General features: G+C 40.5%; 1 protein-coding gene across 1 annotated transcript; it reads left to right on the top strand.

The window, feature by feature from the left end:
* Positions 1–42996: 42996 nt before the first annotated feature.
* LOC120636927 (uncharacterized protein K02A2.6-like) lies at positions 42997–47280 on the top strand. The gene is made up of 2 exons (XM_039908496.1): positions 42997–44906; positions 45517–47280. Exons 1-2 carry the CDS (start codon positions 43161–43163, stop codon positions 47278–47280), a joined length of 3510 nt encoding a protein of 1169 aa, XP_039764430.1. The 5' UTR covers positions 42997–43160.
* The last annotated feature ends 24809 nt before the right edge of the window (positions 47281–72089 follow it).

Genomic DNA, 72089 nt, shown 5'->3' with positions numbered 1-72089 from the left:
AGCTAGATCAGTGTTTAGTTAGTCGTAGTTGCCGGTGGGCTGAGGTCTAAAGGAATCCAAACTAGTTTTAAAAGGTTTGGATAGGTTATGTTAGGTTAGAACATGAATAAGACGGGTGCCCGGCCGCAGGCCGGTCACTTAGGTTCAGTTCCGTTTAAAAAAAAAAAAAACAAAAAACAAAACGTACCAATACAAAGTACTCTTATTCATATTAGAAGATATTGTAAAATAACAATTAATTTAATTTTTTTTTTTTTTCACTTACACATTAGGCCCGTCGCGCCGCGCCACTACTATATGGGGCGAAGGTGCGAAGTCGACGGCGACGACAAAGTACCGAGTCTAAGGAGACTGATGGCGGCGCCACACAGTGACGTTATGTCTCTATAAAAGTGGTGGTCTTTTATTATGTTATCTATTAATGGTATTATTTTAATATCATATCAATATTGTACCCCGCACAGGGGGGAGGTACGGGTAGGTAGTGACGAAAAATAACGATACGGGACTCTTACGAGGTCTCGCAATCGGAATGAGTACACTTTAAATATTTTAACGAGGTAAAATTTAAGGGCATTGAGGGTCTGGTGCCAGTGGTGGTTGATTAGATCCACACACTATACTTTTTATAATTATGTGGCGTTATGTCTCTATAAAAGTGGTGGTCTTTTATTATGTTATTTATTAATGGTATTTTTTTAATATCATATCAATATTGTACCCCGCACGGGGGGAGGTAGGGGGGTAGGTAGTGACGAAAAATAACGATACGGGACTCTTACGAGGTCGCGGGTAACGGGGAATCAGGGTTCGATTCCGGTGAGGGAGCCTGAGAAACTGCTACCACATCCAAGGAAGGCAGCAGGCGCGCAAATTACCCACTCCCTGCACGGGGGGGGAGGTACGGGTAGGTAGTGACGAAAAAAAACGATACGTGACTCTTACGAGGGCTCGTCATCGAATAATCAATACACGAACTGCCCACACACTTGTAAATATAGACGCGCAAGATCGTTACACGAACCGCTTACCATTATAGTAAACTACTATGCAAACACACATAACATATACGCAATAAGGGAACTTTAAATTGGAGATTTTACCCTACCACACCCGTCTGTCTCATTCTGAAAACTATTCAAAATAATTGCTATTTTTCATTCTCATTCAAATATAAATAATAGTAAATAATATATAATATAATTTTTGAGTGATCTGAACCCAAGTGCCCGGCCTGTGGCCGGGCACCCCTCGTATTCATGTTCTAACCTAACCTAACCTAAATCTAGTTTTGACACCTTTAGACTTTAGATTCAAGATTTAATGTGAATATATGCATTAATAAAAACTCATTACTATTTTAATACTAGTTATGCTGCTGTTGATGCACTGATGAAAGCCAGATAGCTAGATCAGTGTTTAGTTAGTCGTAGTTGCCGGTGGGCTGAGGTCTAAAGGAATCCAAACTAGTTTTAAAAGGTTTGGATAGGTTAGGTTAGGTTAGAACATGAATAAGACGGGTGCCCGGCCGCAGGCCGGTCACTTAGGTTCAGTTCCGTTTAAAAAAAAAAAAAACAAAAAACAAAACGTACCAATATAAAGTACTCTTATTCATATTAGAAGATATTGTAAAATAACAATTAATTTAATTTTTTTTTTTTTTTTCACTTACACATTAGGCCCGTCGCGCCGCGCCACTACTATATGGGGCGAAGGTGCAAAGTCGACGGCGACGACAAAGTACCGAGTCTAAGGAGACTGATGGCGGCGCCACACAGTGACGTTATGTCTCTATAAAAGTGGTGGTCTTTTATTATGTTATCTATTAATGGTATTATTTTAATATCATATCAATATTGTACCCCGCACAGGGGGGAGGTACGGGTAGGTAGTGACGAAAAATAACGATACGGGACTCTTACGAGGTCGCGGGTAACGGGGAATCAGGGTTCGATTCCGGTGAGGGAGCCTGAGAAACTGCTACCACATCCAAGGAAGGCAGCAGGCGCGCAAATTACCCACTCCCTGCACGGGGGGGGAGGTACGGGTAGGTAGTGACGAAAAATAACGATACGGGACTCTTACGAGGGCTCGTCATCGAATAATCAATACACGAACTGCCCACACACTTGTAAATATAGACGCGCAAGATCGTTACACGAACCGCTTACCATTATAGTAAACTACTATGCAAACACACATAACATATACGCAATAAGGGAACTTTAAATTGGAGATTTTACCCTACCACACCCGTCTGTCTCATTCTGAAAACTATTCAAAATAATTGCTATTTTTCATTCTCATTCAAATATAAATAATAGTAAATAATATATAATATAATTTTTGAGTGATCTGAACCCAAGTGCCCGGCCTGTGGCCGGGCACCCCTCGTATTCATGTTCTAACCTAACCTAACCTTAATCTAGTTTTGACACCTTTAGACTTTAGATTCAAGATTTAATGTGAATATATGCATTAATAAAAACTCATTACTATTTTAATACTAGTTATGCTGCTGTTGATGCACTGATGAAAGCCAGATAGCTAGATCAGTGTTTAGTTAGTCGTAGTTGCCGGTGGGCTGAGGTCTAAAGGAATCCAAACTAGTTTTAAAAGGTTTGGATAGGTTATGTTAGGTTAGAATATGAATAAGACGGGTGCCCGGCCGCAGGCCGGTCACTTAGGTTCAGTTCCGTTTAAAAAAAAAAAAAACAAAAAACAAAACGTACCAATACAAAGTACTCTTATTCATATTAGAAGATATTGTAAAATAACAATTAATTTTTTTTTTTTTTTTTTTCACTTACACATTAGGCCCGTCGCGCCGCGCCATTACTATATGGGGCGAAGGTGCGAAGTCGACGGCGACGACAAAGTACCGAGTCTAAGGAGACTGATGGCGGCGCCACACAGTGGCGTTATGTCTCTATAAAAGTGGTGGTCTTTTATTATGTTATCTATTAATGGTATTATTTTAATATCATATCAATATTGTACCCCGCACAGGGGGGAGGTACGGGTAGGTAGTGACGAAAAATAACGATACGGGACTCTTACGAGGTCTCGCAATCGGAATGAGTACACTTTAAATATTTTAACGAGGTAAAATTTAAGGGCATTGAGGGTCTGGTGCCAGTGGTGGTTGATTAGATCCACACACTATACTTTTTATAATTATGTGGCGTTATGTCTCTATAAAAGTGGTGGTCTTTTATTATGTTATTTATTAATGGTATTTTTTTAATATCATATCAATATTGTACCCCGCACGGGGGGAGGTAGGGGGGTAGGTAGTGACGAAAAATAACGATACGGGACTCTTACGAGGTCGCGGGTAACGGGGAATCAGGGTTCGATTCCGGTGAGGGAGCCTGAGAAACTGCTACCACATCCAAGGAAGGCAGCAGGCGCGCAAATTACCCACTCCCTGCACGGGGGGGGAGGTACGGGTAGGTAGTGACGAAAAAAAACGATACGTGACTCTTACGAGGGCTCGTCATCGAATAATCAATACACGAACTGCCCACACACTTGTAAATATAGACGCGCAAGATCGTTACACGAACCGCTTACCATTATAGTAAACTACTATGCAAACACACATAACATATACGCAATAAGGGAACTTTAAATTGGAGATTTTACCCTACCACACCCGTCTGTCTCATTCTGAAAACTATTCAAAATAATTGCTATTTTTCATTCTCATTCAAATATAAATAATAGTAAATAATATATAATATAATTTTTGAGTGATCTGAACCAAAGTGCCCGGCCTGTGGCCGGGCACCCCTCGTATTCATGTTCTAACCTAACCTAACCTAAATCTAGTTTTGACACCTTTAGACTTTAGATTCAAGATTTAATGTGAATATATGCATTAATAAAAACTCATTACTATTTTAATACTAGTTATGCTGCTGTTGATGCACTGATGAAAGCCAGATAGCTAGATCAGTGTTTAGTTAGTCGTAGTTGCCGGTGGGCTGAGGTCTAAAGGAATCCAAACTAGTTTTAAAAGGTTTGGATAGGTTAGGTTAGGTTAGAACATGAATAAGACGGGTGCCCGGCCGCAGGCCGGTCACTTAGGTTCAGTTCCGTTTAAAAAAAAAAAAAACAAAAAACAAAACGTACCAATATAAAGTACTCTTATTCATATTAGAAGATATTGTAAAATAACAATTAATTTAATTTTTTTTTTTTTTTCACTTACACATTAGGCCCGTCGCGCCGCGCCACTACTATATGGGGCGAAGGTGCAAAGTCGACGGCGACGACAAAGTACCGAGTCTAAGGAGACTGATGGCGGCGCCACACAGTGACGTTATGTCTCTATAAAAGTGGTGGTCTTTTATTATGTTATCTATTAATGGTATTATTTTAATATCATATCAATATTGTACCCCGCACAGGGGGGAGGTACGGGTAGGTAGTGACGAAAAATAACGATACGGGACTCTTACGAGGTCGCGGGTAACGGGGAATCAGGGTTCGATTCCGGTGAGGGAGCCTGAGAAACTGCTACCACATCCAAGGAAGGCAGCAGGCGCGCAAATTACCCACTCCCTGCACGGGGGGGGAGGTACGGGTAGGTAGTGACGAAAAATAACGATACGGGACTCTTACGAGGGCTCGTCATCGAATAATCAATACACGAACTGCCCACACACTTGTAAATATAGACGCGCAAGATCGTTACACGAACCGCTTACCATTATAGTAAACTACTATGCAAACACACATAACATATACGCAATAAGGGAACTTTAAATTGGAGATTTTACCCTACCACACCCGTCTGTCTCATTCTGAAAACTATTCAAAATAATTGCTATTTTTCATTCTCATTCAAATATAAATAATAGTAAATAATATATAATATAATTTTTGAGTGATCTGAACCCAAGTGCCCGGCCTGTGGCCGGGCACCCCTCGTATTCATGTTCTAACCTAACCTAACCTAAATCTAGTTTTGACACCTTTAGACTTTAGATTCAAGATTTAATGTGAATATATGCATTAATAAAAACTCATTACTATTTTAATACTAGTTATGCTGCTGTTGATGCACTGATGAAAGCCAGATAGCTAGATCAGTGTTTAGTTAGTCGTAGTTGCCGGTGGGCTGAGGTCTAAAGGAATCCAAACTAGTTTTAAAAGGTTTGGATAGGTTATGTTAGGTTAGAACATGAATAAGACGGGTGCCCGGCCGCAGGCCGGTCACTTAGGTTCAGTTCCGTTTAAAAAAAAAAAAAACAAAAAACAAAACGTACCAATACAAAGTACTCTTATTCATATTAGAAGATATTGTAAAATAACAATTAATTTTTTTTTTTTTTTTTTTCACTTACACATTAGGCCCGTCGCGCCGCGCCATTACTATATGGGGCGAAGGTGCGAAGTCGACGGCGACGACAAAGTACCGAGTCTAAGGAGACTGATGGCGGCGCCACACAGTGGCGTTATGTCTCTATAAAAGTGGTGGTCTTTTATTATGTTATCTATTAATGGTATTATTTTAATATCATATCAATATTGTACCCCGCACAGGGGGGAGGTACGGGTAGGTAGTGACGAAAAATAACGATACGGGACTCTTACGAGGTCTCGCAATCGGAATGAGTACACTTTAAATATTTTAACGAGGTAAAATTTAAGGGCATTGAGGGTCTGGTGCCAGTGGTGGTTGATTAGATCCACACACTATACTTTTTATAATTATGTGGCGTTATGTCTCTATAAAAGTGGTGGTCTTTTATTATGTTATTTATTAATGGTATTTTTTTAATATCATATCAATATTGTACCCCGCACGGGGGGAGGTAGGGGGGTAGGTAGTGACGAAAAATAACGATACGGGACTCTTACGAGGTCGCGGGTAACGGGGAATCAGGGTTCGATTCCGGTGAGGGAGCCTGAGAAACTGCTACCACATCCAAGGAAGGCAGCAGGCGCGCAAATTACCCACTCCCTGCACGGGGGGGGAGGTACGGGTAGGTAGTGACGAAAAATAACGATACGGGACTCTTACGAGGGCTCGTCATCGAATAATCAATACACGAACTGCCCACACACTTGTAAATATAGACGCGCAAGATCGTTACACGAACCGCTTACCATTATAGTAAACTACTATGCAAACACACATAACATATACGCAATAAGGGAACTTTAAATTGGAGATTTTACCCTACCACACCCGTCTGTCTCATTCTGAAAACTATTCAAAATAATTGCTATTTTTCATTCTCATTCAAATATAAATAATAGTAAATAATATATAATTTTTGACTTAACTGAACCCAAGTGCCCGGCCTGTGGCCGGGCATCCCTCGTATTCATGTTCTAACCTAACCTAACCTAAATCTAGTTTTGACACCTTTAGACTTTAGATTCAAGATTTAATGTGAATATATGCATTAATAAAAACTCATTACTATTTTAATACTAGTTATGCTGCTGTTGATGCACTGATGAAAGCCAGATAGCTAGATCAGTGTTTAGTTAGTCGTAGTTGCCGGTGGGCTGAGGTCTAAAGGAATCCAAACTAGTTTTAAAAGGTTTGGATAGGTTAGGTTAGGTTAGAACATGAATAAGACGGGTGCCCGGCCGCAGGCCGGTCACTTAGGTTCAGTTCCGTTTAAAAAAAAAAAAAACAAAAAACAAAACGTACCAATACAAAGTACTCTTATTCATATTAGAAGATATTGTAAAATAACAATTAATTTAATTTTTTTTTTTTTTTCACTTACACATTAGGCCCGTCGCGCCGCGCCACTACTATATGGGGCGAAGGTGCAAAGTCGACGGCGACGACAAAGTACCGAGTCTAAGGAGACTGATGGCGGCGCCACACAGCGACGTTATGTCTCTATAAAAGTGGTGGTCTTTTATTATGTTATCTATTAATGGTATTATTTTAATATCATATCAATATTGTACCCCGCACAGGGGGGAGGTACGGGTAGGTAGTGACGAAAAATAACGATACGGGACTCTTACGAGGTCTCGCAATCGGAATGAGTACACTTTAAATATTTTAACGAGGTAAAATTTAAGGGCATTGAGGGTCTGGTGCCAGTGGTGGTTGATTAGATCCACACACTATACTTTTTATAATTATGTGGCGTTATGTCTCTATAAAAGTGGTGGTCTTTTATTATGTTATTTATTAATGGTATTTTTTTAATATCATATCAATATTGTACCCCGCACGGGGGGAGGTAGGGGGGTAGGTAGTGACGAAAAATAACGATACGGGACTCTTACGAGGTCTCGTAATCGGAATGAGTTTCTGCGACTACCATTGTTTGTCGCGGGTAACGGGGAATCAGGGTTCGATTCCGGTGAGGGAGCCTGAGAAACTGCTACCACATCCAAGGAAGGCAGCAGGCGCGCAAATTACCCACTCCCTGCACGGGGGGGGAGGTACGGGTAGGTAGTGACGAAAAATAACGATACGGGACTCTTACGAGGGCTCGTCATCGAATAATCAATACACGAACTGCCCACACACTTGTAAATATAGACGCGCAAGATCGTTACACGAACCGCTTACCATTATAGTAAACTACTATGCAAACACACATAACATATACGCAATAAGGGAACTTTAAATTGGAGATTTTACCCTACCACACCCGTCTGTCTCATTCTGAAAACTATTCAAAATAATTGCTATTTTTCATTCTCATTCAAATATAAATAATAGTAAATAATATATAATTTTTGACTGAACTGAACCCAAGTGCCCGGCCTGTGGCCGGGCACCCCTCGTATTCATGTTCTAACCTAACCTAACCTAAACCTAGTTTTGACACCTTTAGACTTTAGATTCAAGATTTAATGTGAATATATGCATTAATAAAAACTCATTACTATTTTAATACTAGTTATGCTGCTGTTGATGCACTGATGAAAGCCAGATAGCTAGATCAGTGTTTAGTTAGTCGTAGTTGCCGGTGGGCTGAGGTCTAAAGGAATCCAAACTAGTTTTAAAAGGTTTGGATAGGTTAGGTTAGGTTAGAACATGAATAAGACGGGTGCCCGGCCGCAGGCCGGTCACTTAGGTTCAGTTCCGTTTAAAAAAAAAAAAAACAAAAAACAAAACGTACCAATACAAAGTACTCTTATTCATATTAGAAGATATTGTAAAATAACAATTAATTTAATTTTTTTTTTTTTTTCACTTACACATTAGGCCCGTCGCGCCGCGCCACTACTATATGGGGCGAAGGTGCGAAGTCGACGGCGACGACAAAGTACCGAGTCTAAGGAGACTGATGGCGGCGCCACACAGTGGCGTTATGTCTCTATAAAAGTGGTGGTCTTTTATTATGTTATCTATTAATGGTATTATTTTAATATCATATCAATATTGTACCCCGCACAGGGGGGAGGTACGGGTAGGTAGTGACGAAAAATAACGATACGGGACTCTTACGAGGTCTCGCAATCGGAATGAGTACACTTTAAATATTTTAACGAGGTAAAATTTAAGGGCATTGAGGGTCTGGTGCCAGTGGTGGTTGATTAGATCCACACACTATACTTTTTATAATTATGTGGCGTTATGTCTCTATAAAAGTGGTGGTCTTTTATTATGTTATTTATTAATGGTATTTTTTTAATATCATATCAATATTGTACCCCGCACGGGGGGAGGTAGGGGGGTAGGTAGTGACGAAAAATAACGATACGGGACTCTTACGAGGTCGCGGGTAACGGGGAATCAGGGTTCGATTCCGGTGAGGGAGCCTGAGAAACTGCTACCACATCCAAGGAAGGCAGCAGGCGCGCAAATTACCCACTCCCTGCACGGGGGGGGAGGTACGGGTAGGTAGTGACGAAAAATAACGATACGGGACTCTTACGAGGGCTCGTCATCGAATAATCAATACACGAACTGCCCACACACTTGTAAATATAGACGCGCAAGATCGTTACACGAACCGCTTACCATTATAGTAAACTACTATGCAAACACACATAACATATACGCAATAAGGGAACTTTAAATTGGAGATTTTACCCTACCACACCCGTCTGTCTCATTCTGAAAACTATTCAAAATAATTGCTATTTTTCATTCTCATTCAAATATAAATAATAGTAAATAATATATAATTTTTGACTGAACTGAACCCAAGTGCCCGGCCTGTGGCCGGGCACCCCTCGTATTCATGTTCTAACCTAACCTAACCTAAACCTAGTTTTGACACCTTTAGACTTTAGATTCAAGATTTAATGTGAATATATGCATTAATAAAAACTCATTACTATTTTAATACTAGTTATGCTGCTGTTGATGCACTGATGAAAGCCAGATAGCTAGATCAGTGTTTAGTTAGTCGTAGTTGCCGGTGGGCTGAGGTCTAAAGGAATCCAAACTAGTTTTAAAAGGTTTGGATAGGTTAGGTTAGGTTAGAACATGAATAAGACGGGTGCCCGGCCGCAGGCCGGTCACTTAGGTTCAGTTCCGTTTAAAAAAAAAAAAAACAAAAAACAAAACGTACCAATACAAAGTACTCTTATTCATATTAGAAGATATTGTAAAATAACAATTAATTTAATTTTTTTTTTTTTTTCACTTACACATTAGGCCCGTCGCGCCGCGCCACTACTATATGGGGCGAAGGTGCGAAGTCGACGGCGACGACAAAGTACCGAGTCTAAGGAGACTGATGGCGGCGCCACACAGTGGCGTTATGTCTCTATAAAAGTGGTGGTCTTTTATTATGTTATCTATTAATGGTATTATTTTAATATCATATCAATATTGTACCCCGCACAGGGGGGAGGTACGGGTAGGTAGTGACAAAAAATAACGATACGGGACTCTTACGAGGTCTCGCAATCGGAATGAGTACACTTTAAATATTTTAACGAGGTAAAATTTAAGGGCATTGAGGGTCTGGTGCCAGTGGTGGTTGATTAGATCCACACACTATACTTTTTATAATTATGTGGCGTTATGTCTCTATAAAAGTGGTGGTCTTTTATTATGTTATTTATTAATGGTATTTTTTTAATATCATATCAATATTGTACCCCGCACGGGGGGAGGTAGGGGGGTAGGTAGTGACGAAAAATAACGATACGGGACTCTTACGAGGTCGCGGGTAACGGGGAATCAGGGTTCGATTCCGGTGAGGGAGCCTGAGAAACTGCTACCACATCCAAGGAAGGCAGCAGGCGCGCAAATTACCCACTCCCTGCACGGGGGGGGAGGTACGGGTAGGTAGTGACGAAAAATAACGATACGGGACTCTTACGAGGGCTCGTCATCGAATAATCAATACACGAACTGCCCACACACTTGTAAATATAGACGCGCAAGATCGTTACACGAACCGCTTACCATTATAGTAAACTACTATGCAAACACACATAACATATACGCAATAAGGGAACTTTAAATTGGAGATTTTACCCTACCACACCCGTCTGTCTCATTCTGAAAACTATTCAAAATAATTGCTATTTTTCATTCTCATTCAAATATAAATAATAGTAAATAATATATAATTTTTGACTGATCTGAACCCAAGTGCCCGGCCTGCGGCCGGCTGCTGTTGATGCACTGATGAGAGCCAGATAGCTAGATCAGTGTTTAGTTAGTCGTAGTTGCCGGTGGGCTTAGGTATAAAGAAATCCAAACTAGTTTTATAAGGTTTGGATAGGTTAGGTTAGGTTAGAACATGAAAAAGACGGGTGGGTTCCGTTTAAAAAAAATAAAAACAAAAAAAAAAAACCTACCACTACAAAGTTCTCTTATTTATATCAGAAGATATTGTAAAATAACAATTAGTTTTTTTTTTTTTTTTTTTCAATTACACATTAGGCCCGTCGCGCCGCGCCACTACTATATGGGGCGAAGGTGCGAAGGTGACGGCGACTTTCATTGTTTGTCGCGGGTAACGGGGAATCAGGGTTCTATTCCGGTGAGGGAGCCTGAGAAACTGCTACCACATCCAAAGAAGGCAGCAGGCGCGCAAATTACCCACTCCCTGCACGGGGGGGGGAGGTACGGGTAAGTAGTGACGAAAAATAACGATACGGGACTATTACTAGACCTCGTAATCGGAATGAGTACACTTTAAATATTTTAACGAGGTAAAATTTAAGGGCATTGAGGGTCTGGTGCCAGTGGTTGATTAGATGCACACACTATACTTTTTATAATTATCCTATACAAGTACCAGTACAATTACTGGTAATGACATAGAGTTGAGTTTGAGAATTATAAATATTTCAAGAGTATCGAATAATCAATACACGAACTGCCCACACACTTGTAAATATAGACGCGCAAGGTCGTTACACGAACCGCTTCCCATTATAGTAAAGTACTATGCAAACACATAATTTACATATACGCAATAAGGGAACTTTAAATTGGAGATTTTACCCTACCACACCCGTCTGTCTCATTCTGAAAACTATTCAAAATAATTGCTATTTTTCATTCTCATTCAAATATAAATAATAGTAAATAATATATAATTTTTGAGTGATCTGAACCCAAGTGCCCGGCCTGTGGCCGGGCAACCCTCGTATTCATGTTCTAACCTAACCTAACCTAAATCTAGTTTTGACACCTTTAGACTTTAGATTCAAGATTTAATGTGAATATATGCATTAATAAAAACTCATTACTATTTTAATACTAGTTATGCTGCTGTTGATGCACTGATGGAAGCCAGATAGCTAGATCAGTGTTTAGTTAGTCGTAGTTGCCGGTGGGCTGAGGTCTAAAGGAATCCAAACTAGTTTTAAAAGGTTTGGATAGGTTAGGTTAGGTTAGAACATGAATAAGACGGGTGCCCGGCCGCAGGCCGGTCACTTAGGTTCAGTTCCGTTTAAAAAAAAAAAAAAACAAAAAACAAAACGTACCAATACAAAGTACTCTTATTCATATTAGAAGATATTGTAAAATAACAATTAATTTAATTTTTTTTTTTTTTTTCACTTACACATTAGGCCCGTCGCGCCGCGCCACTACTATATGGGGCGAAGGTGCGAAGTCGACGGCGACGACAAAGTACCGAGTCTAAGGAGACTGATGGCGGCGCCACACAGTGGCGTTATGTCTCTATAAAAGTGGTGGTCTTTTATTATGTTATCTATTAATGGTATTATTTTAATATCATATCAATATTGTACCCCGCACAGGGGGGAGGTACGGGTAGGTACTGACGAAAAATAACGATACGGGACTCTTACGAGGTCTCGCAATCGGAATGAGTACACTTTAAATATTTTAACGAGGTAAAATTTAAGGGCATTGAGGGTCTGGTGCCAGTGGTGGTTGATTAGATCCACACACTATACTTTTTATAATTATGTGGCGTTATGTCTCTATAAAAGTGGTGGTCTTTTATTATGTTATTTATTAATGGTATTTTTTTAATATCATATCAATATTGTACCCCGCACGGGGGGAGGTAGGGGGGTAGGTAGTGACGAAAAATGACGATACGGGACTCTTACGAGGTCGCGGGTAACGGGGAATCAGGGTTCGATTCCGGTGAGGGAGCCTGAGAAACTGCTACCACATCCAAGGAAGGCAGCAGGCGCGCAAATTACCCACTCCCTGCACGGGGGGGGAGGTACGGGTAGGTAGTGACGAAAAATAACGATACGGGACTCTTACGAGGGCTCGTCATCGAATAATCAATACACGAACTGCCCACACACTTGTAAATATAGACGCGCAAGATCGTTACACGAACCGCTTACCATTATAGTAAACTACTATGCAAACACACATAACATATACGCAATAAGGGAACTTTAAATTGGAGATTTTACCCTACCACACCCGTCTGTCTCATTCTGGAAACTATTCAAAATAATTGCTATTTTTCATTCTCATTCAAATATAAATAATAGTAAATAATATATAATTTTTGACTGAACTGAACCCAAGTGCCCGGCCTGTGGCCGGGCACCCCTCGTATTCATGTTCTAACCTAACCTAACCTAAATCTAGTTTTGACACCTTTAGACTTTAGATTCAAGATTTAATGTGAATATATGCATTAATAAAAACTCATTACTATTTTAATACTAGTTATGCTGCTGTTGATGCACTGATGAAAGCCAGATAGCTAGATCAGTGTTTAGTTAGTCGTAGTTGCCGGTGGGCTGAGGTCTAAAGGAATCCAAACTAGTTTTAAAAGGTTTGGATAGGTTAGGTTAGGTTAGAACATGAATAAGACGGGTGCCCGGCCGCAGGCCGGTCACTTAGGTTCAGTTCCGTTTAAAAAAAAAAAAAACAAAAAACAAAACGTACCAATACAAAGTACTCTTATTCATATTAGAAGATATTGTAAAATAACAATTAATTTAATTTTTTTTTTTTTTTCACTTACACATTAGGCCCGTCGCGCCGCGCCACTACTATATGGGGCGAAGGTGCAAAGTCGACGGCGACGACAAAGTACCGAGTCTAAGGAGACTGATGGCGGCGCCACACAGTGACGTTATGTCTCTATAAAAGTGGTGGTCTTTTATTATGTTATCTATTTATGGTATTATTCTAATATCATATCAATATTGTACCCCGCACAGGGGGGAGGTACGGGTAGGTAGTGACGAAAAATAACGATACGGGACTCTTACAAGGTCTCGTAATCGGAATGAGTTTCTGCGACTACCATTGTTTGTCGCGGGTAACGGGGAATCAGGGTTTGATTCCGGTGAGGGAGCCTGAGAAACTGCTACCACATCCAAGGAAGGCAGCAGGCGCGCAAATTACCCACTCCCTGCACGGGGGGGGAGGTACGGGTAGGTAGTGACGAAAAATAACGATACGGGACTCTTACGAGGGCTCGTCATCGAATAATCAATACACGAACTGCCCACACACTTGTAAATATAGACGCGCAAGATCGTTACACGAACCGCTTACCATTATAGTAAACTACTATGCAAACAAACATAACATATACGCAATAAGGGAACTTTAAATTGGAGATTTTACCCTACCACACCCGTCTGTCTCATTCTGAAAACTATTCAAAATAATTGCTATTTTTCATTCTCATTCAAATATAAATAATAGTAAATAATATATAATTTTTGACTGAACTGAATCCAAGTGCCCGGCCTGTGGCCGGGCACCCCTCGTATTCATGTTCTAACCTAACCTAACCTAAATCTAGTTTTGACACCTTTAGACTTTAGATTCAAGATTTAATGTGAATATATGCATTAATAAAAACTCATTACTATTTTAATACTAGTTATGCTGCTGTTGATGCACTGATGAAAGCCAGATAGCTAGATCAGTGTTTAGTTAGTCGTAGTTGCCGGTGGGCTGAGGTCTAAAGGAATCCAAACTAGTTTTAAAAGGTTTGGATAGGTTAGGTTAGGTTAGAACATGAATAAGACGGGTGCCCGGCCGCAGGCCGGTCACTTAGGTTCAGTTCCGTTTAAAAAAAAAAAAAACAAAAAACAAAACGTACCAATACAAAGTACTCTTATTCATATTAGAAGATATTGTAAAATAACAATTAATTTAATTTTTTTTTTTTTTTCACTTACACATTAGGCCCGTCGCGCCGCGCCACTACTATATGGGGCGAAGGTGCGAAGTCGACGGCGACGACAAAGTACCGAGTCTAAGGAGACTGATGGCGGCGCCACACAGTGGCGTTATGTCTCTATAAAAGTGGTGGTCTTTTATTATGTTATCTATTAATGGTATTATTTTAATATCATATCAATATTGTACCCCGCACAGGGGGGAGGTACGGGTAGGTAGTGACGAAAAATAACGATACGGGACTCTTACGAGGTCTCGCAATCGGAATGAGTACACTTTAAATATTTTAACGAGGTAAAATTTAAGGGCATTGAGGGTCTGGTGCCAGTGGTGGTTGATTAGATCCACACACTATACTTTTTATAATTATGTGGCGTTATGTCTCTATAAAAGTGGTGGTCTTTTATTATGTTATTTATTAATGGTATTTTTTTAATATCATATCAATATTGTACCCCGCACGGGGGGAGGTAGGGGGGTAGGTAGTGACGAAAAATAACGATACGGGACTCTTACGAGGTCTCGTAATCGGAATGAGTTTCTGCGACTACCATTGTTTGTCGCGGATAACGGGGAATCAGGGTTCGATTCCGGTGAGGGAGCCTGAGAAACTGCTACCACATCCAAGGAAGGCAGCAGGCGCGCAAATTACCCACTCCCTGCACGGGGGGGGGAGGTACGGGTAGGTAGTGACGAAAAATAACGATACGGGACTCTTACGAGGGCTCGTCATCGAATAATCAATACACGAACTGCCCACACACTTGTAAATATAGACGCGCAAGATCGTTACACGAACCGCTTACCATTATAGTAAACTACTATGCAAACACACATAACATATACGCAATAAGGGAACTTTAAATTGGAGATTTTACCCTACCACACCCGTCTGTCTCATTCTGAAAACTATTCAAAATAATTGCTATTTTTCATTCTCATTCAAATATAAATAATAGTAAATAATATATAATTTTTGACTGAACTGAACCCAAGTGCCCGGCCTGTGGCCGGGCACCCCTCGTATTCATGTTCTAACCTAACCTAACCTAAACCTAGTTTTGACACCTTTAGACTTTAGATTCAAGATTTAATGTGAATATATGCATTAATAAAAACTCATTACTATTTTAATACTAGTTATGCTGCTGTTGATGCACTGATGAAAGCCAGATAGCTAGATCAGTGTTTAGTTAGTCGTAGTTGCCGGTGGGCTGAGGTCTAAAGGAATCCAAACTAGTTTTAAAAGGTTTGGATAGGTTAGGTTAGGTTAGAACATGAATAAGACGGGTGCCCGGCCGCAGGCCGGTCACTTAGGTTCAGTTCCGTTTAAAAAAAAAAAAAACAAAAAACAAAACGTACCAATACAAAGTACTCTTATTCATATTAGAAGATATTGTAAAATAACAATTAATTTAATTTTTTTTTTTTTTTTCACTTACACATTAGGCCCGTCGCGCCGCGCCACTACTATATGGGGCGAAGGTGCAAAGTCGACGGCGACGACAAAGTACCGAGTCTAAGGAGACTGATGGCGGCGCCACACAGTGACGTTATGTCTCTATAAAAGTGGTGGTCTTTTATTATGTTATCTATTTATGGTATTATTCTAATATCATATCAATATTGTACCCCGCACAGGGGGGAGGTACGGGTAGGTAGTGACGAAAAATAACGATACGGGACTCTTACAAGGTCTCGTAATCGGAATGAGTTTCTGCGACTACCATTGTTTGTCGCGGGTAACGGGGAATCAGGGTTTGATTCCGGTGAGGGAGCCTGAGAAACTGCTACCACATCCAAGGAAGGCAGCAGGCGCGCAAATTACCCACTCCCTGCACGGGGGGGGAGGTACGGGTAGGTAGTGACGAAAAATAACGATACGGGACTCTTACGAGGGCTCGTCATCGAATAATCAATACACGAACTGCCCACACACTTGTAAATATAGACGCGCAAGATCGTTACACGAACCGCTTACCATTATAGTAAACTACTATGCAAACAAACATAACATATACGCAATAAGGGAACTTTAAATTGGAGATTTTACCCTACCACACCCGTCTGTCTCATTCTGAAAACTATTCAAAATAATTGCTATTTTTCATTCTCATTCAAATATAAATAATAGTAAATAATATATAATTTTTGACTGAACTGAACCCAAGTGCCCGGCCTGTGGCCGGGCACCCCTCGTATTCATGTTCTAACCTAACCTAACCTAAATCTAGTTTTGACACCTTTAGACTTTAGATTCAAGATTTAATGTGAATATATGCATTAATAAAAACTCATTACTATTTTAATACTAGTTATGCTGCTGTTGATGCACTGATGAAAGCCAGATAGCTAGATCAGTGTTTAGTTAGTCGTAGTTGCCGGTGGGCTGAGGTCTAAAGGAATCCAAACTAGTTTTAAAAGGTTTGGATAGGTTAGGTTAGGTTAGAACATGAATAAGACGGGTGCCCGGCCGCAGGCCGGTCACTTAGGTTCAGTTCCGTTTAAAAAAAAAAAAAACAAAAAACAAAACGTACCAATACAAAGTACTCTTATTCATATTAGAAGATATTGTAAAATAACAATTAATTTAATTTTTTTTTTTTTTTCACTTACACATTAGGCCCGTCGCGCCGCGCCACTACTATATGGGGCGAAGGTGCGAAGTCGACGGCGACGACAAAGTACCGAGTCTAAGGAGACTGATGGCGGCGCCACACAGTGGCGTTATGTCTCTATAAAAGTGGTGGTCTTTTATTATGTTATCTATTAATGGTATTATTTTAATATCATATCAATATTGTACCCCGCACAGGGGGGAGGTACGGGTAGGTAGTGACGAAAAATAACGATACGGGACTCTTACGAGGTCTCGCAATCGGAATGAGTACACTTTAAATATTTTAACGAGGTAAAATTTAAGGGCATTGAGGGTCTGGTGCCAGTGGTGGTTGATTAGATCCACACACTATACTTTTTATAATTATGTGGCGTTATGTCTCTATAAAAGTGGTGGTCTTTTATTATGTTATTTATTAATGGTATTTTTTTAATATCATATCAATATTGTACCCCGCACGGGGGGAGGTAGGGGGGTAGGTAGTGACGAAAAATAACGATACGGGACTCTTACGAGGTCTCGTAATCGGAATGAGTTTCTGCGACTACCATTGTTTGTCGCGGATAACGGGGAATCAGGGTTCGATTCCGGTGAGGGAGCCTGAGAAACTGCTACCACATCCAAGGAAGGCAGCAGGCGCGCAAATTACCCACTCCCTGCACGGGGGGGGAGGTACGGGTAGGTAGTGACGAAAAATAACGATACGGGACTCTTACGAGGGCTCGTCATCGAATAATCAATACACGAATTGCCCACACACTTGTAAATATAGACGCGCAAGATCGTTACACGAACCGCTTACCATTATAGTAAACTACTATGCAAACACACATAACATATACGCAATAAGGGAACTTTAAATTGGAGATTTTACCCTACCACACCCGTCTGTCTCATTCTGAAAACTATTCAAAATAATTGCTATTTTTCATTCTCATTCAAATATAAATAATAGTAAATAATATATAATTTTTGACTGAACTGAACCCAAGTGCCCGGCCTGTGGCCGGGCACCCCTCGTATTCATGTTCTAACCTAACCTAACCTAAATCTAGTTTTGACACCTTTAGACTTTAGATTCAAGATTTAATGTGAATATATGCATTAATAAAAACTCATTACTATTTTAATACTAGTTATGCTGCTGTTGATGCACTGATGAAAGCCAGATAGCTAGATCAGTGTTTAGTTAGTCGTAGTTGCCGGTGGGCTGAGGTCTAAAGGAATCCAAACTAGTTTTAAAAGGTTTGGATAGGTTAGGTTAGGTTAGAACATGAATAAGACGGGTGCCCGGCCGCAGGCCGGTCACTTAGGTTCAGTTCCGTTTAAAAAAAAAAAAACAAAAAACAAAACGTACCAATACAAAGTACTCTTATTCATATTAGAAGATATTGTAAAATAACAATTAATTTAATTTTTTTTTTTTTTTTCACTTACACATTAGGCCCGTCGCGCCGCGCCACTACTATATGGGGCGAAGGTGCGAAGTCGACGGCGACGACAAAGTACCGAGTCTAAGGAGACTGATGGCGGCGCCACACAGTGACGTTATGTCTCTATAAAAGTGGTGGTCTTTTATTATGTTATCTATTAATGGTATTATTTTAATATCATATCAATATTGTACCCCGCACAGGGGGGAGGTACGGGTAGGTAGTGACGAAAAATAACGATACGGGACTCTTACGAGGTCGCGGGTAACGGGGAATCAGGGTTCGATTCCGGTGAGGGAGCCTGAGAAACTGCTACCACATCCAAGGAAGGCAGCAGGCGCGCAAATTACCCACTCCCTGCACGGGGGGGGAGGTACGGGTAGGTAGTGACGAAAAATAACGATACGGGACTCTTACGAGGGCTCGTCATCGAATAATCAATACACGAACTGCCCACACACTTGTAAATATAGACGCGCAAGATCGTTACACGAACCGCTTACCATTATAGTAAACTACTATGCAAACACACATAACATATACGCAATAAGGGAACTTTAAATTGGAGATTTTACCCTACCACACCCGTCTGTCTCATTCTGAAAACTATTCAAAATAATTGCTATTTTTCATTCTCATTCAAATATAAATAATAGTAAATAATATATAATATAATTTTTGAGTGATCTGAACCCAAGTGCCCGGCCTGTGGCCGGGCACCCCTCGTATTCATGTTCTAACCTAACCTAACCTAAATCTAGTTTTGACACCTTTAGACTTTAGATTCAAGATTTAATGTGAATATATGCATTAATAAAAACTCATTACTATTTTAATACTAGTTATGCTGCTGTTGATGCACTGATGAAAGCCAGATAGCTAGATCAGTGTTTAGTTAGTCGTAGTTGCCGGTGGGCTGAGGTCTAAAGGAATCCAAACTAGTTTTAAAAGGTTTGGATAGGTTATGTTAGGTTAGAACATGAATAAGACGGGTGCCCGGCCGCAGGCCGGTCACTTAGGTTCAGTTCCGTTTAAAAAAAAAAAAAACAAAAAACAAAACGTACCAATACAAAGTACTCTTATTCATATTAGAAGATATTGTAAAATAACAATTAATTTAATTTTTTTTTTTTTTCACTTACACATTAGGCCCGTCGCGCCGCGCCACTACTATATGGGGCGAAGGTGCGAAGTCGACGGCGACGACAAAGTACCGAGTCTAAGGAGACTGATGGCGGCGCCACACAGTGACGTTATGTCTCTATAAAAGTGGTGGTCTTTTATTATGTTATCTATTAATGGTATTATTTTAATATCATATCAATATTGTACCCCGCACAGGGGGGAGGTACGGGTAGGTAGTGACGAAAAATAACGATACGGGACTCTTACGAGGTCTCGCAATCGGAATGAGTACACTTTAAATATTTTAACGAGGTAAAATTTAAGGGCATTGAGGGTCTGGTGCCAGTGGTGGTTGATTAGATCCACACACTATACTTTTTATAATTATGTGGCGTTATGTCTCTATAAAAGTGGTGGTCTTTTATTATGTTATTTATTAATGGTATTTTTTTAATATCATATCAATATTGTACCCCGCACGGGGGGAGGTAGGGGGGTAGGTAGTGACGAAAAATAACGATACGGGACTCTTACGAGGTCGCGGGTAACGGGGAATCAGGGTTCGATTCCGGTGAGGGAGCCTGAGAAACTGCTACCACATCCAAGGAAGGCAGCAGGCGCGCAAATTACCCACTCCCTGCACGGGGGGGGAGGTACGGGTAGGTAGTGACGAAAAAAAACGATACGTGACTCTTACGAGGGCTCGTCATCGAATAATCAATACACGAACTGCCCACACACTTGTAAATATAGACGCGCAAGATCGTTACACGAACCGCTTACCATTATAGTAAACTACTATGCAAACACACATAACATATACGCAATAAGGGAACTTTAAATTGGAGATTTTACCCTACCACACCCGTCTGTCTCATTCTGAAAACTATTCAAAATAATTGCTATTTTTCATTCTCATTCAAATATAAATAATAGTAAATAATATATAATATAATTTTTGAGTGATCTGAACCCAAGTGCCCGGCCTGTGGCCGGGCACCCCTCGTATTCATGTTCTAACCTAACCTAACCTAAATCTAGTTTTGACACCTTTAGACTTTAGATTCAAGATTTAATGTGAATATATGCATTAATAAAAACTCATTACTATTTTAATACTAGTTATGCTGCTGTTGATGCACTGATGAAAGCCAGATAGCTAGATCAGTGTTTAGTTAGTCGTAGTTGCCGGTGGGCTGAGGTCTAAAGGAATCCAAACTAGTTTTAAAAGGTTTGGATAGGTTAGGTTAGGTTAGAACATGAATAAGACGGGTGCCCGGCCGCAGGCCGGTCACTTAGGTTCAGTTCCGTTTAAAAAAAAAAAAAACAAAAAACAAAACGTACCAATATAAAGTACTCTTATTCATATTAGAAGATATTGTAAAATAACAATTAATTTAATTTTTTTTTTTTTTTTCACTTACACATTAGGCCCGTCGCGCCGCGCCACTACTATATGGGGCGAAGGTGCAAAGTCGACGGCGACGACAAAGTACCGAGTCTAAGGAGACTGATGGCGGCGCCACACAGTGACGTTATGTCTCTATAAAAGTGGTGGTCTTTTATTATGTTATCTATTAATGGTATTATTTTAATATCATATCAATATTGTACCCCGCACAGGGGGGAGGTACGGGTAGGTAGTGACGAAAAATAACGATACGGGACTCTTACGAGGTCGCGGGTAACGGGGAATCAGGGTTCGATTCCGGTGAGGGAGCCTGAGAAACTGCTACCACATCCAAGGAAGGCAGCAGGCGCGCAAATTACCCACTCCCTGCACGGGGGGGGAGGTACGGGTAGGTAGTGACGAAAAATAACGATACGGGACTCTTACGAGGGCTCGTCATCGAATAATCAATACACGAACTGCCCACACACTTGTAAATATAGACGCGCAAGATCGTTACACGAACCGCTTACCATTATAGTAAACTACTATGCAAACACACATAACATATACGCAATAAGGGAACTTTAAATTGGAGATTTTACCCTACCACACCCGTCTGTCTCATTCTGAAAACTATTCAAAATAATTGCTATTTTTCATTCTCATTCAAATATAAATAATAGTAAATAATATATAATATAATTTTTGAGTGATCTGAACCCAAGTGCCCGGCCTGTGGCCGGGCACCCCTCGTATTCATGTTCTAACCTAACCTAACCTAAATCTAGTTTTGACACCTTTAGACTTTAGATTCAAGATTTAATGTGAATATATGCATTAATAAAAACTCATTACTATTTTAATACTAGTTATGCTGCTGTTGATGCACTGATGAAAGCCAGATAGCTAGATCAGTGTTTAGTTAGTCGTAGTTGCCGGTGGGCTGAGGTCTAAAGGAATCCAAACTAGTTTTAAAAGGTTTGGATAGGTTATGTTAGGTTAGAATATGAATAAGACGGGTGCCCGGCCGCAGGCCGGTCACTTAGGTTCAGTTCCGTTTAAAAAAAAAAAAAACAAAAAACAAAACGTACCAATACAAAGTACTCTTATTCATATTAGAAGATATTGTAAAATAACAATTAATTTTTTTTTTTTTTTTTTTCACTTACACATTAGGCCCGTCGCGCCGCGCCATTACTATATGGGGCGAAGGTGCGAAGTCGACGGCGACGACAAAGTACCGAGTCTAAGGAGACTGATGGCGGCGCCACACAGTGGCGTTATGTCTCTATAAAAGTGGTGGTCTTTTATTATGTTATCTATTAATGGTATTATTTTAATATCATATCAATATTGTACCCCGCACAGGGGGGAGGTACGGGTAGGTAGTGACGAAAAATAACGATACGGGACTCTTACGAGGTCTCGCAATCGGAATGAGTACACTTTAAATATTTTAACGAGGTAAAATTTAAGGGCATTGAGGGTCTGGTGCCAGTGGTGGTTGATTAGATCCACACACTATACTTTTTATAATTATGTGGCGTTATGTCTCTATAAAAGTGGTGGTCTTTTATTATGTTATTTATTAATGGTATTTTTTTAATATCATATCAATATTGTACCCCGCACGGGGGGAGGTAGGGGGGTAGGTAGTGACGAAAAATAACGATACGGGACTCTTACGAGGTCGCGGGTAACGGGGAATCAGGGTTCGATTCCGGTGAGGGAGCCTGAGAAACTGCTACCACATCCAAGGAAGGCAGCAGGCGCGCAAATTACCCACTCCCTGCACGGGGGGGGAGGTACGGGTAGGTAGTGACGAAAAAAAACGATACGTGACTCTTACGAGGGCTCGTCATCGAATAATCAATACACGAACTGCCCACACACTTGTAAATATAGACGCGCAAGATCGTTACACGAACCGCTTACCATTATAGTAAACTACTATGCAAACACACATAACATATACGCAATAAGGGAACTTTAAATTGGAGATTTTACCCTACCACACCCGTCTGTCTCATTCTGAAAACTATTCAAAATAATTGCTATTTTTCATTCTCATTCAAATATAAATAATAGTAAATAATATATAATATAATTTTTGAGTGATCTGAACCCAAGTGCCCGGCCTGTGGCCGGGCACCCCTCGTATTCATGTTCTAACCTAACCTAACCTAAATCTAGTTTTGACACCTTTAGACTTTAGATTCAAGATTTAATGTGAATATATGCATTAATAAAAACTCATTACTATTTTAATACTAGTTATGCTGCTGTTGATGCACTGATGAAAGCCAGATAGCTAGATCAGTGTTTAGTTAGTCGTAGTTGCCGGTGGGCTGAGGTCTAAAGGAATCCAAACTAGTTTTAAAAGGTTTGGATAGGTTAGGTTAGGTTAGAACATGAATAAGACGGGTGCCCGGCCGCAGGCCGGTCACTTAGGTTCAGTTCCGTTTAAAAAAAAAAAAACAAAAAACAAAACGTACCAATATAAAGTACTCTTATTCATATTAGAAGATATTGTAAAATAACAATTAATTTAATTTTTTTTTTTTTTTCACTTACACATTAGGCCCGTCGCGCCGCGCCACTACTATATGGGGCGAAGGTGCAAAGTCGACGGCGACGACAAAGTACCGAGTCTAAGGAGACTGATGGCGGCGCCACACAGTGACGTTATGTCTCTATAAAAGTGGTGGTCTTTTATTATGTTATCTATTAATGGTATTATTTTAATATCATATCAATATTGTACCCCGCACAGGGGGGAGGTACGGGTAGGTAGTGACGAAAAATAACGATACGGGACTCTTACGAGGTCGCGGGTAACGGGGAATCAGGGTTCGATTCCGGTGAGGGAGCCTGAGAAACTGCTACCACATCCAAGGAAGGCAGCAGGCGCGAAAATTACCCACTCCCTGCACGGGGGGGGAGGTACGGGTAGGTAGTGACGAAAAATAACGATACGGGACTCTTACGAGGGCTCGTCATCGAATAATCAATACACGAACTGCCCACACACTTGTAAATATAGACGCGCAAGATCGTTACACGAACCGCTTACCATTATAGTAAACTACTATGCAAACACACATAACATATACGCAATAAGGGAACTTTAAATTGGAGATTTTACCCTACCACACCCGTCTGTCTCATTCTGAAAACTATTCAAAATAATTGCTATTTTTCATTCTCATTCAAATATAAATAATAGTAAATAATATATAATATAATTTTTGAGTGATCTGAACCCAAGTGCCCGGCCTGTGGCCGGGCACCCCTCGTATTCATGTTCTAACCTAACCTAACCTAAATCTAGTTTTGACACCTTTAGACTTTAGATTCAAGATTTAATGTGAATATATGCATTAATAAAAACTCATTACTATTTTAATACTAGTTATGCTGCTGTTGATGCACTGATGAAAGCCAGATAGCTAGATCAGTGTTTAGTTAGTCGTAGTTGCCGGTGGGCTGAGGTCTAAAGGAATCCAAACTAGTTTTAAAAGGTTTGGATAGGTTATGTTAGGTTAGAACATGAATAAGACGGGTGCCCGGCCGCAGGCCGGTCACTTAGGTTCAGTTCCGTTTAAAAAAAAAAAAAACAAAAAACAAAACGTACCAATACAAAGTACTCTTATTCATATTAGAAGATATTGTAAAATAACAATTAATTTTTTTTTTTTTTTTTTTCACTTACACATTAGGCCCGTCGCGCCGCGCCATTACTATATGGGGCGAAGGTGCGAAGTCGACGGCGACGACAAAGTACCGAGTCTAAGGAGACTGATGGCGGCGCCACACAGTGGCGTTATGTCTCTATAAAAGTGGTGGTCTTTTATTATGTTATCTATTAATGGTATTATTTTAATATCATATCAATATTGTACCCCGCACAGGGGGGAGGTACGGGTAGGTAGTGACGAAAAATAACGATACGGGACTCTTACGAGGTCTCGCAATCGGAATGAGTACACTTTAAATATTTTAACGAGGTAAAATTTAAGGGCATTGAGGGTCTGGTGCCAGTGGTGGTTGATTAGATCCACACACTATACTTTTTATAATTATGTGGCGTTATGTCTCTATAAAAGTGGTGGTCTTTTATTATGTTATTTATTAATGGTATTTTTTTAATATCATATCAATATTGTACCCCGCACGGGGGGAGGTAGGGGGGTAGGTAGTGACGAAAAATAACGATACGGGACTCTTACGAGGTCGCGGGTAACGGGGAATCAGGGTTCGATTCCGGTGAGGGAGCCTGAGAAACTGCTACCACATCCAAGGAAGGCAGCAGGCGCGCAAATTACCCACTCCCTGCACGGGGGGGGAGGTACAGGTAGGTAGTGACGAAAAATAACGATACGGGACTCTTACGAGGGCTCATCATCGAATAATCAATACACGAACTGCCCACACACTTGTAAATATAGACGCGCAAGATCGTTACACGAACCGCTTACCATTATAGTAAACTACTATGCAAACAAACATAACATATACGCAATAAGGGAACTTTAAATTGGAGATTTTACCCTACCACACCCGTCTGTCTCATTCTGAAAACTATTCAAAATAATTGCTATTTTTCATTCTCATTCAAATATAAATAATAGTAAATAATATATAATTTTTGACTGAACTGAACCCAAGTGCCCGGCCTGTGGCCGGGCACCCCTCGTATTCATGTTCTAACCTAACCTAACCTAAATCTAGTTTTGACACCTTTAGACTTTAGATTCAAGATTTAATGTGAATATATGCATTAATAAAAACTCATTACTATTTTAATACTAGTTATGCTGCTGTTGATGCACTGATGAAAGCCAGATAGCTAGATCAGTGTTTAGTTAGTCGTAGTTGCCGGTGGGCTGAGGTCTAAAGGAATCCAAACTAGTTTTAAAAGGTTTGGATAGGTTAGGTTAGGTTAGAACATGAATAAGACGGGTGCCCGGCCGCAGGCCGGTCCCTTACGTTCAGTTCCGTTTAAAAAAAAAAAAAACAAAAAACAAAACGTACCAATACAAAGTACTCTTATTCATATTAGAAGATATTGTAAAATAACAATTAATTTAATTTTTTTTTTTTTTTCACTTACACATTAGGCCCGTCGCGCCGCGCCACTACTATATGGGGCGAAGGTGCGAAGTCGACGGCGACGACAAAGTACCGAGTCTAAGGAGACTGATGGCGGCGCCACACAGTGGCGTTATGTCTCTATAAAAGTGGTGGTCTTTTATTATGTTATCTATTAATGGTATTATTTTAATATCATATCAATATTGTACCCCGCACAGGGGGGAGGTACGGGTAGGTAGTGACGAAAAATAACGATACGGGACTCTTACGAGGTCTCGCAATCGGAATGAGTACACTTTAAATATTTTAACGAGGTAAAATTTAAGGGCATTGAGGGTCTGGTGCCAGTGGTGGTTGATTAGATCCACACACTATACTTTTTATAATTATGTGGCGTTATGTCTCTATAAAAGTGGTGGTCTTTTATTATGTTATTTATTAATGGTATTTTTTTAATATCATATCAATATTGTACCCCGCACGGGGGGAGGTAGGGGGGTAGGTAGTGACGAAAAATGACGATACGGGACTCTTACGAGGTCGCGGGTAACGGGGAATCAGGGTTCGATTCCGGTGAGGGAGCCTGAGAAACTGCTACCACATCCAAGGAAGGCAGCAGGCGCGCAAATTACCCACTCCCTGCACGGGGGGGGGAGGTACGGGTAGGTAGTGACGAAAAATAACGATACGGGACTCTTACGAGGGCTCGTCATCGAATAATCAATACACGAACTGCCCACACACTTGTAAATATAGACGCGCAAGATCGTTACACGAACCGCTTACCATTATAGTAAACTACTATGCAAACACACATAACATATACGCAATAAGGGAACTTTAAATTGGAGATTTTACCCTACCACACCCGTCTGTCTCATTCTGGAAACTATTCAAAATAATTGCTATTTTTCATTCTCATTCAAATATAAATAATAGTAAATAATATATAATTTTTGACTGAACTGAACCCAAGTGCCCGGCCTGTGGCCGGGCACCCCTCGTATTCATGTTCTAACCTAACCTAACCTAAATCTAGTTTTGACACCTTTAGACTTTAGATTCAAGATTTAATGTGAATATATGCATTAATAAAAACTCATTACTATTTTAATACTAGTTATGCTGCTGTTGATGCACTGATGAAAGCCAGATAGCTAGATCAGTGTTTAGTTAGTCGTAGTTGCCGGTGGGCTGAGGTCTAAAGGAATCCAAACTAGTTTTAAAAGGTTTGGATAGGTTAGGTTAGGTTAGAACATGAATAAGACGGGTGCCCGGCCGCAGGCCGGTCACTTAGGTTCAGTTCCGTTTAAAAAAAAAAAAAACAAAAAACAAAACGTACCAATACAAAGTACTCTTATTCATATTAGAAGATATTGTAAAATAACAATTAATTTAATTTTTTTTTTTTTTTTCACTTACACATTAGGCCCGTCGCGCCGCGCCACTACTATATGGGGCGAAGGTGCAAAGTCGACGGCGACGACAAAGTACCGAGTCTAAGGAGACTGAGGGCGGCGCCACACAGCGACGTTATGTCTCTATAAAAGTGGTGGTCTTTTATTATGTTATCTATTAATGGTATTATTTTAATATCATATCAATATTGTACCCCGCACAGGGGGGAGGTACGGGTAGGTAGTGACGAAAAATAACGATACGGGACTCTTACGAGGTCTCGCAATCGGAATGAGTACACTTTAAATATTTTAACGAGGTAAAATTTAAGGGCATTGAGGGTCTGGTGCCAGTGGTGGTTGATTAGATCCACACACTATACTTTTTATAATTATGTGGCGTTATGTCTCTATAAAAGTGGTGGTCTTTTATTATGTTATTTATTAATGGTATTTTTTTAATATCATATCAATATTGTACCCCGCACGGGGGGAGGTAGGGGGGTAGGTAGTGACGAAAAATAACGATACGGGACTCTTACGAGGTCTCGTAATCGGAATGAGTTTCTGCGACTACCATTGTTTGTCGCGGGTAACGGGGAATCAGGGTTCGATTCCGGTGAGGGAGCCTGAGAAACTGCTACCACATCCAAGGAAGGCAGCAGGCGCGCAAATTACCCACTCCCTGCACGGGGGGGGAGGTACGGGTAGGTAGTGACGAAAAATAACGATACGGGACTCTTACGAGGGCTCGTCATCGAATAATCAATACACGAACTGCCCACACACTTGTAAATATAGACGCGCAAGATCGTTACACGAACCGCTTACCATTATAGTAAACTACTATGCAAACACACATAACATATACGCAATAAGGGAACTTTAAATTGGAGATTTTACCCTACCACACCCGTCTGTCTCATTCTGAAAACTATTCAAAATAATTGCTATTTTTCATTCTCATTCAAATATAAATAATAGTAAATAATATATAATTTTTGACTGAACTGAACCCAAGTGCCCGGCCTGTGGCCGGGCACCCCTCGTATTCATGTTCTAACCTAACCTAACCTAAACCTAGTTTTGACACCTTTAGACTTTAGATTCAAGATTTAATGTGAATATATGCATTAATAAAAACTCATTACTATTTTAATACTAGTTATGCTGCTGTTGATGCACTGATGAAAGCCAGATAGCTAGATCAGTGTTTAGTTAGTCGTAGTTGCCGGTGGGCTGAGGTCTAAAGGAATCCAAACTAGTTTTAAAAGGTTTGGATAGGTTAGGTTAGGTTAGAACATGAATAAGACGGGTGCCCGGCCGCAGGCCGGTCACTTAGGTTCAGTTCCGTTTAAAAAAAAAAAAAAAAACAAAAAACAAAACGTACCAATACAAAGTACTCTTATTCATATTAGAAGATATTGTAAAATAACAATTAATTTAATTTTTTTTTTTTTTTCACTTACACATTAGGCCCGTCGCGTCGCGCCACTACTATATGGGGCGAAGGTGCGAAGTCGACGGCGACGACAAAGTACCGAGTCTAAGGAGACTGATGGCGGCGCCACACAGTGGCGTTATGTCTCTATAAAAGTGGTGGTCTTTTATTATGTTATCTATTAATGGTATTATTTTAATATCATATCAATATTGTACCCCGCACAGGGGGGAGGTACGGGTAGGTAGTGACGAAAAATAACGATACGGGACTCTTACGAGGTCTCGCAATCGGAATGAGTACACTTTAAATATTTTAACGAGGTAAACTTTAAGGGCATTGAGGGTCTGGTGCCAGTGGTGGTTGATTAGATCCACACACTATACTTTTTATAATTATGTGGCGTTATGTCTCTATAAAAGTGGTGGTCTTTTATTATGTTATTTATTAATGGTATTTTTTTAATATCATATCAATATTGTACCCCGCACGGGGGGAGGTAGGGGGGTAGGTAGTGACGAAAAATAACGATACGGGACTCTTACGAGGTCTCGTAATCGGAATGAGTTTCTGCGACTACCATTGTTTGTCGCGGGTAACGGGGAATCAGGGTTCGATTCCGGTGAGGGAGCCTGAGAAACTGCTACCACATCCAAGGAAGGCAGCAGGCGCGCAAATTACCCACTCCCTGCACGGGGAGGGAGGTACGGGTAGGTAGTGACGAAAAATAACGATACGGGACTCTTACGAGGGCTCGTCATCGAATAATCAATACACGAACTGCCCACACACTTGTAAATATAGACGCGCAAGATCGTTACACGAACCGCTTACCATTATAGTAAACTACTATGCAAACACACATAACATATACGCAATAAGGGAACTTTAAATTGGAGATTTTACCCTACCACACCCGTCTGTCTCATTCTGAAAACTATTCAAAATAATTGCTATTTTTCATTCTCATTCAAATATAAATAATAGTAAATAATATATAATTTTTGACTGATCTGAACCCAAGTGCCCGGCCTGCGGCCGGGCAACCCTCGTATTCATGTTCTAACCTAACCTAACCTAAATCTAGTTTTGACACCTTTAGACTTTAGATTCAAGATTTAATGTGAATATATGCATTAATAAAAACTCATTACTATTTTAATACTAGTTATGCTGCTGTTGATGCACTGATGGAAGCCAGATAGCTAGATCAGTGTTTAGTTAGTCGTAGTTGCCGGTGGGCTGAGGTCTAAAGGAATCCAAACTAGTTTTAAAAGGTTTGGATAGGTTAGGTTAGGTTAGAACATGAACAAGACGGGTGCCCGGCCGCAGGCCGGTCACTTAGGTTCAGTTCCGTTTAAAAAAAAAAAAAAACAAAAAACAAAACGTACCAATACAAAGTACTCTTATTCATATTAGAAGATATTGTAAAATAACAATTAATTTAATTTTTTTTTTTTTTTTCACTTACACATTAGGCCCGTCGCGCCGCGCCACTACTATATGGGGCGAAGGTGCGAAGTCGACGGCGACGACAAAGTACCGAGTCTAAGGAGACTGATGGCGGCGCCACACAGTGGCGTTATGTCTCTATAAAAGTGGTGGTCTTTTATTATGTTATCTATTAATGGTATTATTTTAATATCATATCAATATTGTACCCCGCACAGGGGGGAGGTACGGGTAGGTAGTGACGAAAAATAACGATACGGGACTCTTACGAGGTCTCGCAATCGGAATGAGTACACTTTAAATATTTTAACGAGGTAAAATTTAAGGGCATTGAGGGTCTGGTGCCAGTGGTGGTTGATTAGATCCACACACTATACTTTTTATAATTATGTGGCGTTATGTCTCTATAAAAGTGGTGGTCTTTTATTATGTTATTTATTAATGGTATTTTTTTAATATCATATCAATATTGTACCCCGCACGGGGGGAGGTAGGGGGGTAGGTAGTGACGAAAAATGACGATACGGGACTCTTACGAGGTCGCGGGTAACGGGGAATCAGGGTTCGATTCCGGTGAGGGAGCCTGAGAAACTGCTACCACATCCAAGGAAGGCAGCAGGCGCGCAAATTACCCACTCCCTGCACGGGGGGGGAGGTACGGGTAGGTAGTGACGAAAAATAACGATACGGGACTCTTACGAGGGCTCGTCATCGAATAATCAATACACGAACTGCCCACACACTTGTAAATATAGACGCGCAAGATCGTTACACGAACCGCTTACCATTATAGTAAACTACTATGCAAACACACATAACATATACGCAATAAGGGAACTTTAAATTGGAGATTTTACCCTACCACACCCGTCTGTCTCATTCTGGAAACTATTCAAAATAATTGCTATTTTTCATTCTCATTCAAATATAAATAATAGTAAATAATATATAATTTTTGACTGAACTGAACCCAAGTGCCCGGCCTGTGGCCGGGCACCCCTCGTATTCATGTTCTAACCTAACCTAACCTAAATCTAGTTTTGACACCTTTAGACTTTAGATTCAAGATTTAATGTGAATATATGCATTAATAAAAACTCATTACTATTTTAATACTAGTTATGCTGCTGTTGATGCACTGATGAAAGCCAGATAGCTAGATCAGTGTTTAGTTAGTCGTAGTTGCCGGTGGGCTGAGGTCTAAAGGAATCCAAACTAGTTTTAAAAGGTTTGGATAGGTTAGGTTAGGTTAGAACATGAATAAGACGGGTGCCCGGCCGCAGGCCGGTCACTTAGGTTCAGTTCCGTTTAAAAAAAAAAAAACAAAAAACAAAACGTACCAATACAAAGTACTCTTATTCATATTAGAAGATATTGTAAAATAACAATTAATTTAATATTTTTTTTTTTTTTCACTTACACATTAGGCCCGTCGCGCCGCGCCACTACTATATGGGGCGAAGGTGCAAAGTCGACGGCGACGACAAAGTACCGAGTCTAAGGAGACTGATGGCGGCGCCACACAGTGACGTTATGTCTCTATAAAAGTGGTGGTCTTTTATTATGTTATCTATTAATGGTATTATTTTAATATCATATCAATATTGTACCCCGCACAGGGGGGAGGTACGGGTAGGTAGTGACGAAAAATAACGATACGGGACTCTTACGAGGTCTCGCAATCGGAATGAGTACACTTTAAATATTTTAACGAGGTAAAATTTAAGGGCATTGAGGGTCTGGGTGCCAGTGGTGGTTGATTAGATCCACACACTATACTTTTTATAATTATGTGGCGTTATGTCTCTATAAAAGTGGTGGTCTTTTATTATGTTATTTATTAATGGTATTTTTTTAATATCATATCAATATTGTACCCCGCACGGGGGGAGGTAGGGGGGTAGGTAGTGACGAAAAATAACGATACGGGACTCTTACGAGGTCTCGTAATCGGAATGAGTTTCTGCGACTACCATTGTTTGTCGCGGATAACGGGGAATCAGGGTTCGATTCCGGTGAGGGAGCCTGAGAAACTGCTACCACATCCAAGGAAGGCAGCAGGCGCGCAAATTACCCACTCCCTGCACGGGGGGGGAGGTACGGGTAGGTAGTGACGAAAAATAACGATACGGGACTCTTACGAGGTCTCGTAATCGGAATGAGTTTCTGCGACTACCATTGTTTGTCGCGGATAACGGGGAATCAGGGTTCGATTCCGGTGAGGGAGCCTGAGAAACTGCTACCACATCCAAGGAAGGCAGCAGGCGCGCAAATTACCCACTCCCTGCACGGGGGGGGAGGTACGGGTAGGTAGTGACGAAAAATAACGATACGGGACTCTTACGAGGGCTCGTCATCGAATAATCAATACACGAACTGCCCACACACTTGTAAATATAGACGCGCAAGATCGTTACACGAACCGCTTACCATTATAGTAAACTACTATGCAAACACACATAACATATACGCAATAAGGGAACTTTAAATTGGAGATTTTACCCTACCACACCCGTCTGTCTCATTCTGAAAACTATTCAAAATAATTGCTATTTTTCATTCTCATTCAAATATAAATAATAGTAAATAATATATAATTTTTGAGTGATCTGAACCCAAGTGCCCGGCCTGCGGCCGGGCAACCCTCGTATTCATGTTCTAACCTAACCTAACCTAAATCTAGTTTTGACACCTTTAGACTTTAGATTCAAGATTTAATGTGAATATATGCATTAATAAAAACTCATTACTATTTTAATACTAGTTATGCTGCTGTTGATGCACTGATGGAAGCCAGATAGCTAGATCAGTGTTTAGTTAGTCGTAGTTGCCGGTGGGCTGAGGTCTAAAGGAATCCAAACTAGTTTTAAAAGGTTTGGATAGGTTAGGTTAGGTTAGAACATGAACAAGACGGGTGCCCGGCCGCAGGCCGGTCACTTAGGTTCAGTTCCGTTTAAAAAAAAAAAAAAACAAAAAAAAAAACGTACCAATACAAAGTACTCTTATTCATATTAGAAGATATTGTAAAATAACAATTAATTTAATTTTTTTTTTTTTTTTCACTTACACATTAGGCCCGTCGCGCCGCGCCACTACTATATGGGGCGAAGGTGCGAAGTCGACGGCGACGACAAAGTACCGAGTCTAAGGAGACTGATGGCGGCGCCACACAGTGGCGTTATGTCTCTATAAAAGTGGTGGTCTTTTATTATGTTATCTATTAATGGTATTATTTTAATATCATATCAATATTGTACCCCGCACAGGGGGGAGGTACGGGTAGGTAGTGACGAAAAATAACGATACGGGACTCTTACGAGGTCTCGCAATCGGAATGAGTACACTTTAAATATTTTAACGAGGTAAAATTTAAGGGCATTGAGGGTCTGGTGCCAGTGGTGGTTGATTAGATCCACACACTATACTTTTTATAATTATGTGGCGTTATGTCTCTATAAAAGTGGTGGTCTTTTATTATGTTATTTATTAATGGTATTTTTTTAATATCATATCAATATTGTACCCCGCACGGGGGGAGGTAGGGGGGTAGGTAGTGACGAAAAATGACGATACGGGACTCTTACGAGGTCGCGGGTAACGGGGAATCAGGGTTCGATTCCGGTGAGGGAGCCTGAGAAACTGCTACCACATCCAAGGAAGGCAGCAGGCGCGCAAATTACCCACTCCCTGCACGGGGGGGGAGGTACGGGTAGGTAGTGACGAAAAATAACGATACGGGACTCTTACGAGGGCTCGTCATCGAATAATCAATACACGAACTGCCCACACACTTGTAAATATAGACGCGCAAGATCGTTACACGAACCGCTTACCATTATAGTAAACTACTATGCAAACACACATAACATATACGCAATAAGGGAACTTTAAATTGGAGATTTTACCCTACCACACCCGTCTGTCTCATTCTGGAAACTATTCAAAATAATTGCTATTTTTCATTCTCATTCAAATATAAATAATAGTAAATAATATATAATTTTTGACTGAACTGAACCCAAGTGCCCGGCCTGTGGCCGGGCACCCCTCGTATTCATGTTCTAACCTAACCTAACCTAAATCTAGTTTTGACACCTTTAGACTTTAGATTCAAGATTTAATGTGAATATATGCATTAATAAAAACTCATTACTATTTTAATACTAGTTATGCTGCTGTTGATGCACTGATGAAAGCCAGATAGCTAGATCAGTGTTTAGTTAGTCGTAGTTGCCGGTGGGCTGAGGTCTAAAGGAATCCAAACTAGTTTTAAAAGGTTTGGATAGGTTAGGTTAGGTTAGAACATGAATAAGACGGGTGCCCGGCCGCAGGCCGGTCACTTAGGTTCAGTTCCGTTTAAAAAAAAAAAAACAAAAAACAAAACGTACCAATACAAAGTACTCTTATTCATATTAGAAGATATTGTAAAATAACAATTAATTTAATATTTTTTTTTTTTTTCACTTACACATTAGGCCCGTCGCGCCGCGCCACTACTATATGGGGCGAAGGTGCAAAGTCGACGGCGACGACAAAGTACCGAGTCTAAGGAGACTGATGGCGGCGCCACACAGTGACGTTATGTCTCTATAAAAGTGGTGGTCTTTTATTATGTTATCTATTAATGGTATTATTTTAATATCATATCAATATTGTACCCCGCACAGGGGGGAGGTACGGGTAGGTAGTGACGAAAAATAACGATACGGGACTCTTACGAGGTCTCGCAATCGGAATGAGTACACTTTAAATATTTTAACGAGGTAAAATTTAAGGGCATTGAGGGTCTGGGTGCCAGTGGTGGTTGATTAGATCCACACACTATACTTTTTATAATTATGTGGCGTTATGTCTCTATAAAAGTGGTGGTCTTTTATTATGTTATTTATTAATGGTATTTTTTTAATATCATATCAATATTGTACCCCGCACGGGGGGAGGTAGGGGGGTAGGTAGTGACGAAAAATAACGATACGGGACTCTTACGAGGTCTCGTAATCGGAATGAGTTTCTGCGACTACCATTGTTTGTCGCGGATAACGGGGAATCAGGGTTCGATTCCGGTGAGGGAGCCTGAGAAACTGCTACCACATCCAAGGAAGGCAGCAGGCGCGCAAATTACCCACTCCCTGCACGGGGGGGGAGGTACGGGTAGGTAGTGACGAAAAATAACGATACGGGACTCTTACGAGGGCTCGTCATCGAATAATCAATACACGAACTGCCCACACACTTGTAAATATAGACGCGCAAGATCGTTACACGAACCGCTTACCATTATAGTAAACTACTATGCAAACACACATAACATATACGCAATAAGGGAACTTTAAATTGGAGATTTTACCCTACCACACCCGTCTGTCTCATTCTGAAAACTATTCAAAATAATTGCTATTTTTCATTCTCATTCAAATATAAATAATAGTAAATAATATATAATTTTTGAGTGATCTGAACCCAAGTGCCCGGCCTGCGGCCGGGCAACCCTCGTATTCATGTTCTAACCTAACCTAACCTAAATCTAGTTTTGACACCTTTAGACTTTAGATTCAAGATTTAATGTGAATATATGCATTAATAAAAACTCATTACTATTTTAATACTAGTTATGCTGCTGTTGATGCACTGATGGAAGCCAGATAGCTAGATCAGTGTTTAGTTAGTCGTAGTTGCCGGTGGGCTGAGGTCTAAAGGAATCCAAACTAGTTTTAAAAGGTTTGGATAGGTTAGGTTAGGTTAGAACATGAACAAGACGGGTGCCCGGCCGCAGGCCGGTCACTTAGGTTCAGTTCCGTTTAAAAAAAAAAAAAAACAAAAAACAAAACGTACCAATACAAAGTACTCTTATTCATATTAGAAGATATTGTAAAATAACAATTAATTTAATTTTTTTTTTTTTTTTCACTTACACATTAGGCCCGTCGCGCCGCGCCACTACTATATGGGGCGAAGGTGCGAAGTCGACGGCGACGACAAAGTACCGAGTCTAAGGAGACTGATGGCGGCGCCACACAGTGGCGTTATGTCTCTATAAAAGTGGTGGTCTTTTATTATGTTATCTATTAATGGTATTATTTTAATATCATATCAATATTGTACCCCGCACAGGGGGGAGGTACGGGTAGGTAGTGACGAAAAATAACGATACGGGACTCTTACGAGGTCTCGCAATCGGAATGAGTACACTTTAAATATTTTAACGAGGTAAAATTTAAGGGCATTGAGGGTCTGGTGCCAGTGGTGGTTGATTAGATCCACACACTATACTTTTTATAATTATGTGGCGTTATGTCTCTATAAAAGTGCAGGTCTTTTATTATGTTATTTATTAATGGTATTTTTTTAATATCATATCAATATTGTACCCCGCACGGGGGGAGGTAGGGGGGTAGGTAGTGACGAAAAATGACGATACGGGACTCTTACGAGGTCGCGGGTAACGGGGAATCAGGGTTCGATTCCGGTGAGGGAGCCTGAGAAACTGCTACCACATCCAAGGAAGGCAGCAGGCGCGCAAATTACCCACTCCCTGCACGGGGGGGGAGGTACGGGTAGGTAGTGACGAAAAATAACGATACGGGACTCTTACGAGGGCTCGTCATCGAATAATCAATACACGAACTGCCCACACACTTGTAAATATAGACGCGCAAGATCGTTACACGAACCGCTTACCATTATAGTAAACTACTATGCAAACACACATAACATATACGCAATAAGGGAACTTTAAATTGGAGATTTTACCCTACCACACCCGTCTGTCTCATTCTGGAAACTATTCAAAATAATTGCTATTTTTCATTCTCATTCAAATATAAATAATAGTAAATAATATATAATTTTTGACTGAACTGAACCCAAGTGCCCGGCCTGTGGCCGGGCACCCCTCGTATTCATGTTCTAACCTAACCTAACCTAAATCTAGTTTTGACACCTTTAGACTTTAGATTCAAGATTTAATGTGAATATATGCATTAATAAAAACTCATTACTATTTTAATACTAGTTATGCTGCTGTTGATGCACTGATGAAAGCCAGATAGCTAGATCAGTGTTTAGTTAGTCGTAGTTGCCGGTGGGCTGAGGTCTAAAGGAATCCAAACTAGTTTTAAAAGGTTTGGATAGGTTAGGTTAGGTTAGAACATGAATAAGACGGGTGCCCGGCCGCAGGCCGGTCACTTAGGTTCAGTTCCGTTTAAAAAAAAAAAAACAAAAAACAAAACGTACCAATACAAAGTACTCTTATTCATATTAGAAGATATTGTAAAATAACAATTAATTTAATTTTTTTTTTTTTTTCACTTACACATTAGGCCCGTCGCGCCGCGCCACTACTATATGGGGCAAAGGTGCAAAGTCGACGGCGACGACAAAGTACCGAGTCTAAGGAGACTGATGGCGGCGCCACACAGTGACGTTATGTCTCTATAAAAGTGGTGGTCTTTTATTATGTTATCTATTAATGGTATTATTCTAATATCATATCAATATTGTACCCCGCACAGGGGGGAGGTACGGGTAGGTAGTGACGAAAAATAACGATACGGGACTCTTACGAGGTCTCGTAATCGGAATGAGTTTCTGCGACTACCATTGTTTGTCGCGGGTAACGGGGAATCAGGGTTTGATTCCGGTGAGGGAGCCTGAGAAACTGCTACCACATCCAAGGAAGGCAGCAGGCGCGCAAATTACCCACTCCCTGCACGGGGGGGGAGGTACGGGTAGGTAGTGACGAAAAATAACGATACGGGACTCTTACGAGGGCTCGTCATCGAATAATCAATACACGAACTGCCCACACACTTGTAAATATAGACGCGCAAGATCGTTACACGAACCGCTTACCATTATAGTAAACTACTATGCAAACAAACATAACATATACGCAATAAGGGAACTTTAAATTGGAGATTTTACCCTACCACACCCGTCTGTCTCATTCTGAAAACTATTCAAAATAATTGCTATTTTTCATTCTCATTCAAATATAAATAATAGTAAATAATATATAATTTTTGACTGAACTGAACCCAAGTGCCCGGCCTGTGGCCGGGCACCCCTCGTATTCATGTTCTAACCTAACCTAACCTAAATCTAGTTTTGACACCTTTAGACTTTAGATTCAAGATTTAATGTGAATATATGCATTAATAAAAACTCATTACTATTTTAATACTAGTTATGCTGCTGTTGATGCACTGATGAAAGCCAGATAGCTAGATCAGTGTTTAGTTAGTCGTAGTTGCCGGTGGGCTGAGGTCTAAAGGAATCCAAACTAGTTTTAAAAGGTTTGGATAGGTTAGGTTAGGTTAGAACATGAATAAGACGGGTGCCCGGCCGCAGGCCGGTCACTTAGGTTCAGTTCCGTTTAAAAAAAAAAAAAACAAAAAACAAAACGTACCAATACAAAGTACTCTTATTCATATTAGAAGATATTGTAAAATAACAATTAATTTAATTTTTTTTTTTTTTCACTTACACATTAGGCCCGTCGCGCCGCGCCACTACTATATGGGGCGAAGGTGCGAAGTCGACGGCGACGACAAAGTACCGAGTCTAAGGAGACTGATGGCGGCGCCACACAGTGGCGTTATGTCTCTATAAAAGTGGTGGTCTTTTATTATGTTATCTATTAATGGTATTATTTTAATATCATATCAATATTGTACCCCGCACAGGGGGGAGGTACGGGTAGGTAGTGACGAAAAATAACGATACGGGACTCTTACGAGGTCTCGCAATCGGAATGAGTACACTTTAAATATTTTAACGAGGTAAAATTTAAGGGCATTGAGGGTCTGGTGCCAGTGGTGGTTGATTAGATCCACACACTATACTTTTTATAATTATGTGGCGTTATGTCTCTATAAAAGTGGTGGTCTTTTATTATGTTATCTATTAATGGTATTATTTTAATATCATATCAATATTGTACCCCGCACAGGGGGGAGGTACGGGTAGGTAGTGACGAAAAATAACGATACGGGACTCTTACGAGGTCTCGCAATCGGAATGAGTACACTTTAAATATTTTAACGAGGTAAAATTTAAGGGCATTGAGGGTCTGGTGCCAGTGGTGGTTGATTAGATCCACACACTATACTTTTTATAATTATGTGGCGTTATGTCTCTATAAAAGTGCAGGTCTTTTATTATGTTATTTATTAATGGTATTTTTTTAATATCATATCAATATTGTACCCCGCACGGGGGGAGGTAGGGGGGTAGGTAGTGACGAAAAATGACGATACGGGACTCTTACGAGGTCGCGGGTAACGGGGAATCAGGGTTCGATTCCGGTGAGGGAGCCTGAGAAACTGCTACCACATCCAAGGAAGGCAGCAGGCGCGCAAATTACCCACTCCCTGCACGGGGGGGGAGGTACGGGTAGGTAGTGACGAAAAATAACGATACGGGACTCTTACGAGGGCTCGTCATCGAATAATCAATACACGAACTGCCCACACACTTGTAAATATAGACGCGCAAGATCGTTACACGAACCGCTTACCATTATAGTAAACTACTATGCAAACACACATAACATATACGCAATAAGGGAACTTTAAATTGGAGATTTTACCCTACCACACCCGTCTGTCTCATTCTGGAAACTATTCAAAATAATTGCTATTTTTCATTCTCATTCAAATATAAATAATAGTAAATAATATATAATTTTTGACTGAACTGAACCCAAGTGCCCGGCCTGTGGCCGGGCACCCCTCGTATTCATGTTCTAACCTAACCTAACCTAAATCTAGTTTTGACACCTTTAGACTTTAGATTCAAGATTTAATGTGAATATATGCATTAATAAAAACTCATTACTATTTTAATACTAGTTATGCTGCTGTTGATGCACTGATGAAAGCCAGATAGCTAGATCAGTGTTTAGTTAGTCGTAGTTGCCGGTGGGCTGAGGTCTAAAGGAATCCAAACTAGTTTTAAAAGGTTTGGATAGGTTAGGTTAGGTTAGAACATGAATAAGACGGGTGCCCGGCCGCAGGCCGGTCACTTAGGTTCAGTTCCGTTTAAAAAAAAAAAAACAAAAAACAAAACGTACCAATACAAAGTACTCTTATTCATATTAGAAGATATTGTAAAATAACAATTAATTTAATTTTTTTTTTTTTTTCACTTACACATTAGGCCCGTCGCGCCGCGCCACTACTATATGGGGCAAAGGTGCAAAGTCGACGGCGACGACAAAGTACCGAGTCTAAGGAGACTGATGGCGGCGCCACACAGTGACGTTATGTCTCTATAAAAGTGGTGGTCTTTTATTATGTTATCTATTAATGGTATTATTCTAATATCATATCAATATTGTACCCCGCACAGGGGGGAGGTACGGGTAGGTAGTGACGAAAAATAACGATACGGGACTCTTACGAGGTCTCGTAATCGGAATGAGTTTCTGCGACTACCATTGTTTGTCGCGGGTAACGGGGAATCAGGGTTTGATTCCGGTGAGGGAGCCTGAGAAACTGCTACCACATCCAAGGAAGGCAGCAGGCGCGCAAATTACCCACTCCCTGCACGGGGAGGGAGGTACGGGTAGGTAGTGACGAAAAATAACGATACGGGACTCTTACGAGGGCTCGTCATCGAATAATCAATACACGAACTGCCCACACACTTGTAAATATAGACGCGCAAGATCGTTACACGAACCGCTTACCATTATAGTAAACTACTATGCAAACAAACATAACATATACGCAATAAGGGAACTTTAAATTGGAGATTTTACCCTACCACACCCGTCTGTCTCATTCTGAAAACTATTCAAAATAATTGCTATTTTTCATTCTCATTCAAATATAAATAATAGTAAATAATATATAATTTTTGACTGAACTGAACCCAAGTGCCCGGCCTGTGGCCGGGCACCCCTCGTATTCATGTTCTAACCTAACCTAACCTAAATCTAGTTTTGACACCTTTAGACTTTAGATTCAAGATTTAATGTGAATATATGCATTAATAAAAACTCATTACTATTTTAATACTAGTTATGCTGCTGTTGATGCACTGATGAAAGCCAGATAGCTAGATCAGTGTTTAGTTAGTCGTAGTTGCCGGTGGGCTGAGGTCTAAAGGAATCCAAACTAGTTTTAAAAGGTTTGGATAGGTTAGGTTAGGTTAGAACATGAATAAGACGGGTGCCCGGCCGCAGGCCGGTCACTTAGGTTCAGTTCCGTTTAAAAAAAAAAAAAACAAAAAACAAAACGTACCAATACAAAGTACTCTTATTCATATTAGAAGATATTGTAAAATAACAATTAATTTAATTTTTTTTTTTTTTCACTTACACATTAGGCCCGTCGCGCCGCGCCACTACTATATGGGGCGAAGGTGCGAAGTCGACGGCGACGACAAAGTACCGAGTCTAAGGAGACTGATGGCGGCGCCACACAGTGGCGTTATGTCTCTATAAAAGTGGTGGTCTTTTATTATGTTATCTATTAATGGTATTATTTTAATATCATATCAATATTGTACCCCGCACAGGGGGGAGGTACGGGTAGGTAGTGACGAAAAATAACGATACGGGACTCTTACGAGGTCTCGCAATCGGAATGAGTACACTTTAAATATTTTAACGAGGTAAAATTTAAGGGCATTGAGGGTCTGGTGCCAGTGGTGGTTGATTAGATCCACACACTATACTTTTTATAATTATGTGGCGTTATGTCTCTATAAAAGTGGTGGTCTTTTATTATGTTATTTATTAATGGTATTTTTTTAATATCATATCAATATTGTACCCCGCACGGGGGGAGGTAGGGGGGTAGGTAGTGACGAAAAATAACGATACGGGACTCTTACGAGGTCTCGTAATCGGAATGAGTTTCTGCGACTACCATTGTTTGTCGCGGGTAACGGGGAATCAGGGTTCGATTCCGGTGAGGGAGCCTGAGAAACTGCTACCACATCCAAGGAAGGCAGCAGGCGCGCAAATTACCCACTCCCCGCACGGGGGGGGAGGTACGGGTAGGTAGTGACGAAAAATAACGATACGGGACTCTTACGAGGGCTCGTCATCGAATAATCAATACACGAACTGCCCACACACTTGTAAATATAGACGCGCAAGATCGTTACACGAACCGCTTACCATTATAGTAAACTACTATGCAAACACACATAACATATACGCAATAAGGGAACTTTAAATTGGAGATTTTACCCTACCACACCCGTCTGTCTCATTCTGAAAACTATTCAAAATAATTGCTATTTTTCATTCTCATTCAAATATAAATAATAGTAAATAATATATAATTTTTGACTGATCTGAACCCAAGTGCCCGGCCTGCGGCCGGCTGCTGTTGATGCACTGATGAGAGCCAGATAGCTAGATCAGTGTTTAGTTAGTCGTAGTTGCCGGTGGGCTTAGGTATAAAGAAATCCAAACTAGTTTTATAAGGTTTGGATAGGTTAGGTTAGGTTAGAACTGTCATGTATGGAGTTTTTATATAAGTTTATTACTTTTTATATTGTGACGTTTGATATCTGTCTCCGATTAAATGGTGTAGCGAGCAGCCGTATTTCTATTACTAAGATATTTTTCAGTGGCGACGAGATTATAAAGAACTACAAAACACGTAAGGAAAAAGCAGTAGGTACATAGTCAAGATGTCGATTGGTAAGATTGCAGAGTTTAAGCTCGGGAGCGATAATTGGCGTTTGTACATTGAAAGATTGGAACAGTACTTTGTAAGTAATAAAATCACAAATGAGTTGTATGTACCAACGCTAATAACAGTTATGGGTGCAAGTACCTATGAATTGTTGGTCAGTTTGTGCACTCCTGACAAACCAGTTTCAAAAACATTCGCAGAGCTGTCAGACATATTAGGAAATCATTTGGATCCAAAGCCATGCGTATTAGCCGAAAGATTCAAGTTTAGACAGCGGGTGCAAACAAAAGAAGAAAAAATATCACAATATGTAGCAGATTTGAAGAAATTATCAAAAACGTGTGAGTTTGGGACATGGTTGGAAGAAAGCCTTCGTGACCAATTGGTTTGTGGCTTGTCGAATGAAACTATACGACAACGGTTGTTCACAGAGTTGCATTTGAATTTTTCTAAGGCATATCAGCTAGCGTGCAGCATGGAAGCAGCTGAAAAAGATGCCGCGCTAGTGGAGACAAAATCTACGATGTTCAGCGGAGTTGGCAATAGCAGTAGTGTCACGGCAGATTGCCAGACCATGGCAGGAGCATGGCGGGGCAAGAGCGACAGTCAAACGCGGTCGTCGAAAGAACGCCAACAGGGTCAGAGGCAGCGTTCTTTTCTAGTTCGTGAAGCGCCTACAACAGAAGTGAAGTCGTCTTCATCATCTAACAGAAGTAGGAGGTTACGATCAGGCAGTGCAAGCAGCGCTTGCAGCGTTTGTGGTGGTGACCATGCAGCAGTGGGGTGCCGCTATTCTCGGTTTGTGTGCCGAGTCTGTAATCGACAGGGGCACCTAGCCAGGGTCTGTTCGTACCTAACGCATTATAACATGGTTGCAGCAGAGCCAGTAAGCGAAATAGACTCTAGCAGCGAGGAAGGAAGTGAGGAGGTAATTGTCCAAATGAACCAGATTTCAGTGGAAAGTTGTAAACCCATTCTAATAATGTTGAAGGTTAACAATCATACCTTGAAGATGGAGTGTGATACAGGCAGTGCCGTCTCTTGTATCAGTTTCGACCTGTATTCACAGAAGTTTAGTGATTCGAGATTAAGTAGATGTAATTTAACTTTAAGATACTATACGGGCGAAGTAGTTCACCCGGTAGGCATGCTACGTCCCTTAGTTAAATATGGAGATATTAGTAAATATTTGGATCTATATGTTATCCGGAATGGGAAAACCTTGTTATTGGGTAGGCAATGGATCGTAGAGCTAGGGGTACAATTACCCAGATTTAACTGCAATAGTGTCGAAGTAAGTGATTTTAATTTATCGGAATTCAGTTCCAGATATTGTGAGGTTTTTGCGGACGGCTTGGGGCGATTCACTGGCGGTACGGTTGGTATTCATCTGCGACCGGAAGCGGTACCAGTGTTCATGCGTGCAAGGCCGTTGGCATTCGCGCTGCGCGAGCCAGTTGAGCGCGCGCTGGAGCAGTTGACGCGTGATGGTATCCTCACACCAGTCGACCGCTCCGACTGGGCTACGCCGATAGTACCTGTGGTCAAAAAGGACGGAAATATCCGGATATGCGCTGATTATAAATTGACGCTAAATAAAAACATTGTAGTGGATCGGTATCCCTTACCAAGAGTAGAAGATCTGCTGGTGCGATTGCACGGAGGAAAACGTTTCACTAAGATTGATTTGTCGCAGGCGTATTGTCAATTCGAATTAGACGAGCGTTCGAAGCAATATACGGTAATTAATACTCATAAGGGATTATTTAGATATAATAGGTTGGTATTTGGTCTGTCGTCGAGCCCAGGTATATTTCAAAAGAGGTTAGAGGCATTGTTTGCAGATCTGCCTAAAGTAGGTGTCTTCTTAGATGATATAATAATAACAGGTCAGAATAGTGCGGAGCATTTGGATAATTTACATAAAGTTTTTGATCGATTGCAGTCGAGTGGGTTGAGGGTAAAAAAAAGAGAAATGCAATTTTTTTGCAGAGTCGGTATCTTATTTAGGACACGTTATCAGCAAGACAGGCGTTCATACGTGTCCGGACAAGATCAAGGCTATCGTAAAGACACCCGCGCCGACTAATGTTTCCGAATTAAGAGCATTCATCGGATTGATTATGTATTACAGCAAGTTCATAAAGAATGTGAGTACCATTATGGCACCGTTATACAGTCTCCTAAAGGCGGGGGTTGCATTTGAGTGGAGTAGGGAATGTGAGAACGCCTTTGCGATGGTTAAAAAACAGTTAGTTTCAAGTGATGTATTAGTACACTATTCGATTGACCTGCCTTTGATTCTTACAACTGACGCAAGTAGTGTAGGAATCGGGGCGGTAATTTCGCAGCTCACGGCTGAAGGCGAGCGTCCAGTAGCGTTTAGTTCGCGCTCTTTATCTTCCAGCGAGCGCGCGTACTCGCAGATCGACCGGGAAGCGCTCAGCATTGTGTTTGGGGTTAGGAAATTTCACCAATATTTATATGGAAGGAAGTTTACTTTGAGAACGGATCATAAGCCGCTAACATTTATTTTTGGAAATAAGGTAGGCATCCCGGTTATGGCTGCGTCTCGTTTACAGAGATGGGCGGTGCTGTTGTCAGGCTATAATTATGATATAGAATTCGTTTCCTCCAGTAAAAACTGTGCTGATGCACTTTCCCGGCTTCCATCACATAGCAGTAATATCCGTGAACCTAAGAATGAGGTCACGTATGTGAATTTTGTAGAAGATTTTTTACCGATCACTCATGAGGACATTAAAAGAAAATCATCAAAAGATTTACTTCTTAGTAAGGTTATGTCTTACATTCAATCTGGGTGGCCAGCTAGTTGTTCTGACGAGCGCATGAGACCATACTATTTACGTCGGCATGAACTTTATTGTGAGCGGGGTTGCATAATGTGGGGCTATAGGCTTGTTGTACCGGACTCTCTGCAGAAAGGTATCTTAAAACAGTTACATGTTGGCCATTTAGGGATAGTAAAAGCTAAATCTTTGGCTCGCAGTTACGTTTGGTGGCCTAATATTGATGCTCAGATTGAAGCGACTTGCAAACAGTGCGAAACGTGCGCCATGGAAGCAGATGCTCCACCACGCACAACATCTCAGCCCTGGCCTTATCACCTACAGCCATGGTCACGGCTGCACTTAGATTTCTTAGGTCCTATAAACGGTAAAACCTTCTTGGTTCTTATTGATTCAACATCTAAATGGCTTGAAATTTTTGAAATGTCGAGTACAAAAGCAACCAGTGTAATAAAGGTTTTGAGGCAAACTTTTGCTAGGTTTGGTTTACCACTAGAAGTCACGTCAGATCAGGGTCCACCGTTTAGCAGCACAGAATTCAAAAATTTCTTAATGAATAATGGAATTCGTCAATCATTTTCACCTGCGTACCATCCCTCTTCAAATGGTGCTGCAGAGAACGCTGTCAAGTTATGTAAGCGCGCAATAAGGAAGGCTCAGAGAGATAATGTAGATTTGGATGCAGCTTTACAAGCATTTTTACTCGCGTATAGGAACAGCATTCATTGCACCACTGGAGAAAGTCCGGCCGCAATATTACAACGTCGTGCGCTACGTTCGCGATTCGATTTGCTGCGTAGCGAACGCGCAAGGGCGGACAGAGTACGTGACGAGCAAAGCCGTCAAGTTGCGTTGGCGGGCGGTATTTCACGAGTTTTGACTCCAGGAGATTCAATCTGGGCTCGCGAATATGGGTCTCGCGATAGGTGGTCAAAGGGAACCGTTACTGCTTCAGAAGGGTCTCGGCGATATCTAGTGGACACCGGAAATGATCGTGTTTTATCCAGACACGTGGATCAAATCAGACGCAGATCACACATGTCCGATGTTCCTTGTCCAGTGTCATCTGCTAATGATAACCAAGAGGCATCCTTACAAGAAGCCAGAAGCGCGACATCAGACAATACAGGCCAAGGAGTCTCGGCCGAGGAGACGAGTTCTAGTGAGCCCAGCTTGAAAATTGTTGGGGAGGAGGTTGACGATGGTATGACAACAGCAGTTGCGTCCTCGCCCGAATATACAACACCACCGTCAGTGATGCGCCCAAGGCGAATAAGGAAGCCGGTTATCAGGTTTTCACCTTAGGGCTGGACATGTACTCGTAAATTAAGGTTATTATTAGTTCTGGTAATTAGAAGCATTGTTTAGTTTTACTTCCGATGTGGCTTGTGTTTCCTTAGGAAATAAGAAGGGAGGTGTCATGTATGGAGTTTTTATATAAGTTTATTACTTTTTATATTGTGACGTTTGATATCTGTCTCCGATTAAATGGTGTAGCGAGCAGCCGTATTTCTATTACTAAGATATTTTTCAAGAACATGAAAAAGACGGGTGGGTTCCGTTTAAAAAAAATAAAAACAAAAAAAAAAAACCTACCACTACAAAGTACTCTTATTTATATCAGAAGATATTGTAAAATAACAATTAGTTTTTTTTTTTTTTTTTTCAATTACACATTAGGCCCGTCGCACCGCGCCACTACTATATGGGGCGAAGGTGCGAAGGTGACGGCGACTTTCATTGTTTGTCGCGGGTAACGGGGAATCAGGGTTCGATTCCGGTGAGGGAGCCTGAGAAACTGCTACCACATCCAAAGAAGGCAGCAGGCGCGCAAATTACCCACTCCCTGCACGGGGGGGGGAGGTACGGGTAAGTAGTGACGAAAAATAACGATACGGGACTATTACTAGACCTCGTAATCGGAATGAGTACACTTTAAATATTTTAACGAGGTAAAATTTAAGGGCATTGAGGGTCTGGTGCCAGTGGTTGATTAGATGCACACACTATACTTTTTATAATTATCCTATACAAGTACCAGTACAATTACTGGTAATGACATAGAGTTGAGTTTGAGAATTATAAATATTTCAAGAGTATCGAATAATCAATACACGAACTGCCCACACACTTGTAAATATAGACGCGCAAGGTCGTTACACGAACCACTTCCCATTATAGTAAAGTACTATGCAAACACATAATTTACATGTACGCAATAAGGGAACTTTAAATTGGAGATTTTACCCTACCACACCCGTCTGTCTCATTCTGAAAACTATTCAAAATAATTGCTATTTTTCATTCTCATTCAAATATAAATAATAGTAAATAATATATAATTTTTGAGTGATCTGAACCCAAGTGCCCGGCCTGTGGCCGGGCACCCCTCGTATTCATGTTCTAACCTAACCTAACCTAAATCTAGTTTTGACACCTTTAGACTTTAGATTCAAGATTTAATGTGAATATATGCATTAATAAAAACTCATTACTATTTTAATACTAGTTATGCTGCTGTTGATGCACTGATGAAAGCCAGATAGCTAGATCAGTGTTTAGTTAGTCGTAGTTGCCGGTGGGCTGAGGTCTAAAGGAATCCAAACTAGTTTTAAAAGGTTTGGATAGGTTAGGTTAGGTTAGAACATGAATAAGACGGGTGCCCGGCCGCAGGCCGGTCACTTAGGTTCAGTTCCGTTTAAAAAAAAAAAAAAACAAAAAACAAAACGTACCAATACAAAGTACTCTTATTCATATTAAAAGATATTGTAAAATAACAATTAATTTAATTTTTTTTTTTTTTTTCACTTACACATTAGGCCCGTCGCGCCGCGCCACTACTATATGGGGCGAAGGTGCGAAGTCGACGGCGACGACAAAGTACCGAGTCTAAGGAGACTGATGGCGGCGCCACACAGTGGCGTTATGTCTCTATAAAAGTGGTGGTCTTTTATTATGTTATCTATTAATGGTATTATTTTAATATCATATCAATATTGTACCCCGCACAGGGGGGAGGTACGGGTAGGTAGTGACGAAAAATAACGATACGGGACTCTTACGAGGTCTCGCAATCGGAATGAGTACACTTTAAATATTTTAACGAGGTAAAATTTAAGGGCATTGAGGGTCTGGTGCCAGTGGTGGTTGATTAGATCCACACACTATACTTTTTATAATTATGTGGCGTTATGTCTCTATAAAAGTGGTGGTCTTTTATTATGTTATTTATTAATGGTATTTTTTTAATATCATATCAATATTGTACCCCGCACGGGGGGAGGTAGGGGGGTAGGTAGTGACGAAAAATAACGATACGGGACTCTTACGAGGTCTCGTAATCGGAATGAGTTTCTGCGACTACCATTGTTTGTCGCGGGTAACGGGGAATCAGGGTTCGATTCCGGTGAGGGAGCCTGAGAAACTGCTACCACATCCAAGGAAGGCAGCAGGCGCGCAAATTACCCACTCCCTGCACGGGGGGGGAGGTACGGGTAGGTAGTGACGAAAAATAACGATACGGGACTCTTACGAGGGCTCGTCATCGAATAATCAATACACGAACTGCCCACACACTTGTAAATATAGACGCGCAAGATCGTTACACGAACCGCTTACCATTATAGTAAACTACTATGCAAACACACATAACATATACGCAATAAGGGAACTTTAAATTGGAGATTTTACCCTACCACACCCGTCTGTCTCATTCTGAAAACTATTCAAAATAATTGCTATTTTTCATTCTCATTCAAATATAAATAATAGTAAATAATATATAATATAATTTTTGAGTGATCTGAACCCAAGTGCCCGGCCTGTGGCCGGGCACCCCTCGTATTCATGTTCTAACCTAACCTAACCTAAATCTAGTTTTGACACCTTTAGACTTTAGATTCAAGATTTAATGTGAATATATGCATTAATAAAAACTCATTACTATTTTAATACTAGTTATGCTGCTGTTGATGCACTGATGAAAGCCAGATAGCTAGATCAGTGTTTAGTTAGTCGTAGTTGCCGGTGGGCTGAGGTCTAAAGGAATCCAAACTAGTTTTAAAAGGTTTGGATAGGTTAGGTTAGGTTTGAACATGAATAAGACGGGTGCCCGGCCGCAGGCCGGTCACTTAGGTTCAGTTCCGTTTAAAAAAAAAAAAAACAAAAAACAAAACGTACCAATACAAAGTACTCTTATTCATATTAGAAGATATTGTAAAATAACAATTAATTTAATTTTTTTTTTTTTTTCACTTACACATTAGGCCCGTCGCGCCGCGCCACTACTATATGGGGCGAAGGTGCAAAGTCGACGGCGACGACAAAGTACCGAGTCTAAGGAGACTGATGGCGGCGCCACACAGTGACGTTATGTCTCTATAAAAGTGGTGGTCTTTTATTATGTTATCTATTAATGGTATTATTTTAATATCATATCAATATTGTACCCCGCACAGGGGGGAGGTACGGGTAGGTAGTGACGAAAAATAACGATACGGGACTCTTACGAGGTCTCGCAATCGGAATGAGTACACTTTAAATATTTTAACGGGGTAAAATTTAAGGGCATTGAGGGTCTGGTGCCAGTGGTGGTTGATTAGATCCACACACTATACTTTTTATAATTATGTGGCGTTATGTCTCTATAAAAGTGGTGGTCTTTTATTATGTTATTTATTAATGGTATTTTTTTAATATCATATCAATATTGTACCCCGCACGGGGGGAGGTAGGGGGGTAGGTAGTGACGAAAAATAACGATACGGGACTCTTACGAGGTCGCGGGTAACGGGGAATCAGGGTTCGATTCCGGTGAGGGAGCCTGAGAAACTGCTACCACATCCAAGGAAGGCAGCAGGCGCGCAAATTACCCACTCCCTGCACGGGGGGGGAGGTACGGGTAGGTAGTGACGAAAAAAAACGATACGGGACTCTTACGAGGGCTCGTCATCGAATAATCAATACACGAACTGCCCACACACTTGTAAATATAGACGCGCAAGATCGTTACACGAACCGCTTACCATTATAGTAAACTACTATGCAAACACACATAACATATACGCAATAAGGGAACTTTAAATTGGAGATTTTACCCTACCACACCCGTCTGTCTCATTCTGAAAACTATTCAAAATAATTGCTATTTTTCATTCTCATTCAAATATAAATAATAGTAAATAATATATAATTTTTGACTGAACTGAACCCAAGTGCCCGGCCTGTGGCCGGGCACCCCTCGTATTCATGTTCTAACCTAACCTAACCTAAATCTAGTTTTGACACCTTTAGACTTTAGATTCAAGATTTAATGTGAATATATGCATTAATAAAAACTCATTACTATTTTAATACTAGTTATGCTGCTGTTGATGCACTGATGAAAGCCAGATAGCTAGATCAGTGTTTAGTTAGTCGTAGTTGCCGGTGGGCTGAGGTCTAAAGGAATCCAAACTAGTTTTAAAAGGTTTGGATAGGTTAGGTTAGGTTAGAACATGAATAAGACGGGTGCCCGGCCGCAGGCCGGTCACTTAGGTTCAGTTCCGTTTAAAAAAAAAAAACAAAAACAAAACGTACCAATACAAAGTACTCTTATTCATATTAGAAGATATTGTAAAATAACAATTAATTTAATTTTTTTTTTTTTTTTCACTTACACATTAGGCCCGTCGCGCCGCGCCACTACTATATGGGGCGAAGGTGCAAAGTCGACGGCGACGACAAAGTACCGAGTCTAAGGAGACTGATGGCGGCGCCACACAGTGACGTTATGTCTCTATAAAAGTGGTGGTCTTTTATTATGTTATCTATTAATGGTATTATTTTAATATCATATCAATATTGTACCCCGCACAGGGGGGAGGTACGGGTAGGTAGTGACGAAAAATAACGATACGGGACTCTTACGAGGTCTCGCAATCGGAATGAGTACACTTTAAATATTTTAACGAGGTAAAATTTAAGGGCATTGAGGGTCTGGGTGCCAGTGGTGGTTGATTAGATCCACACACTATACTTTTTATAATTATGTGGCGTTATGTCTCTATAAAAGTGGTGGTCTTTTATTATGTTATTTATTAATGGTATTTTTTTAATATCATATCAATATTGTACCCCGCACGGGGGGAGGTAGGGGGGTAGGTAGTGACGAAAAATAACGATACGGGACTCTTACGAGGTCTCGTAATCGGAATGAGTTTCTGCGACTACCATTGTTTGTCGCGGATAACGGGGAATCAGGGTTCGATTCCGGTGAGGGAGCCTGAGAAACTGCTACCACATCCAAGGAAGGCAGCAGGCGCGCAAATTACCCACTCCCTGCACGGGGGGGGAGGTACGGGTAGGTAGTGACGAAAAATAACGATACGGGACTCTTACGAGGTCTCGTCATCGAATAATCAATACACGAACTGCCCACACACTTGTAAATATAGACGCGCAAGATCGTTACACGAACCGCTTACCATTATAGTAAACTACTATGCAAACACACATAACATATACGCAATAAGGGAACTTTAAATTGGAGATTTTACCCTACCACACCCGTCTGTCTCATTCTGAAAACTATTCAAAATAATTGCTATTTTTCATTCTCATTCAAATATAAATAATAGTAAATAATATATAATATAATTTTTGAGTGATCTGAAAACAAAGTGCCCGGCCTGTGGCCGGGCACCCCTCGTATTCATGTTCTAACCTAACCTAACCTAAATCTAGTTTTGACACCTTTAGACTTTAGATTCAAGATTTAATGTGAATATATGCATTAATAAAAACTCATTACTATTTTAATACTAGTTATGCTGCTGTTGATGCACTGATGAAAGCCAGATAGCTAGATCAGTGTTTAGTTAGTCGTAGTTGCCGGTGGGCTGAGGTCTAAAGGAATCCAAACTAGTTTTAAAAGGTTTGGATAGGTTAGGTTAGGTTAGAACATGAATAAGACGGGTGCCCGGCCGCAGGCCGGTCACTTAGGTTCAGTTCCGTTTAAAAAAAAAAAAACAAAAAACAAAACGTACCAATACAAAGTACTCTTATTCATATTAGAAGATATTGTAAAATAACAATTAATTTAATTTTTTTTTTTTTTTTCACTTACACATTAGGCCCGTCGCGCCGCGCCACTACTATATGGGGCGAAGGTGCGAAGTCGACGGCGACGACAAAGTACCGAGTCTAAGGAGACTGATGGCGGCGCCACACAGTGGCGTTATGTCTCTATAAAAGTGGTGGTCTTTTATTATGTTATCTATTAATGGTATTATTTTAATATCATATCAATATTGTACCCCGCACAGGGGGGAGGTACGGGTAGGTAGTGACGAAAAATAACGATACGGGACTCTTACGAGGTCTCGCAATCGGAATGAGTACACTTTAAATATTTTAACGAGGTAAAATTTAAGGGCATTGAGGGTCTGGTGCCAGTGGTGGTTGATTAGATCCACACACTATACTTTTTATAATTATGTGGCGTTATGTCTCTATAAAAGTGGTGGTCTTTTATTATGTTATTTATTAATGGTATTTTTTTAATATCATATCAATATTGTACCCCGCACGGGGGGAGGTAGGGGGGTAGGTAGTGACGAAAAATAACGATACGGGACTCTTACGAGGTCTCGTAATCGGAATGAGTTTCTGCGACTACCATTGTTTGTCGCGGGTAACGGGGAATCAGGGTTCGATTCCGGTGAGGGAGCCTGAGAAACTGCTACCACATCCAAGGAAGGCAGCAGGCGCGCAAATTACCCACTCCCTGCACGGGGGGGGAGGTACGGGTAGGTAGTGACGAAAAAAAACGATACGTGACTCTTACGAGGGCTCGTCATCGAATAATCAATACACGAACTGCCCACACACTTGTAAATATAGACGCGCAAGATCGTTACACGAACCGCTTACCATTATAGTAAACTACTATGCAAACACACATAACATATACGCAATAAGGGAACTTTAAATTGGAGATTTTACCCTACCACACCCGTCTGTCTCATTCTGAAAACTATTCAAAATAATTGCTATTTTTCATTCTCATTCAAATATAAATAATAGTAAATAATATATAATATAATTTTTGAGTGATCTGAACCCAAGTGCCCGGCCTGTGGCCGGGCACCCCTCGTATTCATGTTCTAACCTAACCTAACCTAAATCTAGTTTTGACACCTTTAGACTTTAGATTCAAGATTTAATGTGAATATATGCATTAATAAAAACTCATTACTATTTTAATACTAGTTATGCTGCTGTTGATGCACTGATGAAAGCCAGATAGCTAGATCAGTGTTTAGTTAGTCGTAGTTGCCGGTGGGCTGAGGTCTAAAGGAATCCAAACTAGTTTTAAAAGGTTTGGATAGGTTAGGTTAGGTTAGAACATGAATAAGACGGGTGCCCGGCCGCAGGCCGGTCACTTAGGTTCAGTTCCGTTTAAAAAAAAAAAAAACAAAAAACAAAACGTACCAATACAAAGTACTCTTATTCATATTAGAAGATATTGTAAAATAACAATTAATTTAATTTTTTTTTTTTTTTTCACTTACACATTAGGCCCGTCGCGCCGCGCCACTACTATATGGGGCGAAGGTGCAAAGTCGACGGCGACGACAAAGTACCGAGTCTAAGGAGACTGATGGCGGCGCCACACAGTGACGTTATGTCTCTATAAAAGTGGTGGTCTTTTATTATGTTATCTATTAATGGTATTATTTTAATATCATATCAATATTGTACCCCGCACAGGGGGGAGGTACGGGTAGGTAGTGACGAAAAATAACGATACGGGACTCTTACGAGGTCGCGGGTAACGGGGAATCAGGGTTCGATTCCGGTGAGGGAGCCTGAGAAACTGCTACCACATCCAAGGAAGGCAGCAGGCGCGCAAATTACCCACTCCCTGCACGGGGGGGGAGGTACGGGTAGGTAGTGACGAAAAATAACGATACGGGACTCTTACGAGGGCTCGTCATCGAATAATCAATACACGAACTGCCCACACACTTGTAAATATAGACGCGCAAGATCGTTACACGAACCGCTTACCATTATAGTAAACTACTATGCAAACACACATAACATATACGCAATAAGGGAACTTTAAATTGGAGATTTTACCCTACCACACCCGTCTGTCTCATTCTGAAAACTATTCAAAATAATTGCTATTTTTCATTCTCATTCAAATATAAATAATAGTAAATAATATATAATATAATTTTTGAGTGATCTGAACCCAAGTGCCCGGCCTGTGGCCGGGCACCCCTCGTATTCATGTTCTAACCTAACCTAACCTAAATCTAGTTTTGACACCTTTAGACTTTAGATTCAAGATTTAATGTGAATATATGCATTAATAAAAACTCATTACTATTTTAATACTAGTTATGCTGCTGTTGATGCACTGATGAAAGCCAGATAGCTAGATTTGTGTTTAGTTAGTCGTAGTTGCCGGTGGGCTGAGGTCTAAAGGAATCCAAACTAGTTTTAAAAGGTTTGGATAGGTTATGTTAGGTTAGAACATGAATAAGACGGGTGCCCGGCCGCAGGCCGGTCACTTAGGTTCAGTTCCGTTTAAAAAAAAAAAAAACAAAAAACAAAACGTACCAATACAAAGTACTCTTATTCATATTAGAAGATATTGTAAAATAACAATTAATTTAATTTTTTTTTTTTTTTTCACTTACACATTAGGCCCGTCGCGCCGCGCCACTACTATATGGGGCGAAGGTGCGAAGTCGACGGCGACGACAAAGTACCGAGTCTAAGGAGACTGATGGCGGCGCCACACAGTGACGTTATGTCTCTATAAAAGTGGTGGTCTTTTATTATGTTATCTATTAATGGAATTATTTTAATATCATATCAATATTGTACCCCGCACGGGGGGAGGTAGGGGGGTAGGTAGTGACGAAAAATAACGATACGGGACTCTTACGAGGTCTCGTAATCGGAATGAGTTTCTGCGACTACCATTGTTTGTCGCGGGTAACGGGGAATCAGGGTTCGATTCCGGTGAGGGAGCCTGAGAAACTGCTACCACATCCAAGGAAGGCAGCAGGCGCGCAAATTACCCACTTCCTGCACGGGGGGGGAGGTACGGGTAGGTAGTGACGAAAAAAAACGATACGGGACTCTTACGAGGGCTCGTCATCGAATAATCAATACACGAACTGCCCACACACTTGTAAATATAGACGCGCAAGATCGTTACACGAACCGCTTACCATTATAGTAAACTACTATGCAAACACACATAACATATACGCAATAAGGGAACTTTAAATTGGAGATTTTACCCTACCACACCCGTCTGTCTCATTCTGAAAACTATTCAAAATAATTGCTATTTTTCATTCTCATTCAAATATAAATAATAGTAAATAATATATAATATAATTTTTGAGTGATCTGAAAACCAAGTGCCCGGCCTGTGGCCGGGCACCCCTCGTATTCATGTTCTAACCTAACCTAACCTAAATCTAGTTTTGACACCTTTAGACTTTAGATTCAAGATTTAATGTGAATATATGCATTAATAAAAACTCATTACTATTTTAATACTAGTTATGCTGCTGTTGATGCACTGATGAAAGCCAGATAGCTAGATCAGTGTTTAGTTAGTCGTAGTTGCCGGTGGGCTGAGGTCTAAAGGAATCCAAACTAGTTTTAAAAGGTTTGGATAGGTTAGGTTAGGTTAGAACATGAATAAGACGGGTGCCCGGCCGCAGGCCGGTCACTTAGGTTCAGTTCCGTTTAAAAAAAAAAAAACAAAAAACAAAACGTACCAATACAAAGTACTCTTATTCATATTAGAAGATATTGTAAAATAACAATTAATTTAATTTTTTTTTTTTTTTCACTTACACATTAGGCCCGTCGCGCCGCGCCACTACTATATGGGGCGAAGGTGCAAAGTCGACGGCGACGACAAAGTACCGAGTCTAAGGAGACTGATGGCGGCGCCACACAGTGACGTTATGTCTCTATAAAAGTGGTGGTCTTTTATTATGTTATCTATTAATGGTATTATTTTAATATCATATCAATATTGTACCCCGCACAGGGGGGAGGTACGGGTAGGTAGTGACGAAAAATAACGATACGGGACTCTTACGAGGTCTCGCAATCGGAATGAGTACACTTTAAATATTTTAACGAGGTAAAATTTAAGGGCATTGAGGGTCTGGTGCCAGTGGTGGTTGATTAGATCCACACACTATACTTTTTATAATTATGTGGCGTTATGTCTCTATAAAAGTGGTGGTCTTTTATTATGTTATTTATTAATGGTATTTTTTTAATATCATATCAATATTGTACCCCGCACGGGGGGAGGTAGGGGGGTAGGTAGTGACGAAAAATAACGATACGGGACTCTTACGAGGTCTCGTAATCGGAATGAGTTTCTGCGACTACCATTGTTTGTCGCGGGTAACGGGGAATCAGGGTTCGATTCCGGTGAGGGAGCCTGAGAAACTGCTACCACATCCAAGGAAGGCAGCAGGCGCGCAAATTACCCACTCCCTGCACGGGGGGGGAGGTACGGGTAGGTAGTGACGAAAAAAAACGATACGTGACTCTTACGAGGGCTCGTCATCGAATAATCAATACACGAACTGCCCACACACTTGTAAATATAGACGCGCAAGATCGTTACACGAACCGCTTACCATTATAGTAAACTACTATGCAAACACACATAACATATACGCAATAAGGGAACTTTAAATTGGAGATTTTACCCTACCACACCCGTCTGTCTCATTCTGAAAACTATTCAAAATAATTGCTATTTTTCATTCTCATTCAAATATAAATAATAGTAAATAATATATAATATAATTTTTGAGTGATCTGAACCCAAGTGCCCGGCCTGTGGCCGGGCACCCCTCGTATTCATGTTCTAACCTAACCTAACCTAAATCTAGTTTTGACACCTTTAGACTTTAGATTCAAGATTTAATGTGAATATATGCATTAATAAAAACTCATTACTATTTTAATACTAGTTATGCTGCTGTTGATGCACTGATGAAAGCCAGATAGCTAGATCAGTGTTTAGTTAGTCGTAGTTGCCGGTGGGCTGAGGTCTAAAGGAATCCAAACTAGTTTTAAAAGGTTTGGATAGGTTAGGTTAGGTTAGAACATGAATAAGACGGGTGCCCGGCCGCAGGCCGGTCACTTAGGTTCAGTTCCGTTTAAAAAAAAAAAAAACAAAAAACAAAACGTACCAATACAAAGTACTCTTATTCATATTAGAAGATATTGTAAAATAACAATTAATTTAATTTTTTTTTTTTTTTTCACTTACACATTAGGCCCGTCGCGCCGCGCCACTACTATATGGGGCGAAGGTGCAAAGTCGACGGCGCGACAAAGTACCGAGTCTAAGGAGACTGATGGCGGCGCCACACAGTGACGTTATGTCTCTATAAAAGTGGTGGTCTTTTATTATGTTATCTATTAATGGTATTATTTTAATATCATATCAATATTGTACCCCGCACAGGGGGGAGGTACGGGTAGGTAGTGACGAAAAATAACGATACGGGACTCTTACGAGGTCGCGGGTAACGGGGAATCAGGGTTCGATTCCGGTGAGGGAGCCTGAGAAACTGCTACCACATCCAAGGAAGGCAGCAGGCGCGCAAATTACCCACTCCCTGCACGGGGGGGGAGGTACGGGTAGGTAGTGACGAAAAAAAACGATACGTGACTCTTACGAGGGCTCGTCATCGAATAATCAATACACGAACTGCCCACACACTTGTAAATATAGACGCGCAAGATCGTTACACGAACCGCTTACCATTATAGTAAACTACTATGCAAACACACATAACATATACGCAATAAGGGAACTTTAAATTGGAGATTTTACCCTACCACACCCGTCTGTCTCATTCTGAAAACTATTCAAAATAATTGCTATTTTTCATTCTCATTCAAATATAAATAATAGTAAATAATATATAATATAATTTTTGAGTGATCTGAACCCAAGTGCCCGGCCTGTGGCCGGGCACCCCTCGTATTCATGTTCTAACCTAACCTAACCTAAATCTAGTTTTGACACCTTTAGACTTTAGATTCAAGATTTAATGTGAATATATGCATTAATAAAAACTCATTACTATTTTAATATTAGTTATGCTGCTGTTGATGCACTGATGAAAGCCAGATAGCTAGATCAGTGTTTAGTTAGTCGTAGTTGCCGGTGGGCTGAGGTCTAAAGGAATCCAAACTAGTTTTAAAAGGTTTGGATAGGTTAGGTTAGGTTAGAACATGAATAAGACGGGTGCCCGGCCGCAGGCCGGTCACTTAGGTTCAGTTCCGTTTAAAAAAAAAAAAAACAAAAAACAAAACGTACCAATACAAAGTACTCTTATTCATATTAGAAGATATTGTAAAATAACAATTAATTTAATTTTTTTTTTTTTTTTCACTTACACATTAGGCCCGTCGCGCCGCGCCACTACTATATGGGGCGAAGGTGCAAAGTCGACGGCGACGACAAAGTACCGAGTCTAAGGAGACTGATGGCGGCGCCACACAGTGACGTTATGTCTCTATAAAAGTGGTGGTCTTTTATTATGTTATCTATTAATGGTATTATTTTAATATCATATCAATATTGTACCCCGCACAGGGGGGAGGTACGGGTAGGTAGTGACGAAAAATAACGATACGGGACTCTTACGAGGTCGCGGGTAACGGGGAATCAGGGTTCGATTCCGGTGAGGGAGCCTGAGAAACTGCTACCACATCCAAGGAAGGCAGCAGGCGCGCAAATTACCCACTCCCTGCACGGGGGGGGAGGTACGGGTAGGTAGTGACGAAAAATAACGATACGGGACTCTTACGAGGGCTCGTCATCGAATAATCAATACACGAACTGCCCACACACTTGTAAATATAGACGCGCAAGATCGTTACACGAACCGCTTACCATTATAGTAAACTACTATGCAAACACACATAACATATACGCAATAAGGGAACTTTAAATTGGAGATTTTACCCTACCACACCCGTCTGTCTCATTCTGAAAACTATTCAAAATAATTGCTATTTTTCATTCTCATTCAAATATAAATAATAGTAAATAATATATAATATAATTTTTGAGTGATCTGAACCCAAGTGCCCGGCCTGTGGCCGGGCACCCCTCGTATTCATGTTCTAACCTAACCTAACCTAAATCTAGTTTTGACACCTTTAGACTTTAGATTCAAGATTTAATGTGAATATATGCATTAATAAAAACTCATTACTATTTTAATACTAGTTATGCTGCTGTTGATGCACTGATGAAAGCCAGATAGCTAGATCAGTCTTTAGTTAGTCGTAGTTGCCGGTGGGCTGAGGTCTAAAGGAATCCAAACTAGTTTTAAAAGGTTTGGATAGGTTAGGTTAGGTTAGAACATGAATAAGACGGGTGCCCGGCCGCAGGCCGGTCACTTAGGTTCAGTTCCGTTTAAAAAAAAAAAAACAAAAAACAAAACGTACCAATACAAAGTACTCTTATTCATATTAGAAGATATTGTAAAATAACAATTAATTTAATTTTTTTTTTTTTTTTCACTTACACATTAGGCCCGTCGCGCCGCGCCACTACTATATGGGGCGAAGGTGCAAAGTCGACGGCGACGACAAAGTACCGAGTCTAAGGAGACTGATGGCGGCGCCACACAGTGACGTTATGTCTCTATAAAAGTGGTGGTCTTTTATTATGTTATCTATTAATGGTATTATTTTAATATCATATCAATATTGTACCCCGCACAGGGGGGAGGTACGGGTAGGTAGTGACGAAAAATAACGATACGGGACTCTTACGAGGTCGCGGGTAACGGGGAATCAGGGTTCGATTCCGGTGAGGGAGCCTGAGAAACTGCTACCACATCCAAGGAAGGCAGCAGGCGCGCAAATTACCCACTCCCTGCACGGGGGGGGAGGTACGGGTAGGTAGTGACGAAAAATAACGATACGGGACTCTTACGAGGGCTCGTCATCGAATAATCAATACACGAACTGCCCACACACTTGTAAATATAGACGCGCAAGATCGTTACACGAACCGCTTACCATTATAGTAAACTACTATGCAAACACACATAACATATACGCAATAAGGGAACTTTAAATTGGAGATTTTACCCTACCACACCCGTCTGTCTCATTCTGAAAACTATTCAAAATAATTGCTATTTTTCATTCTCATTCAAATATAAATAATAGTAAATAATATATAATATAATTTTTGAGTGATCTGAACCCAAGTGCCCGGCCTGCGGCCGGGCACCCCTCGTATTCATGTTCTAACCTAACCTAACCTAAATCTAGTTTTGACACCTTTAGACTTTAGATTCAAGATTTAATGTGAATATATGCATTAATAAAAACTCATTACTATTTTAATACTAGTTATGCTGCTGTTGATGCACTGATGAAAGCCAGATAGCTAGATCAGTGTTTAGTTAGTCGTAGTTGCCGGTGGGCTGAGGTCTAAAGGAATCCAAACTAGTTTTAAAAGGTTTGGATAGGTTATGTTAGGTTAGAACATGAATAAGACGGGTGCCCGGCCGCAGGCCGGTCACTTAGGTTCAGTTCCGTTTAAAAAAAAAAAAAACAAAAAACAAAACGTACCAATACAAAGTACTCTTATTCATATTAGAAGATATTGTAAAATAACAATTAATTTAATTTTTTTTTTTTTTTTCACTTACACATTAGGCCCGTCGCGCCGCGCCACTACTATATGGGGCGAAGGTACGAAGTCGACGGCGACGACAAAGTACCGAGTCTAAGGAGACTGATGGCGGCGCCACACAGTGACGTTATGTCTCTATAAAAGTGGTGGTCTTTTATTATGTTATCTATTAATGGTATTATTTTAATATCATATCAATATTGTACCCCGCACAGGGGGGAGGTACGGGTAGGTAGTGACGAAAAATAACGATACGGGACTCTTACGAGGTCTCGCAATCGGAATGAGTACACTTTAAATATTTTAACGAGGTAAAATTTAAGGGCATTGAGGGTCTGGTGCCAGTGGTGGTTGATTAGATCCACACACTATACTTTTTATAATTATGTGGCGTTATGTCTCTATAAAAGTGGTGGTCTTTTATTATGTTATTTATTAATGGTATTTTTTTAATATCATATCAATATTGTACCCCGCACGGGGGGAGGTAGGGGGGTAGGTAGTGACGAAAAATAACGATACGGGACTCTTACGAGGTCTCGTAATCGGAATGAGTTTCTGCGACTACCATTGTTTGTCGCGGGTAACGGGGAATCAGGGTTCGATTCCGGTGAGGGAGCCTGAGAAACTGCTACCACATCCAAGGAAGGCAGCAGGCGCGCAAATTACCCACTCCCTGCACGGGGGGGGAGGTACGGGTAGGTAGTGACGAAAAAAAACGATACGTGACTCTTACGAGGGCTCGTCATCGAATAATCAATACACGAACTGCCCACACACTTGTAAATATAGACGCGCAAGATCGTTACACGAACCGCTTACCATTATAGTAAACTACTATGCAAACACACATAACATATACGCAATAAGGGAACTTTAAATTGGAGATTTTACCCTACCACACCCGTCTGTCTCATTCTGAAAACTATTCAAAATAATTGCTATTTTTCATTCTCATTCAAATATAAATAATAGTAAATAATATATAATATAATTTTTGAGTGATCTGAACCCAAGTGCCCGGCCTGTGGCCGGGCACCCCTCGTATTCATGTTCTAACCTAACCTAACCTAAATCTAGTTTTGACACCTTTAGACTTTAGATTCAAGATTTAATGTGAATATATATATTAATAACAACTCATTACTATTTTAATACTAGTTATGCTGCTGTTGATGCACTGATGAAAGCCAGATAGCTAGATCAGTGTTTAGTTAGTCGTAGTTGCCGGTGGGCTGAGGTCTAAAGGAATCCAAACTAGTTTTAAAAGGTTTGGATAGGTTAGGTTAGGTTAGAACATGAATAAGACGGTTGCCCGGCCGCAGGCCGGTCACTTAGGTTCAGTTCCGTTTAAAAAAAAAAAAAACAAAAAACAAATCGTACCAATACAAAGTACTCTTATTCATATTAGAAGATATTGTAAAATAACAATTAATTTAATTTTTTTTTTTTTTTTCACTTACACATTAGGCCCGTCGCGCCGCGCCACTACTATATGGGGCGAAGGTGCAAAGTCGACGGCGACGACAAAGTACCGAGTCTAAGGAGACTGATGGCGGCGCCACACAGTGACGTTATGTCTCTATAAAAGTGGTGGTCTTTTATTATGTTATCTATTAATGGTATTATTTTAATATCATATCAATATTGTACCCCGCACAGGGGGGAGGTACGGGTAGGTAGTGACGAAAAATAACGATACGGGACTCTTACGAGGTCTCGCAATCGGAATGAGTACACTTTAAATATTTTAACGAGGTAAAATTTAAGGGCATTGAGGGTCTGGTGCCAGTGGTGGTTGATTAGATCCACACACTATACTTTTTATAATTATGTGGCGTTATGTCTCTATAAAAGTGGTGGTTTTTTATTATGTTATTTATTAATGGTATTTTTTTAATATCATATCAATATTGTACCCCGCACGGGGGGAGGTAGGGGGGTAGGTAGTGACGAAAAATAACGATACGGGACTCTTACGAGGTCTCGTAATCGGAATGAGTTTCTGCGACTACCATTGTTTGTCGCGGGTAACGGGGAATCAGGGTTCGATTCCGGTGAGGGAGCCTGAGAAACTGCTACCACATCCAAGGAAGGCAGCAGGCGCGCAAATTACCCACTCCCTGCACGGGGGGGGAGGTACGGGTAGGTAGTGACGAAAAAAAACGATACGTGACTCTTACGAGGGCTCGTCATCGAATAATCAATACACGAACTGCCCACACACTTGTAAATATAGACGCGCAAGATCGTTACACGAACCGCTTACCATTATAGTAAACTACTATGCAAACACACATAACATATACGCAATAAGGGAACTTTAAATTGGAGATTTTACCCTACCACACCCGTCTGTCTCATTCTGAAAACTATTCAAAATAATTGCTATTTTTCATTCTCATTCAAATATAAATAATAGTAAATAATATATAATATAATTTTTGAGTGATCTGAACCCAAGTGCCCGGCCTGTGGCCGGGCACCCCTCGTATTCATGTTCTAACCTAACCTAACCTAAATCTAGTTTTGACACCTTTAGACTTTAGATTCAAGATTTAATGTGAATATATGCATTAATAAAAACTCATTACTATTTTAATACTAGTTATGCTGCTGTTGATGCACTGATGAAAGCCAGATAGCTAGATCAGTGTTTAGTTAGTCGTAGTTGCCGGTGGGCTGAGGTCTAAAGGAATCCAAACTAGTTTTAAAAGGTTTGGATAGGTTAGGTTAGGTTAGAACATGAATAAGACGGGTGCCCGGCCGCAGGCCGGTCACTTAGGTTCAGTTCCGTTTAAAAAAAAAAAAACAAAAAACAAAACGTACCAATACAAAGTACTCTTATTCATATTAGAAGATATTGTAAAATAACAATTAATTTAATTTTTTTTTTTTTTTTCACTTACACATTAGGCCCGTCGCGCCGCGCCACTACTATATGGGGCGAAGGTGCAAAGTCGACGGCGACGACAAAGTACCGAGTCTAAGGAGACTGATGGCGGCGCCACACAGTGACGTTATGTCTCTATAAAAGTGGTGGTCTTTTATTATGTTATCTATTAATGGTATTATTTTAATATCATATCAATATTGTACCCCGCACAGGGGGGAGGTACGGGTAGGTAGTGACGAAAAATAACGATACGGGACTCTTACGAGGTCGCGGGTAACGGGGAATCAGGGTTCGATTCCGGTGAGGGAGCCTGAGAAACTGCTACCACATCCAAGGAAGGCAGCAGGCGCGCAAATTACCCACTCCCTGCACGGGGGGGGAGGTACGGGTAGGTAGTGACGAAAAATAACGATACGGGACTCTTACGAGGGCTCGTCATCGAATAATCAATACACGAACTGCCCACACACTTGTAAATATAGACGCGCAAGATCGTTACACGAACCGCTTACCATTATAGTAAACTACTATGCAAACACACATAACATATACGCAATAAGGGAACTTTAAATTGGAGATTTTACCCTACCACACCCGTCTGTCTCATTCTGAAAACTATTCAAAATAATTGCTATTTTTCATTCTCATTCAAATATAAATAATAGTAAATAATATATAATATAATTTTTGAGTGATCTGAACCCAAGTGCCCGGCCTGTGGCCGGGCACCCCTCGTATTCATGTTCTAACCTAACCTAACCTAAATCTAGTTTTGACACCTTTAGACTTTAGATTCAAGATTTAATGTGAATATATGCATTAATAAAAACTCATTACTATTTTAATACTAGTTATGCTGCTGTTGATGCACTGATGAAAGCCAGATAGCTAGATCAGTGTTTAGTTAGTCGTAGTTGCCGGTGGGCTGAGGTCTAAAGGAATCCAAACTAGTTTTAAAAGGTTTGGATAGGTTATGTTAGGTTAGAACATGAATAAGACGGGTGCCCGGCCGCAGGCCGGTCACTTAGGTTCAGTTCCGTTTAAAAAAAAAAAAAACAAAAAACAAAACGTACCAATACAAAGTACTCTTATTCATATTAGAAGATATTGTAAAATAACAATTAATTTAATTTTTTTTTTTTTTTTCACTTACACATTAGGCCCGTCGCGCCGCGCCACTACTATATGGGGCGAAGGTACGAAGTCGACGGCGACGACAAAGTACCGAGTCTAAGGAGACTGATGGCGGCGCCACACAGTGACGTTATGTCTCTATAAAAGTGGTGGTCTTTTATTATGTTATCTATTAATGGTATTATTTTAATATCATATCAATATTGTACCCCGCACAGGGGGGAGGTACGGGTAGGTAGTGACGAAAAATAACGATACGGGACTCTTACGAGGTCGCGGGTAACGGGGAATCAGGGTTCGATTCCGGTGAGGGAGCCTGAGAAACTGCTACCACATCCAAGGAAGGCAGCAGGCGCGCAAATTACCCACTCCCTGCACGGGGGGGGAGGTACGGGTAGGTAGTGACGAAAAATAACGATACGGGACTCTTACGAGGGCTCGTCATCGAATAATCAATACACGAACTGCCCACACACTTGTAAATATAGACGCGCAAGATCGTTACACGAACCGCTTACCATTATAGTAAACTACTATGCAAACACACATAACATATACGCAATAAGGGAACTTTAAATTGGAGATTTTACCCTACCACACCCGTCTGTCTCATTCTGAAAACTATTCAAAATAATTGCTATTTTTCATTCTCATTCAAATATAAATAATAGTAAATAATATATAATTTTTGACTGATCTGAACCCAAGTGCCCGGCCACAGTTCTAACCTAACCTAACCTAAATCTAGTTTTGACACCTTTAGACTTTAGATTCAAGATTTAATGTGAATATATATATTAATAACAACTCATTACTATTTTAATACTAGTTATGCTGCTGTTGATGCACTGATGAAAGCCAGATAGCTAGATCAGTGTTTAGTTAGTCGTAGTTGCCGGTGGGCTGAGGTCTAAAGGAATCCAAACTAGTTTTAAAAGGTTTGGATAGGTTAGGTTAGGTTAGAACATGAATAAGACGGGTGCCCGGCCGCAGGCCGGTCACTTAGGTTCAGTTCCGTTTAAAAAAAAAAAAAACAAAAAACAAATCGTACCAATACAAAGTACTCTTATTCATATTAGAAGATATTGTAAAATAACAATTAATTTAATTTTTTTTTTTTTTTTCACTTACACATTAGGCCCGTCGCGCCGCGCCACTACTATATGGGGCGAAGGTGCAAAGTCGACGGCGACGACAAAGTACCGAGTCTAAGGAGACTGATGGCGGCGCCACACAGTGACGTTATGTCTCTATAAAAGTGGTGGTCTTTTATTATGTTATCTATTAATGGTATTATTTTAATATCATATCAATATTGTACCCCGCACAGGGGGGAGGTACGGGTAGGTAGTGACGAAAAATAACGATACGGGACTCTTACGAGGTCTCGCAATCGGAATGAGTACACTTTAAATATTTTAACGAGGTAAAATTTAAGGGCATTGAGGGTCTGGTGCCAGTGGTGGTTGATTAGATCCACACACTATACTTTTTATAATTATGTGGCGTTATGTCTCTATAAAAGTGGTGGTCTTTTATTATGTTATTTATTAATGGTATTTTTTTAATATCATATCAATATTGTACCCCGCACAGGGGGGAGGTACGGGTAGGTAGTGACGAAAAATAACGATACGGGACTCTTACGAGGTCTCGCAATCGGAATGAGTACACTTTAAATATTTTAACGAGGTAAAATTTAAGGGCATTGAGGGTCTGGGTGCCAGTGGTGGTTGATTAGATCCACACACTATACTTTTTATAATTATGTGGCGTTATGTCTCTATAAAAGTGGTGGTCTTTTATTATGTTATTTATTAATGGTATTTTTTTAATATCATATCAATATTGTACCCCGCACGGGGGGAGGTAGGGGGGTAGGTAGTGACGAAAAATAACGATACGGGACTCTTACGAGGTCTCGTAATCGGAATGAGTTTCTGCGACTACCATTGTTTGTCGCGGGTAACGGGGAATCAGGGTTCGATTCCGGTGAGGGAGCCTGAGAAACTGCTACCACATCCAAGGAAGGCAGCAGGCGCGCAAATTACCCACTCCCTGCACGGGGGGGGAGGTACGGGTAGGTAGTGACGAAAAAAAACGATACGTGACTCTTACGAGGGCTCGTCATCGAATAATCAATACACGAACTGCCCACACACTTGTAAATATAGACGCGCAAGATCGTTACACGAACCGCTTACCATTATAGTAAACTACTATGCAAACACACATAACATATACGCAATAAGGGAACTTTAAATTGGAGATTTTACCCTACCACACCCGTCTGTCTCATTCTGAAAACTATTCAAAATAATTGCTATTTTTCATTCTCATTCAAATATAAATAATAGTAAATAATATATAATTTTTGACTGAACTGAACCCAAGTGCCCGGCCTGTGGCCGGGCACCCCTCGTATTCATGTTCTAACCTAACCTAACCTAAACCTAGTTTTGACACCTTTAGACTTTAGATTCAAGATTTAATGTGAATATATGCATTAATAAAAACTCATTACTATTTTAATACTAGTTATGCTGCTGTTGATGCACTGATGAAAGCCAGATAGCTAGATCAGTGTTTAGTTAGTCGTAGTTGCCGGTGGGCTGAGGTCTAAAGGAATCCAAACTAGTTTTAAAAGGTTTGGATAGGTTAGGTTAGGTTAGAACATGAATAAGACGGGTGCCCGGCCGCAGGCCGGTCACTTAGGTTCAGTTCCGTTTAAAAAAAAAAAAAAACAAAAAACAAAACGTACCAATACAAAGTACTCTTATTCATATTAGAAGATATTGTAAAATAACAATTAATTTAATTTTTTTTTTTTTTCACTTACACATTAGGCCCGTCGCGTCGCGCCACTACTATATGGGGCGAAGGTGCGAAGTCGACGGCGACGACAAAGTACCGAGTCTAAGGAGACTGATGGCGGCGCCACACAGTGGCGTTATGTCTCTATAAAAGTGGTGGTCTTTTATTATGTTATCTATTAATGGTATTATTTTAATATCATATCAATATTGTACCCCGCACAGGGGGGAGGTACGGGTAGGTAGTGACGAAAAATAACGATACGGGACTCTTACGAGGTCTCGCAATCGGAATGAGTACACTTTAAATATTTTAACGAGGTAAAATTTAAGGGCATTGAGGGTCTGGTGCCAGTGGTGGTTGATTAGATCCACACACTATACTTTTTATAATTATGTGGCGTTATGTCTCTATAAAAGTGGTGGTCTTTTATTATGTTATTTATTAATGGTATTTTTTTAATATCATATCAATATTGTACCCCGCACGGGGGGAGGTAGGGGGGTAGGTAGTGACGAAAAATAACGATACGGGACTCTTACGAGGTCTCGTAATCGGAATGAGTTTCTGCGACTACCATTGTTTGTCGCGGGTAACGGGGAATCAGGGTTCGATTCCGGTGAGGGAGCCTGAGAAACTGCTACCACATCCAAGGAAGGCAGCAGGCGCGCAAATTACCCACTCCCTGCACGGGGGGGGAGGTACGGGTAGGTAGTGACGAAAAATAACGATACGGGACTCTTACGAGGGCTCGTCATCGAATAATCAATACACGAACTGCCCACACACTTGTAAATATAGACGCGCAAGATCGTTACACGAACCGCTTACCATTATAGTAAACTACTATGCAAACACACATAACATATACGCAATAAGGGAACTTTAAATTGGAGATTTTACCCTACCACACCCGTCTGTCTCATTCTGAAAACTATTCAAAATAATTGCTATTTTTCATTCTCATTCAAATATAAATAATAGTAAATAATATATAATTTTTGACTGATCTGAACCCAAGTGCCCGGCCTGCGGCCGGCTGCTGTTGATGCACTGATGAGAGCCAGATAGCTAGATCAGTGTTTAGTTAGTCGTAGTTGCCGGTGGGCTTAGGTATAAAGAAATCCAAACTAGTTTTATAAGGTTTGGATAGGTTAGGTTAGGTTAGAACATGAAAAAGACGGGTGGGTTCCGTTTAAAAAAAATAAAAACAAAAAAAAAAAACCTACCACTACAAAGTACTCTTATTTATATCAGAAGATATTGTAAAATAACAATTAGTTTTTTTTTTTTTTTTTTCAATTACACATTAGGCCCGTCGCACCGCGCCACTACTATATGGGGCGAAGGTGCGAAGGTGACGGCGACTTTCATTGTTTGTCGCGGGTAACGGGGAATCAGGGTTCGATTCCGGTGAGGGAGCCTGAGAAACTGCTACCACATCCAAAGAAGGCAGCAGGCGCGCAAATTACCCACTCCCTGCACGGGGGGGGGAGGTAAGGGTAAGTAGTGACGAAAAATAACGATACGGGACTATTACTAGACCTCGTAATCGGAATGAGTACACTTTAAATATTTTAACGAGGTAAAATTTAAGGGCATTGAGGGTCTGGTGCCAGTGGTTGATTAGATGCACACACTATACTTTTTATAATTATCCTATACAAGTACCAGTACAATTACTGGTAATGACATAGAGTTGAGTTTGAGAATTATAAATATTTCAAGAGTATCGAATAATCAATACACGAACTGCCCACACACTTGTAAATATAGACGCGCAAGGTCGTTACACGAACCGCTTCCCATTATAGTAAAGTACTATGCAAACACATAATTTACATGTACGCAATAAGGGAACTTTAAATTGGAGATTTTACCCTACCACACCCGTCTGTCTCATTCTGAAAACTATTCAAAATAATTGCTATTTTTCATTCTCATTCAAATATAAATAATAGTAAATAATATATAATTTTTGAGTGATCTGAACCCAAGTGCCCGGCCTGTGGCCGGGCACCCCTCGTATTCATGTTCTAACCTAACCTAACCTAAATCTAGTTTTGACACCTTTAGACTTTAGATTCAAGATTTAATGTGAATATATGCATTAATAAAAACTCATTACTATTTTAATACTAGTTATGCTGCTGTTGATGCACTGATGAAAGCCAGATAGCTAGATCAGTGTTTAGTTAGTCGTAGTTGCCGGTGGGCTGAGGTCTAAAGGAATCCAAACTAGTTTTAAAAGGTTTGGATAGGTTAGGTTAGGTTAGAACATGAATAAGACGGGTGCCCGGCCGCAGGCCGGTCACTTAGGTTCAGTTCCGTTTAAAAAAAAAAAAAACAAAAAACAAATCGTACCAATACAAAGTACTCTTATTCATATTAGAAGATATTGTAAAATAACAATTAATTTAATTTTTTTTTTTTTTTTCACTTACACATTAGGCCCGTCGCGCCGCGCCACTACTATATGGGGCGAAGGTGCAAAGTCGACGGCGACGACAAAGTACCGAGTCTAAGGAGACTGATGGCGGCGCCACACAGTGACGTTATGTCTCTATAAAAGTGGTGGTCTTTTATTATGTTATCTATTAATGGTATTATTTTAATATCATATCAATATTGTACCCCGCACAGGGGGGAGGTACGGGTAGGTAGTGACGAAAAATAACGATACGGGACTCTTACGAGGTCGCGGGTAACGGGGAATCAGGGTTCGATTCCGGTGAGGGAGCCTGAGAAACTGCTACCACATCCAAGGAAGGCAGCAGGCGCGCAAATTACCCACTCCCTGCACGGGGGGGGAGGTACGGGTAGGTAGTGACGAAAAATAACGATACGGGACTCTTACGAGGGCTCGTCATCGAATAATCAATACACGAACTGCCCACACACTTGTAAATATAGACGCGCAAGATCGTTACACGAACCGCTTACCATTATAGTAAACTACTATGCAAACAAACATAACATATACGCAATAAGGGAACTTTAAATTGGAGATTTTACCCTACCACACCCGTCTGTCTCATTCTGAAAACTATTCAAAATAATTGCTATTTTTCATTCTCATTCAAATATAAATAATAGTAAATAATATATAATTTTTGACTGAACTGAACCCAAGTGCCCGGCCTGTGGCCGGGCACCCCTCGTATTCATGTTCTAACCTAACCTAACCTAAATCTAGTTTTGACACCTTTAGACTTTAGATTCAAGATTTAATGTGAATATATGCATTAATAAAAACTCATTACTATTTTAATACTAGTTATGCTGCTGTTGATGCACTGATGAAAGCCAGATAGCTAGATCAGTGTTTAGTTAGTCGTAGTTGCCGGTGGGCTGAGGTCTAAAGGAATCCAAACTAGTTTTAAAAGGTTTGGATAGGTTAGGTTAGGTTAGAACATGAATAAGACGGGTGCCCGGCCGCAGGCCGGTCACTTAGGTTCAGTTCCGTTTAAAAAAAAAAAAAACAAAAAACAAAACGTACCAATACAAAGTACTCTTATTCATATTAGAAGATATTGTAAAATAACAATT

The sequence above is a fragment of the Pararge aegeria genome, chromosome 3 (genome assembly GCF_905163445.1).
Source record: "Pararge aegeria chromosome 3, ilParAegt1.1, whole genome shotgun sequence".
Classification (NCBI taxonomy): Eukaryota; Metazoa; Arthropoda; class Insecta; order Lepidoptera; family Nymphalidae; genus Pararge; species Pararge aegeria.
The sequence above is the reverse complement of the archived record's forward strand: the minus strand, read 5'-3'. Positions and strand labels throughout refer to the sequence as shown.

Coding starts and splice junctions, on each gene's coding strand:
- LOC120636927 (XM_039908496.1), top strand. CDS start 43,161: ATGTCGATTGGTAAGATTGCAGAGTTTAAGCTCGGGAGCGATAATTGG. Junction 44,907..45,516: donor AGCGTTCGAAGCAATATACG/GTAATTAATACT, acceptor GTAATTTCGCAG/CTCACGGCTGAAGGCGAGCG.